The sequence below is a fragment of the Daktulosphaira vitifoliae genome, unplaced genomic scaffold (genome assembly GCF_025091365.1).
Source record: "Daktulosphaira vitifoliae isolate Bord-2020 unplaced genomic scaffold, ASM2509136v1 Scaffold_1, whole genome shotgun sequence".
Lineage (NCBI taxonomy): Eukaryota > Metazoa > Arthropoda > Insecta > Hemiptera > Phylloxeridae > Daktulosphaira > Daktulosphaira vitifoliae.
In genome coordinates this window covers 14,702,255-14,763,454 of record NW_026099572.1, presented here as the reverse complement: position 1 = coordinate 14,763,454, position 61,200 = coordinate 14,702,255, and the positions used below count along the sequence as shown (strand labels likewise).

General features: G+C 25.3%; 4 protein-coding genes across 9 annotated transcripts; 2 read left to right on the top strand and 2 right to left on the bottom strand.

Moving 5' to 3' along the window:
• Positions 1-2,167: 2,167 nt before the first annotated feature.
• Positions 2,168-22,762, bottom strand: LOC126894105 (uncharacterized). Of its 5 annotated transcripts, XM_050664851.1 has the most exons (31): positions 22,633-22,762; positions 22,270-22,550; positions 18,995-19,177; positions 18,730-18,870; positions 17,719-17,901; positions 17,493-17,636; positions 17,123-17,437; positions 16,878-17,060; positions 16,656-16,787; positions 16,281-16,595; positions 16,037-16,219; positions 15,845-15,976; positions 15,433-15,762; positions 15,178-15,360; positions 14,981-15,118; positions 14,680-14,862; positions 10,294-10,425; positions 10,010-10,192; positions 9,787-9,927; positions 7,975-8,163; positions 7,524-7,661; positions 7,139-7,390; positions 6,071-6,171; positions 5,916-6,000; positions 5,720-5,851; positions 5,388-5,570; positions 5,171-5,311; positions 4,917-5,099; positions 4,324-4,464; positions 3,990-4,172; positions 2,180-2,816 (listed from the first exon to the last, which is right to left on the bottom strand). In XM_050664851.1, exons 2-31 carry the CDS (start codon positions 22,508-22,510, stop codon positions 2,638-2,640), a joined length of 5,349 nt encoding a protein of 1,782 aa, XP_050520808.1. In that variant the 5' UTR covers positions 22,511-22,550; positions 22,633-22,762; the 3' UTR covers positions 2,180-2,637. The 5 variants fall into 5 exon arrangements, with proteins under 5 accessions (XP_050520810.1, XP_050520811.1, XP_050520808.1 ...); XM_050664852.1 differs by lacking the exon at positions 7,139-7,390 and having other exon boundaries at positions 2,183-2,816; positions 22,270-22,721; XM_050664853.1 differs by lacking the exons at positions 14,981-15,118; positions 15,178-15,360 and having other exon boundaries at positions 2,168-2,816; positions 14,680-14,796; positions 22,270-22,725.
• Positions 22,763-24,017: 1,255 nt separating this feature from the next.
• On the top strand, positions 24,018-39,817 carry LOC126894108 (kynurenine 3-monooxygenase). 2 transcript variants are annotated; one of them, XM_050664860.1, is made up of 11 exons: positions 24,020-24,196; positions 24,308-24,377; positions 26,222-26,415; positions 27,622-27,670; positions 27,730-27,817; positions 27,887-28,055; positions 28,140-28,400; positions 28,481-28,570; positions 28,641-28,781; positions 33,109-33,270; positions 39,677-39,817. In XM_050664860.1, the coding sequence occupies exons 1-11, from the start codon at positions 24,149-24,151 to the stop codon at positions 39,755-39,757; spliced, it is 1,353 nt and encodes a 450-aa protein (XP_050520817.1). In that variant the 5' UTR covers positions 24,020-24,148; the 3' UTR covers positions 39,758-39,817. The 2 variants fall into 2 exon arrangements, with proteins under 2 accessions (XP_050520818.1, XP_050520817.1); XM_050664861.1 differs by lacking the exon at positions 39,677-39,817 and having other exon boundaries at positions 24,018-24,196; positions 33,038-33,146.
• Positions 39,818-41,491: 1,674 nt separating this feature from the next.
• On the bottom strand, positions 41,492-48,747 carry LOC126894110 (2-acylglycerol O-acyltransferase 2-A-like). The gene is made up of 5 exons (XM_050664864.1): positions 48,216-48,747; positions 44,158-44,423; positions 43,900-44,071; positions 43,638-43,831; positions 41,492-42,007 (listed from the first exon to the last, which is right to left on the bottom strand). The coding sequence occupies exons 1-5, from the start codon at positions 48,437-48,439 to the stop codon at positions 41,850-41,852; spliced, it is 1,014 nt and encodes a 337-aa protein (XP_050520821.1). The 5' UTR covers positions 48,440-48,747; the 3' UTR covers positions 41,492-41,849.
• Positions 48,748-50,951: 2,204 nt separating this feature from the next.
• On the top strand, positions 50,952-58,229 carry LOC126894111 (mitotic checkpoint protein BUB3). The gene is made up of 6 exons (XM_050664865.1): positions 50,952-51,287; positions 52,031-52,100; positions 56,671-56,822; positions 56,943-57,247; positions 57,469-57,608; positions 57,703-58,229. The coding sequence occupies exons 1-6, from the start codon at positions 51,087-51,089 to the stop codon at positions 57,819-57,821; spliced, it is 987 nt and encodes a 328-aa protein (XP_050520822.1). The 5' UTR covers positions 50,952-51,086; the 3' UTR covers positions 57,822-58,229.
• Positions 58,230-61,200: the final 2,971 nt, after the last annotated feature.

The window sequence follows — 61,200 nt, the reverse complement described above, 5'->3', positions numbered from 1 at the left end:
ATACATACATACATACATACATACATACATACATACATACATACATACATACATACATACATACATACATACAAGTGAAACTAATAAAAGCGTGTTAATGAGCAAAATTCAACAAGAAAAACTTGACAAATAAAGAACAAAAGAAAAAAGCTGATCAAGTGTGTAAAAAACAGAACCCAGGCAGGGTGATTATTTAACTATGACTCATACAATAACTTTAAATAAATAAAACAGCACATAATTTTTTCTTTCATAAATTAACAGTATCCCACGTTTATAAAAAAAAATTTGCCTTATAAGGTTATCATTATTTCCACTATAAAATTTTGTTGTTAGTTTAATATAGTTCTAATAAAAGTTGTAATGTGATTCTCGAAGAGTGCATATTAATGTATGATTTATTAAATACTTTTAAATATCTATATAGTAGTAATATTTATTTATTATTTTATATTATAAAAGTGTGTTTATAGTCTTAATGCCCCTTCATCGCTTTAAAACTGCATCGACTTATGTCTTTTTTAATAGAAAAATATACGTTTAACCAGCTTAAAAATAAGAAAATGACTGGTCGATAACAACTTTTGAACTAGTATTTTAAAAAGTATTGTTATTTTTATATCACGGCAAGAATAGTATTGCGGTACATAAAAGCTTAAAGATAAAAATAAATAGATCCGTGTTTCACTTCTAGTCTTTATATATAAGTGTTTGTAATTTCCAAAATACTGGTTCAAAAGTTGTTAAGGACCAGTCATTTTCTTATTTGTAGATTGGTTAAGCATATATGTTTCCTTTAAAAAAACAAAAGTCAATACAATTTTAAAGGAGAAATAGGACTTTTTTTTATTTGAGCATATAGGACAACTGTTATTTTCGATTACTTATGATACTAGTCTCAGACGATGAAGATATAAATTATAGCGCGCCCAATTGGATAAACGCTGAAAATGTACAGCCTCTGAGTTTTCAAACAATCTCGCAACATAACGAAGATGGAATAGGAAGGCTTGATTGTATAGCTTATCTCCATTTCCATAAAATCCTTATTTGCCTGCTTGAACAAACGTGTATCGAATAGTCAATATATTTTGTCGATCTAAACGAAAAGTTAATCAACTTGTCTCAGCCTCGATCTATTGCTTACTTCTGAAATGGTAGCAGTACTCTTGCCCAGTCGCTAAGCATTTTGTCTTGACGAAGAAGTACAAGGGCACTAGTATATTCTCGGTTTGTCTCGGCTTAAGCACTCATGTGATGACGAGTACTTTGACTCGGATGCAAAAACCGCCTCCAGACCAAGCGCTGTCGAGGTCACAAGAATGCATCTAATTCACTCGAGCTCGGCTGCTCTCGCGGTGACCCAAAACTCAAAATAAAATCACAAACACAACAAAAAACTTACAGTTGATATGTAACGGTAGACTGCAATGATTTTATAGAATATTTACTATATATATAGAAAAAAAAATTATATTCACTTGGCAACAGACGAGTTAAAATTAATATATTCTACATATTTTCAACCAGTGTACTTTATTACTTTATTTTTAAACAGTACGTTTTACTTTTCTTTTTTTTGTCAACTAGAAATATAATCATTATTTTTTGCTCTTAAACATTTAATTATACTAGTTTTACTTTATGTTTGACGATACATTTTAGTATACTAAAATCCAGAGGTGTACTCAGGATTAAAATTTAAGACATGATTATAATTATTAAAATTATGATTTATAGGACGACGGTTCTTTTTTTTTTTTCATAATTTGAGTATAAAACATTTTTTCCTAGACTTATCTATGGAAACAAGGTAGGGCCTACCCACCTGACATAAGGGTCCTAATAATAATTGTATTCTAAAAAAAATTTTTTTAATTTTTTTGGTTGGTCAATTAGTATTAAACAATAATTGACAACCTATACCAAATTTATTATTATGGCTATTGTTGTCTTACTATTTTCTTAAATAGTTAGAATAAAAAAAAAATTTTTAATATGGAAAATTAGAACATTAGGTAGGTATTTAAAATTTAACATGCATCTTATATTTATAAAATAATTTCATACAGTCACCAAAATGAACAAATATATTTTTTATAATAATAATTAAATAATTTACATAGCACTTAATCTACACATTTAGTTTAAATTCTTGTTTATTTTACTTTAAAGTTAAAAATATTGCAAAAAATATAATGTAGTCATAATCATAAAAAATGTAAAAAAATATTTTTTATTGAATATTGTACTAACTAAACTGATGTACTAACTACATCTGGAATTTATAAAATTTTATCTTTAAAATATTTATGTTTCGTTAAGACAATTGTAGGGCAGTAAGTCTAATTGTGTTATTCCCAAGAATGGAAAATATTGATAAAATTATAAAATTTTTTGATAAAAAAGGAACAATATTCAATAATGACATCAGAAATTATGCATTTGAACATTTTCTAAGTGGTAAAATTATCGATAACATAAATTTTTATTTTATATTGAATACTATTCCTCTTTTTAGATGGTACCCCTTTAAGATGAAAATAACACGTTTTGTTACCCACAATTAGTCTTGTTGTTTTTAATTTTAAATATTTGAATTAATTTACTCTAAAAAAAGATAATGAATTTTTTTTTTCATGTAGGTTTAACTTGCGTGCAAGTAATTTTTTTGAAACCATAGACTAGCAATATTGTGTACAAAACGAAAGCTAACGATATTGTTATCATAACATACATAAACAGATTAAGTTCAGGTTCACGGTAACGAGTTTTCTTCAACCATTCCAGTACTTCAATTTCGGAATCAAGACGTCCTGTATAAAGGTAAAATTGATTTAAATATGTAACAAAAATTAATAGTAAAATTATAATTTGTATGGATCTTTGAATTTATAACTACTTTTAAGTATAGGGTATTAAAAAATAAGGATAAAAGTTTCTAATGTTTTCATTATTTATAATAATTTATCTGTTTCTATACTTATTTTCGTTCTATATATTTATACGTATTTGTTCATTAATGTTAGTGTCATTCTGGCTAGCCTGATAATAATGAGGACATTTGGATATTTGCCAATTATGGGAGCCAAACGTTATCAAAATCATAATTTAAGTCATTCACAAGTGGAAAAATAAGGAAAATTTTATTAAATAAGAAATAAAGTTTTAACAATTTTTTATAAGAAATTAATTTAATAGATATATGTTTAATTAATTATTCAGATTTAAAAATAATATTCCTTAATTATTATAAAAACTATACAATAAAATGTTATATATGCACATTTTATTATGTTGAATAATTTTTTTAATATTATTCAAAATTAAATATAAAATAGTGTTATTATAAAAATATAATTGAATTGATCAACTTTGTTATTAATTCAAAATTATGTTTCTTGGGAAATAGCAAATTTTGAAGGCAAGAGGTTTGGAGGCACCAATAGTATGAAAACGATAGGAGCTTGAAGAAATAATATTCCCAACCGCTCTACGTTTTTATAAAATTGCCAGGAAATCATTCTGATCCTCATGAAATATTCCAATATACTCTATTAGGGGCCAACTAAAAATTATATCATAGGGCCCAATAATGATTCAGACCAACACCGCTTAATAGAATAATAAATACAGGAGCAAATATTAAAAATATTTTGGGGTACTTATTGTAATTTACCCTCCTTTAAAAATGCTTTAATATAACTATAAATGCATATCAAATTTTTATGACGAGGGGTCTAGTAAAAAAATCTACTAAATTCCATATTTTGAATATTGTTGTCAATGGGGCCAGTGTTTGAATATGTTGCCTTTTTGGCAATGCCAGAATGGCAACATTTGATGATTTGAGTTGTGCTTCTGTAAACTTATTTGGCGACCAAAGTCTGGAATTTTCTTATTTAAATTGAATAATTTTTATTATAAAAAAAAATAAATATGTTTTAATATTTAATTGTTATTTAGTTTGTCAAAATTATAAATTCTACCTCTATAAATACTTGGAAATTTATTCCGGAAGTAAACTATTGCGGGAAGTTTAGTTACTCCCCATTTACGTGCATATCTGGCATCAGCCATTTTTACAAATGTTATATCCATTGTGCTAGTTTCATCATCGATATTTTCCAACTTTGATAGTACATCTTCACTTTCTACAACGTCATTTTCATCTAAATTTTTTAAGTATCAGTTAAATCATTACGTTACGTAAAATTAAAATATTTTATTCGAAATCAGTAACTTAATCTTCTTAGCTACATATCGAAGCTAAAATATATTTTAGGGTTAAATTTTGAATAATTAAAATAATAAAATACTTACAAAAGAAAACAGTAACAAATTCATTTTCATTAAGTAATTTGGTGAGCATTTTTTTATTCACTTCATCGATCTCATTTTTAATCTCAAACACATCTTGAGAAGTAAGCCAAGACAGTACTTTGTCTTCGTCTGCTAAATCGCCTTCAAAAGATAATTAAATAATCGATCAATAATTTTATGATAATTTTTAATGTCTGACCAACACATTAGTAAGCAAGTCAAATTAAGCTATGTTGAGTCACAAAGGCAGAAGATCCAGGAGACTCTTACAATAATAATTTTTGTTTAAAAACTTATATAATAACCAAAAAAGAGAATCATTATTTGATGATCATTACATTGCTAGTAATTTAATAATTTATCAAAAATGTTTCTAGTATGCCAACTTTTAACTAGTACCTATTTATTAGTTGGCATTTAAAAGCAAATATTAAATTTGATTAGAATTAATGTAATTTTAAATTTAAATTCAATATTCAAAAAAATTGTTACGTCACTACTTTTTCCTTTAAAAACTTTTATTTTATGTGTTATTATTTAATTATTGTTTCAATTTTTGATTAGCGCTAAATTTGTAAAACAAACAGATTTACCATCATAAATTTGAGGTACTCTTTTTCGAAAGTAGACCAAAGATGGTAAACTCATAATATTATACTTTGAAGCTGCATCTGGATCGGATATTTTGATCATATCAATACCAAATAAATCAGCTTCGCCATCAATTATTTCTAATTCTTCTAAAATATCTTCACAATCTTCACAGTCTTCATTATCTAGAGTACATATTAAAGGATTAATTTAATCATTAATATATTTTAAATTTAATAAAAAAATTTAAATTTACAAAAAAAAACAGCTAAAAGTAGTGATTCATCAAGAAGCCTTTCTAGCATACGACTATTAACTTCTTCAATTTCATCGGCAAGTTCCCTATTATCATCATCAATTAACCATTCAAGAACTGATTCTTCATTTTGCAAATCTCCTAAAGTTATATTTCTTCATTAAGTTGACAGATAATTGGATCATGATTTATTACGGTTTATTTATATTTATCTTACCTTCAAACAATAGAGGATTTCCATTTCTGAAGTATACCAGTGCAGGAAAAGTTTTGATCGAATATCTCTTAGCTAATTGAGGGTCTTGAATTTTCACCATGTGTATACCATACAAGTCGCACTCATCGTCAACTTTTTCTAAATCATCGAGAATTTGATCGCAAATTTGACAAGCCTGTTTGTCTTTTTAATACATTTTTAAAATATTACAAGTTTGAAACAGGAATATCCTGAATAAATAACTATTACTATTATAAATATTAAAAACATGTCTCAAAATAATCTTCATTATTTTTAATTTAATTCCAAGCAAAAAAAATTTTTGAACTTACAAAAGTAGACTGCCAAATATTGTGTTTCTTCGATAAGTGATTCTAACATTGCTCGAGTTACTAATTCAATTCTGTCCTCTGTTCTTTGCGTAATCAACCATTGTAACACTTCTTCTTCTTCTTTCAAATCGCCTTAATGTGTTAAAATGTGTCAATATAGATAAGACCCTTGGTCTAAATTGATGAATTTACCAACCTCCGAATAAATTTGGTACTCCGTGCTCAAAGTATACTAAAGATGGCAATTTTGAAACTCCATATAGTTCTACTGCTTCCATATCCTAATTAATACTTTGATTGATTGACTGAATAAAATTTATCTATTGTTTTTATTTGTTTAAATATGAATACCTGTGTTTTTTTAAATGATATCCCATGTCTTTCACAATCATCATCAATATTTTCTAGTTCTTCCAATATATTTGTACACTGATCACATTCGTCTTCGTTATCTGTAATTTATAGATAAAGTATTATTTTTCAAAGTTTACAATTGATTCTACTTCATATTATTAATTAATATAATTTTATATATTCAATAAATACATTTCTACACATGCAGAATATTACATGAAATAAACTAAATATTTGATGGCTATATTAAAATAAGTATTAAACTTTCAATATTTTTACTTTTTTAGGTTTATTTACTACTATTTTTAAATGTTACTCTTAGTTTTTTAATATAGGTTTAATAAAATTTTGGGCATAGTTAAACTTAAAATAAAAAACTCAGCACAGGGGGGTCACAGCACAATGGTGACGTGGCATAGTTGGGTCAAGTATAATGATATCTGACAATGATTCATATTTTCAAAAGTTAGTTTTAGTAAAAAAGTTGCTATTTTAAATCCCCCCCCTTTAAGCAGGTTAATTGTTAGTAAATGTCAAAATATATATTCGTATTGAAAGGTAACCGGAGTTAAGGTTAATTGTTAGATTATTAGATTTTCAAAAAAACGATATCAAATGAAAGTGAAATAACTAAGGTTTTAATATAAAAAAAAAGTATATTGATTTGTTAATTTTTGAATAAGTTATCGAAGTTAAAAAAAAAAAAGTGAAAAAAATAACAAAATTTAATGAATTTAATTTTTTTAGAAATTTCACCCATTTGCGAGGAATGAAAGAAATGTTTTCAATTTTTGAGGGTAATGTCATCGATTAGATACTATTTGTAATCTTTTGACGTATTGTTGAAAGAAATCGGTTCGGTGAGAGCTGAGAAAAAGTGGTAACAGACAAAAAAATCACATCATAGTAAAACTAATACCTTCTCAATTTCGCATCGAAGCTAAAATAATTAAAATTTTTAACTAAATTTGTACAGATTGCACTTTTAAATTATCAAAACTATCTAAAAGCGATAAATCGCAGTCTTGTGTGCGGATTAAGAAATAAATTTTATTGGTAGTATACCATTTTCATTGTTTACTTCATCTTCAAAATCATCGATATTATCATTCTCATTATTATCATTATCAATATCGACATCATCATCGTTATTGTCAGTTATTTCATCATTGTCAACAATTGTTTGTGTGGAAAGTTCTGGTTTTATATCCTTTTTTGGCTTGTTGCTTTTATCTTCATTTGGCTGTTGCGACTTATGATGTCTGCGAAATGTTTTTGTGTAAGACGCTTTACAGCGGTCACACAGTGTTTGATTCCCTATATACCATTAAGCACTCACATTCGTCATAATTACATTTGTCAATTATATATTTTTTATTTTTTTGTTTAGATTGGTTTAGTTAAATTGATATAGTTTATTTATTGATTAAGTATATAATGTTATACTTACAAAAGTATACCGCAATTGATTCCGATGACGAAATTACATTTCTTAACTCTACACCTTCAAGCTCTTCAATTATTTCACCGTGAGGATTTTTTTGCACCATAAGCCAATTTAATATATCTGATTCTTCATATAAGTTTCCTATTAAAAGTTAAAATCTATGTGAAATTTGTAATAAAAACCCAAAATCATTTAAAAATGATTTTCGAATTAATTTTTAGAAACAATTATTATTATTAAATATTATGTATTTATACATGGAATCGTGTAAATAGTATGATATTATTCTTCAATACAAATGTATTTTCTATATAAATGTTTTGTAATGGAAAAATAGATTGATAAAGATATTTTAACTATTATAGCTCTATAACTAGTATTATATTAATTTTTCTTTAATTTAATAAACAAGTAAAATTAGTTTTCAGTAATTTAGATTGTAATAATGTTATACCTGCATAAATAGTAGGTTCTTTTGAACCAATTTTAAAGAAAACTATCGCTGGCAATGCAAATACTCCACATTCTTTTGCTAATTTTTTATCATCGATTTTAACAAAATCTATACCAGCAGCATCAGCATCGTCATCGATATGCTCGATTTCCATTAGAACTTGTTTACATTGTTTACAATCATCACTATCTAAATATTAATTGTTTGTATGAATAGTTTTTTAATTAATTAGTTATTAGTATTAACTCAATAGGGTGCATGGAATATTTTTTATAAATCAGGTATTTTTTAATACATAGTTATTTTTAAATGTATAAACACGATAATGAAAAACAAATTATTTTCTTTGAAATAGTATTATTTATTTAAAATTATAATTTTTTTTTTCGTCAACAGCCATTCGGCTGGTTTGAAACAACTCTCTATTCATTTCGATTCTCCGCTTTCCTCTTCAGGTCATAATAAGATGTTGCATTTACATCTTTTTGAATCTGTTTAATGTATTCTAGGGGCCTCTTGTGTTTTTTCCCTCTATCATGCTTTCTGTCATTCTTGTCATTAGCCTATTGTATCTTAAGGAATGTCCTATGAATTTCAGTCTTATCTTTTTTAAATGTTCTAAAAAACTTCATTTTTCTCCAATTCTTCTGAATACTTCGTCATTTTTGTTACGTGATCCATCCAACTTATCTTCAATACCCTTCGCCAGCACCAAATCTCCAAAGCTAGCAAACTGTTTTCTTCCTTCTTTCCAATTGTCCATGTTTCGTTTCCATATAGTCCAACACTCCATACATAGGTTTTAACAAGCCTTCTTCTTATATTTAAATCTATGTTTCTTGATGTAAACAAACTTTTCTTTTTATTAAATGCTTGTTTGGCTTGAGCTATTCTACTTTTTATTTCTCTCTTGCGGGTTCCATCTTCTGTTATTATACTCCCGAGATATTTATATTCATTCACTCTTTCAAGTATTTCCCCATCAATTTCAATCTCGTTTGTTCTGATGTGTTCTGTGTTCCAACTGTAGACTAGAATCTTTATTTTCTTTTTGTTTATTCTCATATTACATTCGTTACTCATTATTCTGTTCATGTTCTCTAATATTACTTTCAGGTTTGTTTAATTTTCGGTTTTAATGACAATGTCGTCTGCAAACTTTAACATGTCTATTATTTCTCCATAAATGTTGATACCAACCCTGCTCTCGTCTTTAATTTTGTTAATTGCCTCCTGTATATATAAATTGAATAGGTGCGGAGATAATGAGCAGCCTTGTCTTACACCCTTTTTAAATTTCGCTTCTTCTCTGGCCTCTCCACATTTTACAACTCCTATCTCATTTTTGTACAAACTGTGAATTATTCTCCTGTCTCTGTATGTCACTTCAATTCTCTTTAACATTCTGAACATTATGGTCCAATTTACGTTATCAAATGCTTTTTCCAAGTCCACAAATGATATATAAGTAGCTTTTCCTTTTCTGTTCCTTTTTTCTATTACTTGTCTTAGACTTAGTATTGCCTCTCTTGTTTCCATTCTCCTCCTAAATCCGATCTGGTCATCTATCAAAGTATTTTCAATCTTTCTTTCTATCCATTTCAGAACTATCCGTGTAAGTATTTTAGAATCATGAGATACCAAGCTTAAGGTTCTATACTGATCACAACTTTGTGCTCTGGCTTTATTTGAATTATAAGACACTTAGTGAAATAGTATTATTTATTTAAAATTATAATTAAAGGTCATTTATTCCTAACCAGTTTTTAATCTTTTAACAAATTACAATTTTTTCAAAATGTTTGTACTCACAGAAAAATACGGCTACGTTTTCTGAGGTTTGTCTTATCTTTAAAAACATTTTTCTATTTACTTTTTCTATGTGTTCTGTTAGCTCCATATTGGAAGGATCGGTTAACCAATCTAAAATTTCTTCATCGTCATCGATGTCACCTAAAATAATACGTGTTTTAATAAAATTTTACCTATTCACTTATGAAAAAAATATTATTAAATATAATAATTGTTTAATTACCATCATAGTTTATGTACTTAGTTTTTCGGAAGTAAGAAATTCCTGGTGGATTTCGAAAACCGTGTTTTTTTGCCATCAATCTATCACTGCATTTAACTACTTTAATACCATATTCAGCTGCTTCATCATCAATTAGTTCAATATGTCTTAAAACTCTCGGAACTCTCGGGTCACCCTCAATATCTATAATCACATTATATGAATTAAGAGACTTAATTTAAGACCATCAAATCAAATTAAAATTGATAATAATAATAAGGTGATTAATCAAAATAAAAGCTTACACCATACAACTGCTAAAAAGTCTTGAGTGTCAATATAGTCAAACAATTTTGTTCTATCAATGTTTTCTATACTTTCATCAGTTTTTTGTTTAATCATCCAGCGTAATACCTCTTTTTCATCAGAAATATCTCCTTAAATTTTCAATCAAAATTGATTATTTTTTTGATACATGTAAATTTAATTATTTTGTTATTCTTAACTGGATATATTTATTTCAATAGAATTATACACCTAGATAATATTTTGAAATAAATTTTTTTGAGGACAATTTTCAAGGAAAATAAATTTTGCTATGTATTTTATATTAAACAATGTAAGTTTATTAATTAATAATGTATTATTACATTATTTGTAAATATAAAGATGTTGGTATAACAATGTAATCTTAAGTAAATTTCCTTATTATATTTTATGATGTTACAATTTCTAGAGGAAAAGCAAATAAAATATAGTCTAATGCAGCTATATGAGCAAAATCAGATAAAACAATGCATTATGTACATGGGGATAAAATAACAGCCTTTTAAGTTAATTTTATAAAATCACAATTTCAATTAATAATGAATTAAACGTCAACAAATATTTAGATAATAATAAATAATATTAAATATAAAGTATATCTAATTAAATAAAATAAAGAGCAATTATAATTGTACATTATAATTACTTCACAATTTCTTTTGTTTCAATCTGAGTATTATTTTCTTTTTTTTAAATAAATATCATTATTATTTATATAATTATTATAGTAAAATAATATAATTTTGTATTAACAACGTTTGTCATATTTGTCAAGATTTAAATTAAAAATGTATTACTTTACATAAAATATATATGTACACATATATAATCATAACTACTATATATATATATATACAGGTAAGTCACAATAGTATGGAAAAATCAAATACTTTTGATCCAACAATCATTTCATAATAATTTTATTTTATCATTTTTTAAATTTTTAGATTAAGTTTAAACAATAATTTTTACTATTTGTTTTTAATAATAATAAAAAATAACTTTTTTATTTCAAAATATGCATTTTTATAATATATATTCCAAATAATTTCTGATGGTTCAATAATACATCTAGAATAAGTAATTATTGAGTTAAAAACATTTTAATACCAAGAGTGAATACTAGTGTACGAGTATGTACACTTTACTCATGTTGCAATCCCACTAAGGTTTAAAAATGCTTAAAACTCAACAAACACTTTATTTTCATTTTAATTGCTACTACAAACAAATAATAAATTCTATTAATATAATCTAACATTTCAAAAATTGTTAATCAAAATTCAGCAAAATGATTATGGGACCAAAAGTTATTGGATTTTCATAAATATAGACTCATTCTATATATATTATTTATTTAATAATAATATAAATATATTTTGTACCATATTAACAGTAATAATTAAATGTATACATTTAATAATAAAATAAAACAAATAATATTTGTTTTTAGTCATTTAGAAGGCATATAATTATTTAATTATATGTTTGAAAAAAATTACAAAGTCTATGAAATATAAAATATAAGAATAAATATTGTTGAATACATTATTAAGGTAGGCGTGGGTAATAAAGCCTAGCTTTACTAAGCTTTAGACAAGGTCTAGTTAACTTTAGTATAAGATAGACCTTAATATTTAAAATTTTTTTGTTAATTTAAATGTGTTCTACTTGAAAATAATTATATTTACAGAAAATTTGATTTCTTTATCTACTTGGAATTTAACTTCTATTTATAACATGACCCCTTATTTTATTGTATGATATAGCTATGGTTTATTTCAAAATAAATGTTTTGTAACCATGTTTAACTTTATAACAGTAAAATACTTAGTTATTTATTTTATTATATTATTTTATAATGAATAGTGCTTTATTCCTCTAATTTTTTTTATGATCTCTTACCACCACCAGGACCCTTTTCCATTATCTTTACCCTTTTTATCTTTTTTCTTATTGCCATTAGACTTTTCGTAAGATTTTGATTTATCATTTTTCTTCACTTTTTCTTTGGTTTTGTCATTTTTAGCTTCTCTGGTGGTTGTTTTAGAAGGTTTTGGCTTGTTGGCCTGAACTTGAGATTTTGGGCAGCATTGATAAGGTTCGAATGCCGGCGTATTCTTAGCATCTCCCAGACCGATGTAAAAACAGCTATCGCCTGCAGCAAAATCCAAATTATATTAGAATTTAAGTTTTTACAAAATGTAAGTGTGAGTAGCTAAATTTTGATAAATGTCATTATGATTATAGTTAATAGGATTTATTGCATATTTATTGCACAAACAAGTAGAATGACTACAGTCAAGGAAAATGGAAAAATATGCTGCAGACGACAATCTGTTAGTAATAATAAAACAAAACTTAAGTAAAAATTAAATATATTAATTTCTACAATCACTAATAATTCCTTATTCTCTTTTAATTCAGACAAATTAAGGGATTTTTTGCTAGAATATTTGTTAATGTTATGCATTATATAAATTTATCACATAAAATTATCTAGCTGTTGATAATTGGAAAAATTCTAATCTAATTTTTTTAAATATTATAAAGTATTAGTGAGATACGTATTTTTTTATGATTTAATAGGACTTTTCTATATTTTCTTATATTTAAAAATAAAATATTAGAATTCGTTATCGTATTTGAGAGCAAAAAAAAGTCGAATTTAAATCTAATGAGCTAATTTTAGTCACTGGTGCATCAATCTCTGAGTATTTTTAGAAATCCCACATATCTAAATTTTATAGAAAATGTTGAAAATAATCATGTTTTCATGATAGTATGTAGAAACAATTTGGATATATTTAATATTAAGTACCTGTATGTTCAATTTTTTGTAATTTAGATGATTTTGAGTTTAAAGAACTTTTTTTGCCACCTGAATATTATAAAATTCAATAAAATTATCATCGGATGATACATTGCAAATAAATATATTAATTAAAACAATTGTGAGCACAATTAAACACATTGCTTACTTTTTTGATTTATAAGCCAACTTAATACTTTTTTGCTGTTCTTAAGGTTACCTAAGTAACATACAATTTTATGTTATAATTTTCTTTTACATCAAATATTTTTCTTATACTTATAAATAACCTAAAAAACTTTATATAAAGTTATATATACTTAAATTAAACAAATTATGTTACATTAGGTTACTTTTCATTAACTCTTGGAAAAAAAAAAAAAAAAAAAAAAAAATACATATTCTTTTATATATAGTACTTATGAAAATCCTTATAAAATATATTTTTGTAGGTATGTAAAATTGTTTTTAAATATGTACAGCGAAATGAAAAATACCCATTCCTCTTTACAGATGGAGGCATTTTTAAAACATTTTTCGCTTACAAATGCTTTATCTTATATATAACATTTTACTCAACAAATAGTAATAATTAATAATTTTCATAATAATTATAGTAACAAATTAAATAAAACCTCATTCTAGTACCAGAAAAGTGTTATATAATTAAAGTATAGGAAAATAACAATAAATTATTTTTTAACATATAATATATTTTTTTTTTATATAATATTTAACATTTATGTAACTTTAACTTATTAATTATCAATATTATGATGAACCTTTATAATATGATAAGTTATTACGTTTATAAAAAATTATGCTAAATTCAATTTTTTAATTCGGACCATTGTATGAAAATTTCTATATCTTATAATAAAATTTGATCACTTGTGGCTAATTAATTAAGTAAAATTAAAACTATATTAAAAATATTATTAATTTAAAAAACTAAAAAATATTAAAAATATTAAACTCAAAGCCACAAAAAAAAAATTAATGAAAAGTCGCGGATACGTATTTCGGAAATAATGTTACCATTATCAACGCTAAACATACATGAGTATGTGTTTAGCGTTGATAATGGTAACATTGTTTCCGAAATACGTATCCGCGACTTTTCATTAATAATTTTTTTGTGGCTTTGAGTTTAATATTTTTAATATTTTTTAGTTTTTTAAATTAATAATATTTTTAATATAGTTTTAATTTTACTTTCTATATCTTGCTTAATATTTTTAATTTTTTGTAATAAGATGATGAAATAGACAGCAAAAAATCGTCTCTTAAAGGGCAAGATGTAGATATTTATTATAACATATGTTAGTACTGATACAAAATGAAAAATGTAGCGTGGTTAGCGGGGTATGTGTATCTCATAGGTCATGAATTTGTGTTAAATTTATTATTATTTACTAGTTTAAACAAAAATCCGCTTATAAAAATCATCTTTTATTAAAGGCTCTATTTTAGTTTCTGTGTTATTATCTTCATTATATTAAATTTTCTTTTCGTCGTGAGATTTTATATAAATGAAAAATTTTACACTTACCATCATACATAATTGGAACGCTTGTTTCATAGTAAACCAATGCAGGAAAACTAAATATACCTATTTCTGATGCTAATTTTGAATCAGTGGATTTAACAAATTGAATTCCTTCTTTATCTGTATCATCATCTATTGTTTCTAATTCGTCCAATATACTTGGACAAGCTTCACACTTATTATCATCTGTAAAAAAATGAATTTAAGGAATATTAAAACTTGAACATCTATTTAATACATCGAAATAATGCTTTAAGTTATAGAATGTAAAGTGGTAAACTTTAAAATTTATGTTCATACATACAAAAAAATACTGCCAAATGTTCAACGTCGTTAATTAAAGTCTGAAGTGTTTTTCTGTCCACACTTTCAATAAAATCAGGTTCGGACTCATGTAAGTCGAGAACCCACTCTAAAATAGCTTCTTCGTGCATCAAATCTCCTATTAAAATCAATAACTTGTTATAAACATTTATAAATTAACATTCAGATTTAAGATACCAGAATAAATTTTTCTGAATTTATTTCTATAAAATATAAGAGTTGGTAAACTAGGCAAGTCATATTCTTTTTGAATTCCATTATCTGAAGTTTTAAGAAACTGTATATTTTTTTCTTCACACTCGTCATCAATGTTTTCTAATTCAGTTATGATCTTTTGACTTTTTTTATCTCCTTCTTTATCTAAAAAACATGTATTTCCTAATCAATTTAAAATTAGTACATTGATTATATAAGTCAGGATTAATATCTTACAAAAAAATACAACAACATATTTCTTTTCATCCAATATTTTTTCTAACATTTTAGTATTTACTTCTTCAATTCGTCCTGGCACTTTGAGTGTTTCTTCATCAAGTAGCCAGGTAAGGACTTCATCTTCATCTTCTAGATCTCCAGTATACACTAGAGGTTCTTTATTTCTAAAAAATACCAACGAAGGGAAAGTTTTTATTCCGTATTCTCTTGCAATAGACGCGTCTTCGGTTGTGACAAAAACTATTCCACTTTCGTCAAGTTCATCATCGATATTTTCAAATCCATCCAATATATTGTCACATTCTTCACCTTCTTCGCATCTACCACCTTAAAAAATTAATAAGCAAATTATTGTTAATAATTATTATAAGTGACCGCTTATTGTATAATAATCGATTTAAATATTTACTAAAATATACTAAAACGTATTCATGTTCATTTATTAAATTTTTAAGAATCTCATCGGTAACTTCTTCAATGGTGGCGGTATTTTTTTGTTCTATTAGCCATTTAAGTACTTCATCCTCGTTAATAAGATCTCCTAAAAAATAAATATTCAAATAGTCAGCAATGAATTCTATAAAATTAGACATGTTTTTACCTTCGTAAATTGCTGGTATTTTATTTTCAAAGTAAACTAAAGTGGGCAAATGATCTATTCCATATTCTTTTGCTTCAGCATCATCGTCCAACCGTACGATAACAATACCTTCTTTTTCTAATTTATCATCAATGTTTTCTAGTTCATTTAATACTCGAATATCTTCCTTGTCATCCTTGTCATCTTAAAAATAATCCAATAAATAATAAAAACATCCATTGATATTAGTTTTAGTAGTATTTACAAAATAATACAGCCAGATAAGGCTCAGATTCTATAAGTTTATCTACAATTTCATCAGTAACATCTGGAATTTCTGAATGACGTTTTTGATGAATTAACCAGCTTAAGACTTCTTCTTCTTTAAGTAAATCTCCATGATAGATGTGTGGTATCCTTTTTTCAAAATATAATAATTTTGGTACACTTGTTATACCATATTCTTGAGCCTCATCTAGATTATTTATTTTTACAAATGCTATTCCATTTTGGTCACATTCATCGTCAATATTTTCTAATTCCACTAATACTTTTTGACTTTTTTTTTGATTTTTGTCGTCTAAAATCACAGTTATATTAAAACAATCATATATTTTAAGTTGGAGTTTATTTTAATTACAAAACAAAACGGCAACATTTGAGAGTTTATTAATTAATATATCCAGCATTTCATCTGTAACATCTTCAATTTCGTCGTGTTTAGCTTGATAACTCAACCATTCTAAAACCTTATCTTCATCTTCTAAATCTCCTGTAATTAATATATATATATATATATATATATATATTGAAAGTTTGTATAAGATTTTTCATATTATAGTATATTTTTTAATTAATTTACCGTTGTAAAGAGTAGGTACTCCATTTTCAAAATATAATAATGAAGGATAAGTTTCTATTCCATAAAGTTTAGCTTCTTCGTCGTCATCAATTTTAACAAATGCTATTCCAAGAGCATCGCATTCATCATCTATATTTTCAAGTTCATTTATAGCTCTTTGTGATTTCTTATCATTATTGTCATCTAAACAATAAAATAGAAATATTTAATATAATTTATTAAAATTAATCATGATTTATTCTTACAAAAAAGTACTGCTATATTCTTTCCTTCTTTAATGAGACGATCCATCATCTCATTTGTAATATCTTCTATTTCATCTTTCTGCAATTGATCAATAAGCCACTGTAAAAGTTCGTCTTCATTTTCAATATCACCATCGTAAATATTTGGTATTTGTTTTTCGAAATAAACAACAGCTGGAACAGATTCTAAGCCAAACGATAGAGCAGCTAATGGATCTTCTATTTTGACAAATTGTATACCATGACGATCGCAGTCATCATCAATTTTTTCCAATTCGTTTAAAACTCTTAAAGAATCTTCATCATCGTTATCATCTGAAAAAAAAAAAATTATTTACGTTTATCCCGGTTACCAATATGTGAAACTTACAAAATAGTACCACGAGATTATCAACAGACTCGATTAGCGTGTCTAAAGTTTTGGCAGAAACATCTTCAATTATATCTTCTTCGTCTCCTGTGGATTTATTTTGAACTAACCACTCAAGAACGTCTTCTTCCTTTGTCAATTCATCTGTAATATGAAATGTTAAAATGAAAAATCGTTTATAAGTTAATTATAATTAAAGTAACTGGATACTAAAAAAACTACTAACGTTCATAAATAATTGGTATTTGATGGCGATAATATACCAGCTTAGGCAAATCTCCTAAATTATATTCATCAGCTAAACTTGCGTCGTGTATTTTAACAAATCCAATTCCCAATTGATCTGCTTCGTCATCGATATTTTCAAGTTCTTGTAATGCTTTTGCGCATTTTTTACAGCCAGATTTATCTGATAGAATGATATGAGGATTCATTATAAGAATAAAATTATAATAAATTAATTTAAAGGAAAAAAATTAGTCTACCGACTGTTAAATTATATGTGGCGTACATTACTTTGATAAAAAATATAGAAAAATTTCATTATTCAGTTAAAATTTTACAGTGTATAAAAATGTTGGTTTTGAACGTTAAACAACACAAAACTAAATTAATGAACAGATGCTAAATTGCTTAGATAAGTGGATTTTTAAGAAAACAAAATAAAATAGGTAGTTTTAAAAGTTATTAGCAATAAAGTTGTAAAAAAGTTAATCTAATAATTGAGTGGACAGCAAAATAATAAATCTTATCCCAAATGATAATATCAATTTTTAAGGTTAATCAATATATTAACTCTGTAATCACTATAATTCTGGAGTGAATATATACAACAAAAACATCCCATATTTTTTCTACATTATTTTTTCATGTTGGTTTTTTAATAGCATTGGGTATATGCTCAAAAAATATTCTATTCAACACAAATGTTTTGGCAATTTTTTCTTATAAATCATGTCATTATACTACTATCAATATTAAATAGATAACTTGTTAAATAAAAAATAATTTATAAATGGATCTCTATTAAAATGGGATCTATAATTCTACTTGGAAAAGGTACGTATCAGGTTTGATGCTATAATCATGTCACTTACGGATATCTTTTATAGTGCATTCAGATCTTTCAAGACCTATTGAATCACACAACATAATTGATTGTGAACCGTATAATCATGTATAATATACACATGTAATTTTATTAAGTGAAAAATTTAACATAAAATTATCAACTTACAAAATAAAACCGCAACATATTCCGTGTCTTCAATAATTTTTTTCAAAATCTTCGCATTAACTTCTTCTATGCGATCAGGTAAATCTAAAGCCTCTAAGCTAGTTAAAAATTCTAGCACTGAATCTTCATCCATTAAATCACCTTGCAAATCAAAATATATAATAAATGTGATAGATAATTTGAACATTATTATTTATTTGGAACATAAAAATTCATCAACTAAATGTATATGGGTCTCAATTTTCAAGTCAAATAATATTTATACCATCATAAATAATAGGTTCTTTGTCTCTGAAATATGTAAGTGCAGGGAATGTTTTAATTCCATAATGCTTAGCTAATCGTTTGTCGTTAATTTTTACAAAATCTACCCCAAATGAATCTGTGTCGTCGTCAATTTTTTCAAGTTCTTCTAATACTTTATCACAAGTGTGACAACTTCTAGTATCTGAAATAAAAAAAAATACAAATTATTTTTCGACCACGTAGCTTTTTAAAAAATTTTCATTCATACTCGAATTTAATATATTTATACATAACTTTCAATTGTTTAAAAATTTATTTTTAATACATTTTTAGCTTCGATGCGAAGCTGAGAATGTATTCGTTTTACTATGATGTTTTTTTTTTTTTGTCTGTTACCACTTTTTCTTAGCTCTCGCCAAATCAATTTCTTTCAACGATACGTCAAAAGATCACAAATCGTATCTAGTCGAAGACATTACCCTCAAAAATTGAAAAAATTCCCTCAATCTCCGTAAATGGGGGAAATCCCCAAAAATATTACCACTTAAAAAATCGGTAATTTTCGACTTTTTTTCAATTTTTTTTTTTCTTAAAACTGCCATAACTTTTTTAAAAATGAAAAAATCAATATAATTTTTTTTTATAGATGCTTGATGTCTTTATCTATTATTTGGTATGTTGTTTTTATAAATTTAACCCTTTACCAGCCCACAGGGGAGGATTCAAAATGACACTTTTTCACAAAAAATTAACTTTTTCAACTTAACTTTTGAAAGTGTTCCGGAAATACTGACACTTTTATATATATCTTAAATAAAATCTTATGTAATATACATAATGTATATATTATGAGAAAATATTTTTAACATATAACGCTATAAATCTTTGAAAAATTTATGGATCAATACAATTTTTTTATGAGAAATAAATATTATATACCTCATTAATTCGACATACTTGTTTTTTTAATCGGACCATATCCCTTAATACTGGGGGGATTCAAAACGTAAAAATGCATAGAGAAAGTAGAACTTTTTCAACTTAATTTTTGAAAGTGTTCCGGAATACTGATACTTTTATATATATCTTAAATTAAAGATAATGTAATTTACTTTATTATGCAAAAAAAAAATTTTGGACTTTATTTTGTCTTCACGGTGAAAATGGCTACCGAATGCTATTATTGTGTGAAAATTCTCGATTTTATTTTATTTTTTACTTTATAATGCTATGACATATTGAAAAGTGTATGGATCAATACAATATTTTTATGAGAAATAATATTTATATCCCTCTTTCATTCGACATACTTTATCCTAATTAGGATATTAATAATGTACTAGCAGATCATGTAGCTTTTGGAATAATCCACCAATTTTTTAAAATTAAACACTATCTAAAGATTTGAAGCGTTATTTTTTATAGTGATTTTAATCACTGTCGGATATCATTATACTTGATCCAACTATGCTACGTCACCACTGAGCTGCGACCCCCCTGTGCTGGGTTTTTTTAATACTAGTTATGTTTGTAATTTGAGTACACTGCAATCAATTAATTGATATATATAAAGTAATATAGAAAGATGCCTTCATTCGATAAAAATTATAATATTCATGAGAATATCAATTATTCCTTTTTATCATAAAAATTGAACACTATTGACTTTTATTAATTATTTAAAATATTAATACAAGTTCATTTTTAATTTGAAATATTCTTTTTTCTTTCTAAATATTCAATAACTTTGCAAACGTAATTTTGCAGTTTCCTATAGTAAAAAAATATAATTTTTAAAACAAAATTGCACAAATTTGGGACATTTTAAAGTGTCTCAATTTAATTTAAAATTGCAAACACTTTGTATATATGCCCTATTTATAGTTATTTCCTTATGAAGAGAAAAATTTATTTTTTAATTATAAACTAAACCATTTTAATATTTAATTATTTATACCATTTTATTCTTCAATAATGATTATAATAGCAATTCAAACAGTTTCTATGGATCTATTTTGAAAATAAAAAATACTGTTTGGCTATAAATAATGAGCTATTTTTCAAACAACTAGTATGTTTTTTAGGTAAGTGTTTAGATAGCGAGATTTGTGTGATGTCAGCTTAGGAGAAGTTAAACGAGACGACAGCACTACCTCAGATGGAGTCAGTCGCGTGTGCTATTATTATCTTCATCGTCCGACCTCCGCTAAATCACCAACGGTTGTCGGGGGATAATGTAACCATAATAATACCTTCGCCACTGTCGACCGTTTTAACAATCTAAATTTCTCTCTCTTCTCCAAAAAAAAAATATTCTCTTTAGAAAGATCAGATCTAAAAAGTGTAAACGATTAGTTTCTGTCAATTTACTGTTGTGTTTTCAATACCAAAAAGTTTTTTTTAACAATAATTATAGAAATCATTAATAATCAGATTGTATTGAACAAATTTATATATTATAACTTTGGAAAGGCTATTAATAAACAATCATAACATCTCCGGTTGACCCACTGAAGAGTTGCTGAAGCACTTATAGACTGTTCAATGTATGCGACTTGATTAAAATGTTCATTTGTGCCAGAATCTCATAAAACCAAAATTGTTGAAATAATTATTAAAATAATATTTAAAAATATTTTCTACAAATTTCAAATAATATTTTAGTTTATAATTATAAATATATATATCATGTTACAAATTGGCAATCATTTTTTTTATGTTAATTTTTTCTATAAATATTGAAGTTTTTTTTATCCAAGAACTTCTAAAACTAAACTAACGGGATTATAATAAATAAAATATTTTAATTTTAATTAAATAAGTATTAAGTATTTCCATTTAGTTTTGATAGACAGTTTAAAAAATTAGATAATTTTAATAAATTATAAAATAATACAAATAATTAATGTACTTTTGCAAAAGTTCATAAAAAAATAATTACCTAATTTACTTTAAAAATATATACATGTCAATTTATCATTTTATAAAATAATAAATGGACAAACTTTTTACTAATATTTTTTTTAAAAAGATTAATTTTTTTATTAGTTAGACATTTAATTTGAAGAAATCATCCTCAACTTCGTTACTTAATCTAATAATAATAAAATAATTTCATAAAGTAATATTCTATAAAATGCGATGCATCATGCATCGCGCTGATGACAATTTAAGCAAATTTAATAGTTTTGGGCTTTAAGTGTCATACAGTTTAGAAAAATTAACTATTTTTATAATTTGTTTTTTTTAATGCTGCTATATAATTGTTTATATTTACGTGGAAGTCGTACTTACACCAAAAAACAGCCACGTAATCCTTTTCATTTAATACTTTTTCTAATTGCTTAGATGTGACTTCTTCTATTATAGGTTCTGCGTGATGTTCTTTAGCCCCCGATCTATATGAAGGAGTTGATGAGTCAGTTGATGGAGCTGCGGTTCCACTTAAGTCTTTTTTAGCGGAAACTTGTGATTGGAATGCGATCACCGTAAACGCAAACACGGCTAGGAGGTCGCGCCACGTGAAACGAATCATAATATGATTAATTTAACCAACTTTTATAGAATGTATTTACCTATTCGAATTAAAATTGATTAAATATTATGTAGCTAAATAGAAAATATGACTTAAATCTATAGGAAGATATTTTTGCGTACGTTTGGTTGTTACGGTTTTTTTTGGAACGTTAGATCCTGACTGATCAGCAGCCGCATGACTAGCTAACGCACATACTGTGTCCCTGGGCAATCGTTCGTCCGGTAATCACTCCTACACTCGAGTAAAACTTAAAGCAATGTTAATATATGTTGTACAGTAGCCAAAATATTTAAAAATTTAATTCGCTTACGCATGCAAGTTCAGTTTTACTTTTTTAAATCTATTACAAAGTATAATAGGAAAATTCGTCTGCATGATTAACTAATTGATCTTAGTAGACAAATGTAAAAAAATATTTGAACAAATATCAATATAATTTATATACTATTGAAAGTATATTAATTACTAATTGTGTTGAACATTTTAACATTAAATAAAACTTTAGAGATATTAAGTTTCAATATTAAATTTTCTTGTACTTTTCATCGGAAATATATTTAAGGTGCTATAGATAAGCTGGAATTCTAAAAAGTAAATAAATAAATAATTTTACCTAGAAATTTCATTTATCGGTAATTAATAATATTTATAAGCTACTTAAATCTTATATCTTATTATGAAAATGCATTTAAATCATTAATGGATATTCTTGGTTTGCTAAATAATGTATTCACTATATGAATGAGTTATAAAAACCCCTATAATAAATTATAATCGTCAGAAGGGCTCATAATTTATTTGATTGAAACGAAAATAATGGTATACCGGCTTTTTGGTATACCTGTATTTAAATATTTCAAAACGGTACACCGATTGTAAATGATATACTAAATTATATATTAATACTGATATTTTTGTTATCTGATTAGTATTTATGCATATCAGTTGTTATGTATCACATTATACCTATTGATGTTGACATACAAATCAATACCGTTATTCGATAATTATTTTCAATTATGTTAGTCGTAATTTACAACAGTTTAAATCCACAAAAATTTTCGGTGGTGATAATGAGACTTTTCAATTTAAAATCATAATAAAAAAAGATAAAATTTCACTTAGTATTACACAAAATTTTCTACTTCTAAAATTCTGACACAGTACAAGCCAAATTTTCTTCGTGTATTTTTTAAAAATTTTATGAAAAAATTCCAAACATTAGGAAACTAAAGCTATATTAGTCGAAAATGGTCACGTTTGCTTGATTTTGAATGAAAATATTTTTTTCATAAATTTTAATAAATAACATTTATGTATGACTATCCTATTGACATATAACAACGTAACAAGCTTTTGTTTCAATTTAGTAGGTAACTTAAAATTTTAAATAATAATAAATAAATATTGATTATTTTAGTTAAAAAAAAGGTATTTAACATTGATATACGTTTCTTCTGTTATATAATTTATTGTAAAGTTATTCTAACACAAGTTGAAAAACTTATATGGTTTTCGTATCATATTTAATTTCTTATTACATAATCATATATATACCACAGCCATTTGTATAAATTAAGTGTATAGTTTAATTTACTCTGTTTTCTGTTTTATATCGAATAAAATTTCTGAGTAATGTCATCTCAGTCAAGAATTAGAGTAGCCATTATTGGGGCAGGGCCGGTAAGTAATAGAATTTAATTTAGCTGTACAACCATATGTGTTATTCTAAATAATAGAAATTGAGTTATAATTGTAATTATTATTTTTTTACATTTTACGTTATTTTAATAGGTTGGATCACTCTGTGCATGTTTTTTGGCTGAACACGGATACGATATAACTGTGTATGAAAGTCGAAAAGGTATATTTGAACTTTATTTTTTCATAACATAATTCAATTTTTTTGTAAACAATATTTAAATGATATTGAAAGGTTATTCTTATTGATTTTTAAATTTAAAACTATATTTAATTTGTTTTTTTAATGATATTTTGGTTGAAGGTTATTGCGTGTCAGAAAAATATAATTATGAGTACTTTTATAATTATAATTGCATTATTGAATTTATTTATGTTAAATTATCTTCTTAAAAAAAAGTATTTACTAATTTTAATAATTGTGTACGTAATACTTATATTATATAGAATGTTCAGTAAGTAAGGAAATGGGTTTCAATTACTCTCATTGTTTGTAACAACTGACCTGTTTCCTTACATTTTGAACACCTGAATGTTTATTACCATTACTATAATTTTGTTTTATTTTCATATCTTAATTTTAAAAATAAATAAGAAATAAGAATTACTTTTTTGTAATTATTACAGTAATGAATTGACTGATTTTATTGTTTTACACATCCTAAGATAAATGTATTTATTTACCTATAGTATGTGCGATTTCAATATTTTTCCGTTTAAATAAGTCGCCGAGCTTATTTAATAATAAAAATAATTAAAAAAATTTGTAGTAATACAAAAATAAGCAAAAAGCTCTTTGGGTATTTATAACCAATGTTGGATATTTGGGGATTTGGTCAATTCAGGAACAACGAGGTTCTTTCGGCGTTGTAGAGTCCGAGGGTTTAGAACAGCAAAGACAAGTAGATATAAAAAGATATGTATTAAGTTCCTCTCATAGAGATATTAAACGCTGAGGTATTCTTGTCTTGGCCTCCTGACACCCAGTCGGAGGGTGGTGTTAACTATGTACTTTAGTGGAAATACTGAGGCTTTCATGGAGTGGCGGAGGCCTCCTCTCAGACACCCAGTCGAAGTATATGACCAAGCACTAAATAGTTATTAATAATTAAAAAAAATGATGTTTAAAAAATCTATTGCTTTACCATTCTTTACTCAGATTATTAATTCAAAATAATTGGGTTAATATAAATTTACTTACTTCTTTTATATATCTTACGTTCAGATTTATACTGTTCCTTTTTAATAAATAAAGTATTGACGCAAAATAATTGTATTCGATATCGTTTTAAAATGTACCGACGACAACACGGGGTCGCGGCTAGTTTGATAAAAATAAATCAAATAGAAGAATTCTGAATTCTTTATTGAATTCAGATCTTCAAAAAGGAGAGAGAATGAGAATCTCTTAGAAAATCAACGCCTTTTTATATTAATTTCAATTACCCCCATCATGGGTTGTTGCCGTCAGTGCTTTTAGTGATTTTCAGTTTATTGTATACAATTTAAACATAACATGATAATTATTTTTAAGATAAAATGCATAGTATACAATTGGTATTAAATATAGAGTAATAATTTTTTATTGATGATGTAAGATGCGTAATGCAGAACATTGTGCATATTACGAAAAAATTGACATTGTTAAGTTATTTTTCTAACAAAGGCTAATTTTTTAATACTTTATTATATAAAAAAATTGAAGTTTGTTGAGTACTAATTAGTTATAATCATTAAATTTTGAACTAACATGTCTATGACAACTTCATTTTTACTAAAGTAATAATTATAAATTTATAATTTTCTCATTATATAAGAGCAATGACATAGCTAGAGATACCAAATGGTCATCGAATCTCCTCTACACTAATCCTTAGACCACCTTTAGGGGATACTAAATAAAATGACTGAAAAATTTTATGCTTTAAGATCAAATATTTTATTTTACTTTTTCAATAATATTAAGTTAGAATAATAAGATTATAATAGATTAATTTTTTTTCTTAGATATACGATTAATGGTAACATCAGTTGGACGATCAATAAATTTAGCACTCTCAGAAAGGGGTGTAAAAGCGTTACGTTTTGTTGGTCTTGATAATGTTGTAATCGAAGAGCTCACAGAACCTATGTCTGGAAGAATGATTCATGCAAACGATGGAAAATTATTCAGTATACCATATGATGTACTCCAAAATAAAGTAATAATTGTCTTAAATTTAACTTTTACGTCAATGAATGTTACCTACAAACGAAAAATTAATATGATAAAACCTTCAAATAGGTTGATAAATTCGAAAAGGATAAAATATCGTTTACTATTAGTTATCTCCACAAAAATAAACTAACATATATTCAAAATAATTGAACATATGTTTGTATGTTAAACAGTATTAAAAAATACTTTGTTATTTTACATTGATATAATAATGTAATTTTTTTACTTCCTTATTAAAAAAAACCCATCGCAGGGGAGTCACGGCATAGTTGTGCAAGTATAATGATATCTGACAGTAATTAAATTCACTATAATAAAAAACGCTTCAATGCACATCTGTAGATAGTGTTTAATTTTAAAAAAGCTAAATGATCTCCTATTTCCTTATTTATATCCTGATTACAAGTTGTATGATTTATAAGTGTAATATATAATTAAATATATATACTTATAATATATAAAGGTAAATGGTGTCATTTTAAAAAAAAGTATGTCGAATGAAAGAGGGATATAAATATTATTTCTCATAAAAAAATTGTATTGACCCATACACTTTTCAATAAGTTATAGCAATATAAAGTAAAAAATAAAATAAAATCGAGAACTTTCACACAAAAATAGCATTTGGTAGCCATTTTCACCGTGAAGACAAAATAAAGTCCGAAATTTTTTTTCTTCATAACAAAGTATATTACATTAGCTTTATTTTATGATATATATAAAAGTGTCAGACTTTCCGGAACATTTTTAAAAGTCAAGTTGAAAAAATTAATTTTTTGCAAAAAAGGTGTCATTTTATAAAAAGTGTATACCAAATGATAGATAAAGACATCATGCATCTATAAAAAATAATTATATTGATTTGGTCATTTTTAAAAAAGTTATGGCATTTTTAAGTAAAAAGAATTGAAAAAATTTCGAAAATTAACGATTTTTAAATTTGTAATTTTTTTGGAGATTTCCTCCATTTACGGTGAACGAGGGAAATTTTTTCAATTTTTGAGGGTAATGTCTTCGATTAGATACTATTTGTAAACTTTTGACATATCGTTGACAGAAATATGCCTGGTGAGAGCTGAGAAAAAGTGGTAACAGACAAAAAATCACATAGTAAAACGAATACCGTCTCAGCTTCGCATCGAACCTAAAAATTTGAATGTATGTATTCATTTTTTTTTTTATTTTTTAGTGTCTATATTCAGTTAGTAGGAAAGAGCTCAACAAACTATTACTTACAAGTAATATTTATTAAAATACGATTTTTAAGAGTTGAATTAAATTTGTTTTAACTTTATAGAACTTGAAAAGTACTCCAACATTAAATTGAAATTTTCTCATAAATTGATCAATGTAAATTTTACAAATGGGTCATTATCATTTGAAAAGTAAATGTATTAAAAAATTTTTATTTAAAATGTAACTAATTAAAAAAATGTTTTATACGTTTATTTTAGCTCAGAAAATCAAAGTAAAAGAATCGTAAAGCATGATTTGATTATAGGGTGCGATGGTGCTCATTCCACTCTTCGAACTCATATGTCACATTTACCAATGTTTAACTTTTCACAGAACTATATCGATCATAGTTATATGGAGATTATTTTGAAATATGACGGAAACAATGTAACACTGCAGTTAAAATACTTTAAAAATTATTCAATGTTTGTTAAAGAAATTTTAATACATAAAAAATAATAATTTATACAGAAAACACTAATTTCTAATCATCTTCATATTTGGCCAAGAGGAACTTTTATGTTAATAGCATTACCAAATAAAGATAAATCGTGGACTTGTACATTGTTCATGCCGAACAAAAATTTTTCGTCTCTTTTAGATCCAAGCAAAAAAGATGCAATTCATTCATTTTTTGTTGAATATTTCAAAGATTTTACTGAATTCATTTCAATTGATGATTTAATAGATCAAATTAAGTCTATTAAACCACAACCATTAATTTCGATTAAAGTATTTTACTTATTTAAAATTTTTCGATTCTAATTTTTGATTATTTCTACTTAATACATTCTGTTTAATTTAATTTTCAGTGCAACCCTTACCATTATAGTGACAAATTTCTTTTGATGGGTGATGCCGCACATGCTATTGTTCCTTTTTTTGGCCAAGGTATGAACGCTGTGAGTAACAATTAAAAAAATGTAGTAATAAACACAAAAAAATATTTTAAAAAGTAAAATATTTTTGAAGGGGTTTGAAGACTGCACAGTTTTAAATCAACTTCTTGAAGAATATGATCACGATTTAAAAATGATTATCAAATCATTTTCTGTAAAAAGAATTAGAGATGCTGAAGCTATTAGTGATATGGCATTTTACAACTACATTGAGGTATACATAAAATTTAACAAATAACATAAGAATTCTGATCAAATCCACATTTTAATTTAATATACAACATGTGTTAAGCTAAAATTCACTCAATTTATATTAATTATAGTTGTACATAAGGTTTTGATATACTTAAGATATAAATCTTCACATGAATATATATTAATAATCGAAATTCAGAATATTTATAACAAATATTATTAATCATACATATAAACACGAAAGAGGAAAATGACTAGCTCATTTTTTAATAATTGACACCATTGGTCTTAAGTAATTGTTAGTCATTTGCCATGATTTGCTCCGACATTATAACTTATAGATTAAATGAAATATTTAATGTTAACCACCCAGCATAGTGGGGTCGCGTTACAGTGGGGATGTGACATAGTTGCGTCACATCATGATTAAAATCACGATTATAAACCGATTTTTTCCAACAACAACTTTTTCACAAAAAATTAACTTTCTCTACTTAACTTTTGAAAGTGTTCCGGAAATACTGATACTTTTATATATATCTTAAATTAAAGCTAATGTAATGTACTTTATCATGGAAAAAAAAAAGTTTGGGAATTTATTTTTTTTTATCNGTAGACAGTGTTTAATTTTAAAAAAATGGTGGATTATTCCAAAAGCAACATGATATCCTATTTCCTTATTTATATCCTGATTACAAGTTTTAAATTTTATAAGTATAATATATGAATAAATATTAAGTATAGCAATTAAATATAATATGACATTTATTTTTAATAATTTAATATTGTAATTTTTTACAAAAATCGTATAAGTTTCGATACGAAGCTGAGAAGATATTCATTTTACTATATGTTTTTTTTTCTGTGTGTCTGTTATCACTTTATCTCAGCTCTCATCAAACCGATTTTTTCCAACAACAACTTTTTCACAAAAAATTAACTTTCTCTACTTAACTTTTGAAAGTGTTCCGGAAATACTGATACTTTTATATATATCTTAAATTAAAGCTAATGTAATGTACTTTATCATGGAAAAAAAAAAGTTTGGGAATTTATTTTTTTTTATCGTATGCTATTTTTGTGTTAAATTTCTCGATTTTATACATTTTATTTTTAACTATATAATGCTATAACTTTTTGAAAAACGTATGGATCAGTACAATATTTTTATGAAAAATAATATTTATATACCTCTTTCATTCGACATACTTTTTTTTTGATGATATCTGACAGTGATTAAAATCATTATCATAAAGAACGCTTCAATCCAAATCTATAGATAATGTTTAATTTTAAAAAACAGTAGCACAATGGGGTCGCGGCATAGATGGGACAAGTATAGATAATATCTGACAGTGATTTAAATCACTATCATTAGAAACGCAAATCTGTAGATAGTGTTTAATTTTAAGAGATTGGTAGATTATTTCNAAATAGTGTTTAATTTTAAGAGATTGGTAGATTATTTCAAAAGCAACCATAACTCTTATTCCCTTAATTTTATTCCGATTTATAATTATAATATATGAATACATAATAATTAAAGTAATTAAATTTAGTATGAAATTGATATTTAATAAGATTGTAATTTTTATAGAAATATTATAAAAATAAAAAGGAGTTGTATATTCATATACTTATAATGCGTATAAAAATTTAAAGGGATTGATGCAATACTTTTTAATAAAAAAATTTTGTTATTTATGAATAAATACACTAGACTAAAATGAACTTTAATCATAAACAAAAATATACTTTTCTAAATCATCTTTTCGTGATGTTTTCAAATGTGCAATTAAACTTTTTCTATTACTTCTAAGTTTTAATATTATTACTTATTATTAAAAAATAAGTATTTGCATATAAAAAGAAAGTAATTAAGAACAAAAAAAAAAATTGTTTTAAATTAATACTGATTTTGATTATTAATATGTTAAAAATTAGGAAAATGACATATTTAACCTATTTTTTTAATCGTTTAAAGTTGATTTTTGTGAATGTTTATAATAAAAAAAAAATTACTTATTTTACCACAACTTATAGCTCAATTGGCAAGTTTGAAATTAACATCATTAAATAGAAAATTTTATGAGAGTTACAAAAATTGTATCGTTAAGATTAATATGCAGTTAGGAAGTTTTAAAAATACTATATATAGTAAATTTATCAGAATAGCTCAATATTTTATTGCATTTTTATCATAATAGATAACTTAAATAGAAGTAATAGTAATCATTTCCAAACAACTTTTGGTGTTAATTAAGATTCTACAATTTAAATATTCAGAACTTAATTAATTTTAATGATTTCCTTTAACAAAATGAACCTATCAAAACAAAGATGTTAAAAAGATTTACTCAATTGAGCATATTATAAAATTTGTTTATAATTGTAAAAATCCATTGTTAATTCAGGAGAAACTAACAATCATTTTTTTTAGAAATGNTTGTAAAAATCAATTGTTAATTCAGGAGAAACTAACAATCATTTTTTTTAGAAATGATCTAAAATTGATTACTATCAAAAAAAAAACACACTTCGATGAAAATCTTTAAATAGTGTTTAATTTTAAAAAATTGGTGGATTATTCCAAAAGCTACATGATCTGCTAGTTTCTTATTAATATCCTAATTAAGATAAAGTATGTCGAATGAAAAACGGATTATTAAAAAATATGATTTCTCATAATTTTTATATTATAAAAATTATGTTGATCCATAGAATTTTCAATAAGTTATAGCATTATAAAGTTAAAAATGTAAAAAATAAAATCGAGAAATTTCACACAAAAATAGCATACGGTACCATTTTTATCGTGAAGACAAAATAAAGTCCGAAATTTTTTCTTTTCATAATAAAGTATATTACATTAGCTTTATTTTATGATATATATAAAAGTGTCAGACTTTCCGGAACATTTTCAAAAGTCAATTTGAAAAAATTAATTTTTTGTGAAAAAGTTGTTATTTTAAATCCCCCCCGTGAGCAAGTAAAGGGTTTGGTAAAAAGTAAAAAGAAAAATATATCAAATGAAATGTAATAATATCATGCATCTATCTAAATAAAAATTATATTGATTTGGTTATTTTTAAAAAAGTTATGGCAATTTTAAGTAAAAAAAATTGAAAAAATTCCGAAAATTAGCGATTTTTAAATTTGTACATTTTTTGGAGGTTTCCCCCATTTACGGGGAACGAGGGAATTTTTTTCAATTTTTGAGCGTAATGTCTTCGACTAGATACGATTTGTGATCTTTTGACATCTTTTGACACAAAAAAAAAAACACATCATAATAAAATTAATACCTTCTCAGCTTCGCATCGAAGCTAAAATTAATGGATTATTCCAAAAGCTACATGAACTCTGTATTTTTATTTATATTCTTATTACAAGTTTTATAATTAATAAGTGTAATATATAATTAAATATATATATTTATAATATATAATGAGAAATGGTGTTATTTAAAAAAAACCTATCACGGGTGGGTGGCGGCATAGCGGTAGTGATTAAAATCATTATCAAAATAAAAACGATTCGATGCAAATCTTTAAATAGTGTTTAATTTTAAAAAATTGGTGGATTATTCTAAAAGTTACATGATCTGATAGTTCCTTATTAATATCCTGATTAAGATAATGTATGTCGAATAAAAAGGGATATAAATATTATTTCTCATAAAAAAATTGTATTCATCCATACATTTTTCAAAGATTTATAGCGTTATAAAGTTAAAAATATAAAAAATATGTCTGTTTTCACCGTGAAGACAAAATAAAGTCCAAAATTTTTTTTTTTAATATTTAAGTATATTACATAAGATTTAATTTAAAATATCTATAAAAGTGTTAGTATTTCCGGAACACTTATAAAAGTTTATTTTTTATTACCTAATGTTTTCGGTTCACCAAAATTTTTGCAAAAAAAATGACTGTTTTAAAATTAAAAATAAGATATATTTTATTATTACTGTTATTATTAATAATAAATAAAAAAAATACTTATATAATCTAAAATACTAATATAATCTAAAAGGGTCATAATTGTTTTTAATAAAAATTCAACGAAATGATAATTGAATCAAAAGTTATTGGATTATCATATTTTTGTGACAACCACAAATATATATATATATATAAGACAAATAAGTTTTACAATTTTTTAATTATTAAAGTTAGTAAAAAAATTTCGAAAAAAAGTAATAATTATATATTTATTTACATTTTTAACTCCAACATATTTGCTTATCGCTAATACAATTATTTACCAGAGCAGGTTACAATGAAATTGGTACAGTCTTTTTGAAATTTATCAATAATTAAATGTTTTTATCAATTACATAACAGATGCGAGATTTAGTGACTAGAAGAACGTTTTTATGGCGAAAAAAAATTGATAATGTTTTATTTAAACTATTTCCTGAAGTTTGGATACCTTTATATAATTCAGTTACATTTACGTCTATTCCTTACAGTCAATGCAAACTTCAAAGTGAATGGCAGGATAAGGTTGGTATTTATATTATAATTTTTATATAAAAATGATACTAGTATTTAAACAATTTATAGTGAACGAACTTGAACAAATTAATATTGTCTGGGAAATTTAATCGATTAACACTTTAGTACTGTCTACTATGTCGATATTTTGTTTCGATGTCGATATCGCCGACATTTTGCATTTTTCCCAGGATATTGATTACTTTTAAAATATTGCAATAATCGAAGAAAAATTGTTTGAATTTTGGTCACTTTGTTATAAAATATGTATAATTTGATATTAGGCCAAAAACAGTTCGTGATATTATTGTTAATATTTTTTGTATTAAAATATATTATTAAAAATAGAGTTGAGATAAAAAGAAAAATTTTAAAATTTAAACTAGTTAAAACCCATTTTGAAAAATATAATGAAATCATTAAGCTCAAAAAAAAAAATCCCTATTAGATGATAGTGATGATGTTTTATTCTGTAACAGCACTTATAATCTTTTATTATTATTATTTAAAACCTAAATACCTAAACTAATTTGAAAATATTTTTTTATCGTTATGAGATTTGGTAATTATCTATAGAAAGTGTTCAGTAAGTAATGAAACAGGTAAATTGTTACAAACAATAAAAACAATAGAAACCCGTTTCTTTACTTACTGAACACTCTATATCTTTTTTTTTTCTCACTTTAACCCCACTACTTGGGGTCTGTCACCTATTCTTACTTTTTATCTATCTTATACACGAGTTCAGCCTAGAGTTAAGTAATAATGTTCCTACACCGTTGACACTACAAGCGTTAAGTAGACCTGTACATATGACTGGTGAAACAACTACCGCACAACTTGTCCGAAATGGGACAATCCGCCTAACTTTGGTTCAGGACTCCTCATACTTTTTGACAAAAATTGTACACATGTTAACCTGATGAAACCTCATTAGTCGTCTCTTACGGCTGGTATCGGGGTCGTGAAAGTATTCTTATCCCCTATCCACAGGGAAACTGNGTGAAGGTAACTTCTAAAGTATAATGTATATTATAAAATTTTGACAAAAAGTAGTTGGTCATTTTTTTAAATAGCCATTTTTAGCTTCGATGCGAAGCTGAGAAAGTATTAATTTTACTATGATGTGTTTTTTTTTATTTTTGTGTGTGTCTGTTACCACTTTTTTTAGTTCTCACTGGACCGATTTCTTTTAACGATACATCAAAAGATCACAAATTGTATCTAGTTAAAGACATTATCCTCAAAAATTGAAAAAAATTCCCTCGTTCCCCGTAAATGAGGGAAACCTCCAAAAAAATTACAAATTTAAAAATCGATAATTTTCGAAATTTTTTCAATTTTTGTTACTTAATACTGCCATAACTTTTTCAAAAATGAACAAATCAATATAATTTTTTTTTATAGATGCTTGATGTTTTTACCTATCATTTGGTATATTTTTTTTATAAATTTAATCCTTTACCAGCCCACAGGGGGGGATTCAAAATGACAACTTTTTTACAAAAAATTAACTTCTTCAACTTAAACTTTTGAAAGTGTTCCGGAAAGTCTGACACTTTTATATATATCTTAAATTAAATCTTATGTAATATACTATATTATGGGAAATAAAAATTCGGACTTTATTTTATCTTCACGGTGAAAATGACTACCGAATGCTATTATTGTGTGAAAATTCTCGATTTTATTTTATTTTTTACTTTATATTGCTATAACTTATTGAAAAATGTATGGATCAATACAATTTTTTTATGAGAAATAATATTTATATCCCTTTTTCATTCGACATACTTTATCTTAATCAGGATATTAATAAGAAACTAGCAGATCATGTAGCTTTTGGAATAATACACCAATTTTTTAAAATTAAACACTATCTAAAGATTTGAAGCGTTATTTTTTTATAGTGATTTTAATCACTGTCAGATATCATTATACTTGATCCATCTATGCCACGTCACTATTGTGACGCGACCCCCCTGTGCTGGGTTTTTTTATATTAATATTATTGTCTGATATAGTTGGTATACCATAGTCTGAGTTTTACAACAATGATAATCGGAACAATTTTTTTTTTATATTGAGATATAATATCTCTGAAATTCAATACGATATCGATATCCAATAGTATACCTTTGACGAACCCTATAGAGTAATAAATAATTCAATACTTCATTATTGAACAACAATATATATTGTTTCTATACAAACGTAACAAAATGAATCAGGACTTTTATTACAAAGATGGGAATTGCTTCTTGTAATAGTATACTCTCTAGTAGCCAAGTTTCCCACTACTGAAGAGCTGCAGTCGCTTGATGACGACGTCTGTGGGCCTACTTTCTCTGCTTTTTCAAGTCATTGTATTTAATCAGAGTTGTTTTAATACGGTTTTTTATTTTTTTGTTGTATAATATCGTATAAATTCTTGTGGCTATTCTTGTGTATTTCTTCTAAAATTTGGGAAAAAATAAACTTTAGAGTGATTATTTTTCATAAAACTCAATAAATAAATGAGTACTTACTGAAAAAGCCTTTAGCAAAATTGATGAAAACAAAATGATCAGGGAGTAATTAGTTAAAGTATTGAACTAAGATATTTCTCTATCCAGAATTCCTCTCTAGAGGATGATTTAGTATCAACTAAGTACCAACTATAGTCAATTTGCAATCAGATACCACCCATGATGTTAAAGGTCTGAGAACTCTGCTTTTTTAAACAAGTATAAATACACAATTGGAATTTTACCACATTAAAAACTTAAAATTTTTAATAACTTATACTATTTCTTAACAAAAAAAAAATCCTATCCTTTAAATATACTATTAAAAAATTAAAATATGGCACCTTACTATTAATCTTAAAATCGNATATGGCATCTTACTATTAATCTTAAAATCGATAATTGTATTAACGTTTGTTACCTTAAAAAAAATAACTTAAGCACCTTATCGATTATAAATTTTAGTATCACAGAGTACTATGAATTAATTTTTATTAAGTATGAAATATTTTATAATCTTAATTTGTATATGTCATTACATCATCAAATAGTTCATCTGTTTCATTCTCGTTTTTGCTTTGATAGACGACCCATCTTAGTTCGTAATTTGCAAATAATACTTTAAACTTAAACAATTTAAATCACAAAAAAAAATACTTTTACCACAGAATATATTCACCTGTTCTGTGCTTTTATTTTCTTCCATTTGAACTGACATGCGTTGGCGCTTATAATGTGACAAGATTATTGTGTGGTATTACTAAAAACATACCGAGACCACGGTTATACCGTACACAAGTCCATTGCTTTTGTTTGTTATGATAACCATGTTTCCCTGGCGGATCTGACAACTAATTATGTTTTAAAAATATATTTTAAAAAAACTAAAAAAACACGCTTTTAAAGCACATCGAACTAAAAAGTTAAAAATAATTTTTAAAATAAGTTTAATATAATTATGAACAAAAAATACTAGTATTATTGTGATAAAAGCGTCGGGCGCTCAATATACGAAAAATATGGCACAAAGCACCCACGCTTTTATCACAATAATACTAGTATTTTTTGTTCATAATTATTTTAAACTTATTTTAAAAATTATTTTTAACTTTTTAGTTCGATGTGCTTTAAAAGCGTGTTTTTTTAGTTTTTTTAAACTATATTTATTTTTCACTTTTTAGTTTTATGTTATGATAGTAGTTACTATCAATATCATGGTTGTAACGGGTAACGGGAAATCAGGGTTCGATTCCGGGGAGGGAGTCTGAGAAACGGCTACCACATCCAAGGAAAGCAGCAGGCGCGTAAATTACTCACTCCCGGAACGTGGAGGTAGTGACGAAAAATGACGATACGGAAATCATCCCTCGTAATCGGAATGAATACTTTATATCTCTTAATTAAAATAAAGCGTGTAAATAAATAAATTTTAATAGTAATTAGAATATATATACAGAATGTTCAGTAAATAAGGAAACGAATTTCTATTGTACTCATCGTTTGTAACAATTTAACTGTTTCCTAACTTACTGAACACTCTGTATATATATATACAAGTAAAGCGACTTAAATACGTAAACGTATCATGCACTAGGTATAACCGTATTTTGGGCGGGTCGGACTAACGTTATACCTGAGGTATAAACGGTGGTAGGAATATATAAATATATATACGTAAGGCGCATTAGACGCGGGCGTTATTGGTCAGTCAAAATAAAAATTTGTTTATATATATATAATATTGATGACAAGCACGCGTGTACGGGTACGATAACTAAAAATAAATTTTTATAGGAATAGTGTGCCGTCGTGTGGTGAGCGTGGCGTGGGGAGGGGTGACTAATATAAGCGTGTTAAAAATATATCTGTTAATCTACAATAATAATCACGATTATAGATAGATTTAATTCTAATAATGCAATCCAACTATAACATTAATTACAATTGCGTACATCAATTAAAATCAAATCCAAAAGAATATAATTGTTGATAAAGCTTTTTTTTTTTTTTGATACAGCTGGTATAAAATAATTTTATACGCGTGTATCATACCTTGTATCATACCGTATAATACACATGTGTAATACCGACTCACATCTCTATATTTAATAGATTTTTTCTCATATTTATAACTGCAATTTTCCCGATTTCTTTTAAATTTTAAAACGTTAATGGGTCAAGAAAACTTTAGTTTCAAATTCAGTGGAACAAAATACATAAAAACCATTCTCAATCTGAATCCAAAAAAATTTTTTTTGTTTTTATTCGATTTTCTAAATTTATTGCAATTATTCCGCTATGTTTTCAAATGTTGATGACTCAACGTGCTAATTAACGTTCAGATTCAGATTCAGTAAATTAACATACATACAAATCATACTTGATCTGGGTCCACAAAAATTTTTCATTGCTGTGACTGCAGTTTTTCGCAAAATTTTGCCTTTTTGGGTTTTTTGTATTTTACTCAAATCTGGAGGGTGGTCGAGCCAAACGGACTTCAAATTTAGGATTCAGTGGGTCGAAATACATGTCCGTAGGTGGGTCCGGTCAAAAGTAGGGACAACTTTTTTTTGTGTGTGTGCCGGTTTAAATAAATATATAAAATATATAAATAAATATATTTATATTTATTAATTTCATTATTTCATATTAATTTTTTAATTCAAATATTTTTTCACAAAGTGAAAATAGATAAAAAAAACCCAGTACAAGGGGGTCACGGCACAGTGGCATAGTTGGTACTATTATAATGATATCTGAGAGTGATTAAAATCACTATAAAAAAAAAAACGCTTTGATGCAAATATTTAGATAGTGTTTAATTTTAAAAAATCGGTGGATTATTCCAAAAGCTACATGATCTGCTAGTTCCTTATTAATATCCTGATTAAGATAAAGTATGTCGAATGAAAAAGGGATATAAATATTATTTCTCATAAAAAAATTGTATTGATCCATACATTTTTCAATAAGTTATAGCAATATAAAGTAAAAAATAAAATAAAATCGAGAACTTTCACACAAAAATAGCATTCGGTAGTCATTTTCACCGTGAAGATAAAATAAAGTCCGAATTTTTATTTCCCATAATATAGTATATTACATAAGATTTAATTTAGATATATATAAAAGTGTCAGACTTTCTGGAACACTTTCAAAAGTTAAGTTGAAAAAATTAATTTTTTGTAAAAAAGTTGTCATTTTAAATCCCCTCCTGTGGGCAGGTAAAAAGTCAGAATTATAAAAAAAATATACCAAATGATAGGTAATAACATCATGCATCTATAAAAAAAAAAATTATATTGATATGATTATTTTTAAAAAAGTTACGGCAGTTTTTAGTAAAAAAAATTGAAAAAATTTCGAAAATTATTGATTTTTAAATTTGTAATTTTTTCGGAGGTTTCCCCCATTTACGGGGAACGAGGGAATTTTTTTAAATTTTTGAGGATAATGTCTTTAACTAGATACGATTTGTGATCATTTGACATATCATTGAGAGAAATCGGTTCGGTGAGAGCTGAGAAAAAGTAGTAACAGACAAAAAAAAAAAAAAAAAAAACACATCTTAGTAAAACCAATACCTTCTCAGCTTCGCATCGAAGCTAAAATTGAAAAAATTAGCGATTTTTAATTTTGTAATTTTTTTGGAGGTTTCTCCCATTAAAGGAAACGAGAGAAATTTTTTCAATATTTGAGGGTAATGTCTTCGACTAGATACGATTTGTGATCTTTTAACGTATCATTAAAAAAAATCGGTTCGGTGATAGCTGAGAAAAAGTGGTAACAGACACAAAAAAAAAACATATAGTAAAATTAATACCTTTTCAGCTTCGCATCGAAGTTAATACTCGCCAACCATTTTAAGTATTTGAGAGCAATACTCATTTTTTTTTTTAATTTTTCAGGTTCTATTGAAGATATTTCTTTTCTTCATACTTCTTTTGACATCTATTTTTGTTTTATGTATTTTACAACTAATCAAATAAAAAATAACTTTATCACCTCTAATTATATAATTTTATATAGCTTTATAAGTTTTGTATTAATTTATACTTACAAAAAAATATTTTTAAATTATTAATTATATTCAGTAATATATAGCTAATATTAATTATGTGTTTTCATATAGTTAGTAATATATTATTTAGTAGCATGGTCGTAACTTAAAAATTTGTTTGTTAGGGAAATAGTCCACCCTATATTCTATTTTATAAGTTCTGGTGTTCGTAGACCTCGTTGAAAGCTAAATTAATAAAGCTTACCATCAGATTTCCTTTTCGTCAACAAGTTTAGTGCATACAAAAATTTAGTTGTGGGAATTATGAATTTGTTTATAGAAGCTTATTCAGATCATTTTCGCATGTTGAGCCTAAAGGTTTAACGAAAGAAAAGGGACTTTTGCCCCTTTCCGTACCTTCCTTACTACTTATAAATATTATATAGTTATATAAAATAATTTTAAGGAAGATAAATAAATTTAACCTCTCTAACTATCCTCCACTTATCTTAATTTATTTTAATTGTATTTATACAGTGTACAACCTAAATACTTTAATTTTGCAAATTTTCCAGGTAATACACTGGCACTACTCATTGGCATAATAATGAGGGTCTTTACTCTTAAAAAAACTAAAATCGATGATATATTAATTATATTACTTTTTTTACTGACTTAGTACAAAATTTCAATTTGCAATATGAGTTTGGGGAATGGATATACTCTATAGGACAGACTCTGAGTTATACTATTAATGACCAAGACATGTTATCAAATAAAAAGTTATTATTATCAATAACTCCTCAAACAAATGGTATCAATCTTTTTATGGTTCTAGAAAATATTAAAGAAAGAGACTTTAATACAAATTAATGTTAACGTGAGTTTATACAGGGTGTTCAGTAAGTCAGGAAACGGGTTTCTATTGTTCTCATTGTTACAAACAATGAGAACAATAGAAACCCGTTTCCTGACTTACTGAACACCCTGTATAAACTCACGTTAACATTAATTTGTATTAAAGTCTCTTTCTTTAATATTTTCTAGAACCATAAAAAGATTGATACCATTTGTTTGAGGAGTTATTGATAATAATAACTTTTTATTTGATAACATGTCTTGGTCATTAATAGTATAACTCAGAGTCTGTCCTATAGAGTATATCCATTCCCCAAACTCATATTGCAAATTGAAATTTTGTACTAAGTCAGTAAAAAAAGTAATATAATTAATATATCATCGANAATATTAATAAGATATTTTTTTACTAAAATTTTTCTTATATTCTACTCTACAAAATAGCTATCTTAAATTTTTTTTTTACATTTTATTTAAAATTTAAAAATAATTAATATTTTTAATAAAATGTAAAAAAATTAATTATTGAGATATAGCTATAGACCTAACGTATAACTATTATTTAAAAAAAAAATCAACTAAAAATATTAACTGAATCAAAAGTTATTTAAGTTCAGTGAGTGGTGGGCCATTCTGTATATGTTTATTGAACTCTCGAATAAATGCAAACAGTAACATATAGTATTGTATAGTTAATATTGAAAACTGATCAATAACGCGCATTTAAACAGTAATCTAAAATGAAGAACTAAAATTAATTTATTCAAACATTTTTTTAATAAATCATAGAGAGGTTAGTCCCTTAAAGCATATGTAGTTTTAAAAAAATAAAAAAATTTATATATTTTTTTAAAATAAATATAGCTAAAAAATGTAAATATATTCCTTAACAACATTTTTTTGTATAATGACAAATCTTTAAGTATATTTTTTACAATAATCTTTAACTAAATTACATTATAATGTAATGAATAATAACTTTTTTTTAGCATAAAAACAATATATAAAATGATTTAGAATATTGATTACAAAAAAAAAAATAATAATAATAAAATTGCTTAAAAATAATTTAAAATCTGTAAATCAAATACAAAATTAATAATTTAAAACTAATTAAAAATGTTATTCACAAAAACAATTGAATATAAAAAATAATTACGAATAAAGTTATTCCTAAAATTAACATTTTTAATAACGAATGAAGTTTAAGTTAAAATATATTTTCAGTCTAATACTAAATTGAGTTCTTCTAGATTTTTGGAATACTTGGTTTTATGTTCTTCAAATAACTTCGTCAATTCATCGACAAAAATTTTGTGATATTTGTCTATATCTTCAGCTGTAGGATTTGGAATTTTTGGTACATCTATTGGCTTTCCAACTGTAAATTAACAAGTTGTTTTTTTATTAAATTTTTTAAAATATTAATTTTTTTCTATAATGTATATTGCACAAAGGTCAAAAAACAAACGTATCTATTACGACACATTGAGAAAATTAAGACTTGATCTAGTTATTTGTTGAAACAAAATACACATAGTTAAAACAAAATAACTAAACTAGAATAATTAATGTAATTTAATTTATCTCCTTAGAATAGTTTAGCTACATTTTTGCTTCTAATAATTCAAAAATACAGAGCAATTTTGTGTTTTTTGTTATATTAATTTATTTTACAATATTTTGAAAATACAAAGAGTTAATTTTAAATTTACTTAAAATATCACAAGAGATGATTTCTTTTTAAAATTATCTTTTGCTATTGATTATAGTAAAACAAAAACAATTTTACGTATAATATAATTTAATATAAAATAAATTATATCAGTTAGAATTTATAAGTTAACCGTTTGAGGTTAATTTCGTTGTTTTAAGTAAATAATTCTTTTCATTAATGAGTTTTATATAGACATTAAATTTACCCAATAATATATTTATAAAAAAAATATACACTTTTTAACACTAATCAAAAATAATAATTGATCAAATTCATTGAAATAAAAATATGCTCCAAGGTCATATTATTGATTAGGTTATATTTAAATTAATTGAGTTAGAGACTTTGGACATAAAATTTGTATATACAGAGTAATTTTTCTTATATTATTTATAAAATATAAAATATAATATAATTTTTTTTTTCAGAAGATAATAATATTTTGCGTTCTATAATTTTCAGAAAACAGTTTAGTCCTATCCCCTTTCTTTTCACCTTAAAATTTGATCAATTTTATTTTTTTAAACAGTAACATACATGTTTAACCTACTTGCAAACTATAAATTATCTATCTAAGAAAATGACTGTTCAATATTCACTTTTCGGTTAGTATTTTAAAAGATGTTAGAATTTTTATAATAAGTCGGAAGGAATAGTACGATTAATGACTCGATATAAAAGCAAAAAAACCCTAGCTTTACCTCTAGTCGTTATATAAAAGTGTTAATAACCTCCAAAATACTGGTTCAAAAGTTGTTATTGACTAGTGATATTCAAAAATATATTTCTTTTTAATATTATAATGTAGGATATTTATAACTTTTGAAAAGAAAAAATAATATTATATTTAAATTTTTTAATATATTGCATGAGTCAGTTAAAAAATCGCCCTGTATAATCGTTAATAACTATAGCACGAATTATTACTAAATAATGGTAATTTTAAAATAATTAATTGTTTATTATGCATTTAAAAATGATATCTATAACATATTTAAAGATATGAAATACTATTAGTCATTAATATAAATATGTAATATTCAATATACAAATCCATCGGTACAAAAAAAGTATAATTATATGTTTTAATGAATCATACACATAAAATACGTTGTTAAGATTAATATGGGTGCATTATAATGCACGTACATTCAAAATATTGATAATGAATTACATAAATACGCTTAAAATATTATCATTTTAAGCAGTGATATAAAAATTAAAGTAATAATTTACAAAAAATTAGCTATCAATATTACCATCAAAAATTTAGAAAAAATTAATGAGTACTCACCAACAGTGAAGATTGGATGTCTTCGTGGTACTATTCCAAAACTGTACTGGAATAGACCTCGGCCAACTGGAACCAGTCTACCGGCTTTCCATTTAACCAACTTCAATGCTTTGTCCCAAAAAGAATCTGGTGGTGCTTCACCTTTTGCGTAAACATAATTTTCACCAAATGAAAATACCGGAACTAAGGATGCACTGCTCAATTCGTCGAAAGACATTAAAAATTCATTAAAAATAATTATTTTTCCAATCAATGTATTTACCCAGTTTTCAACGCAACTCGAACAAATCCTTTTCTTTTATTAACAATGATTTGAATAGGACCGGGAAAAGACTTGAAAGCTTCAGAAACACCCCCTACCATTAATACAGCTACATTACCCTTATTACCATTTAATATGTTAACAAGACTTTTTTCTGAACATTCTCGAAGACCTAAAATACAAAAATAAAATTATGTATACATAATATGAAATTAATTTATTAAGAATTTTTATAAATTCTCGACAAAGATACCATACCTAATCCAAGACCAAGTTCTCGGGTAAATGGCAAATGGAAGTGAAGATTGAGTGTAATCAGAAACGATTTGAGCCCGGGAAACAATTCTCTAAAAGGACTTGCATTTGTAGCAAAATTAGAAAATACTCCAGAGCATAACATTCCATGTGGGTAAGTGGCGAACAGATATGTTTTGTCAGCAGGAAGATCATGAGTTTTAATTAAAGATACGGGGAAATACCTTCTGTAATAATACCACCAAGTCCAATTGCGGACAAAACCAAACCTAATAAACAAATAAATAAAGATAACTAAATACACAACATTTTTGCTATCATATATAATGTGATATTATTCAAAAGAATTATAATTTTTAAAGATTTATATCAAATCCAGAAATGCTGAGTACATTAAAAAAAAAATGAATCTACATCAACGCAATAGCTTAACTATTATGTATTTAGAATATTTATTTAATGAGTTTTAAATATAAATATATAAAGACAATTAATTTTTTTCCTTATAATCAATTTTTTTAGAACAAATAATGTATGACAATTCAAATGAATAATACGTAAACTACTTGACATCCAATCTCATTAGTATGCAATAGAACTCTATACGTGCTAAAAATATGTTCAATCCAATCCCATCAAAGATATACTCTAAATAATATAATTCGTATTTTGTAATGTAATTTAATTTTATATGTTTTAATTTAAGGACTGTTCAGTGATCTTTTAGCTCGATCGTATCCAAAAATAAATATACAATTTAAATATAATAATTATAAACACGTTTAATTTTACTAAGTTCAGTTGATGAATAGTTATTCTATAAAAATACATGTAAATATTTATGTAAATAATTCATTGGCAAAATTTATTTATTATTCTTATTATATTTTTTAAATCTATAAAAATATTAGATAATTAATATACAGTAATCTGCTAACCATTTCTCACGCAATATCTTCAAAAGATTAAGATAAAATATCATTGTTTTCTTTTCAGAAGTTATTAATATCCTACACACAGTAGGACTATTAACTCAAAAAAATATAGTCTTATTCCATTCTTTAAATTTTATCATCTTTAGTTTATTAAATGAAAACATACACGTTTAATTGGTTTACAAATAAGAAAATGACTGGACGATAATAACTTTTGAATTAATATTTTGAAAGTTATTAACACTTTAATAAAACGACTGGAGATGAAGTGCGAGTCGTATTATTTTTATCTTTAGACAATTATGGACTGCATTACTCCTCCCGTTTTGATATGCAAGAGCAAGAACATTCAAAATATTGGTTCAAAACTTTTTATCAACCAGTTATTTTCTTAATTATAACCAAATTAAACATACACGTTTTCGTTTAAAAAATTAAATATGATACAATTTTAAAGGGAAAAAGAAAGGATAGAACTATATATAAAAAAATAATTATAAATGCTTATTTTATCCTCAATTATCCAAATATATATTTATTAATTTAACTAATAACTATTACTTATTTATTATTTAAAAATAATTATTTTATTAATTAGTAATAAATTATAATTGTAAAGCGTCTTGATTGGAATGATTTATAGAAGGACAACTGGGTTCGCCCTCCCACATTCATTAAAATAATTACTAGTCGACACTTTTAAAATGAATTGTAGACTATTTTACTCACTATGGTACTTATGTCGACAAATTTATCGCCAACATCTGGCAAAATTTACTTCTTACTCTCACAAAGTAATCACTAGGATCACCTCTGCGTCTAGATAGTAATTACCTTAATCGCTTCATAATGAAGCTATTAAAACATAAACTTATACATACTTTTTGTCATAAAGATAGGATAAGGGAGTATGGGTATAGTATCAATCGTAGATAAGATGAGAGAAAATAGACCTAGATGGTTTAGTCATGTTTGTGAAGAGAGGAATCAAAATCTGTAAGAACGGTTATGGAAATGAATGTTGAGGGAAGAAGATGTAGAGGAATACTAAAAAAGAAGTGTAGGGATGTTACTAAATGAGATATGAGGACGGCTGATATGTGTATATATGATATGGGAGATCGTGTCAAGTGGAACTTGAGGATAAGGGTGGATAAGTAGTTGGGATAAAGGTGAGGAAAAAGAAGATACTTTTGGTCAAAAATGTTTTTCGTAAAATAGCGATGTTTATTAGTCATTATGATTCTCTTTTTAGCTCCGAAACTGATCTAAGAAGATTTTAATCTATAATAGTATATGTTGGATCCTCACTGTGTTGTTTCTTATACTTGTAGTAGTATTTTTTGACAATTTTATCGCCCAGTTTTTAAGAATAATAAAATAAACTATACGACATTTTTGTTATACATTTTACTAGTGTAAAAAATCAACTAGCTTTATGTAATTTATCATAATAGTCCGGTTCTTGTCCTTTCCATAAATATATTTAAATCATTTTAAGAACTAGATGTAATTTTAAATGATCAGATATAAAATATAAAATTAATCAAAAATAAAGCAAAACGATATGAATATAAATATCTATTGTTGACCAATTTATCATATTATAATATAATATAATATACTATATTATAGTCTACCCACAAAGGAAATTTAATAATAATGTAATTGTATACTTATTTTGTGTTAAACATTGTAAGAATTCTGGTTCGCTCACTAAATATCTAAATTTGTTCAATGTTCTGATATGAAGACATTTTAAAAGAAATTGTTAAAAAAATTTTCATGATTAATAATTAATACCTACAATTTATTATTTAAAATAATATTTAAGAAAATGAGAATGTACAAACAAATTATTTATTTTATATTTGATGTTGGTAATCGTTAATTTTACATTACGTTAACAAGTTCTATACTCAATTTGTATTATTGATTTTTTATTGTTGTAACAATTGATATCCATTAATCAATGATATAAGACGAAGAAAAGTTAACGATAAAATGATTTTAACATTAATATCCACAGTTATTACAATTTAATTTTCAATTTTTTGGAACATCAAATAATCAAATTTATTGTATATTGTAATTTATTGATTATTATTTAGATGCAATGATTTTATTATGTACACAAAGGCGGACTGAGGGGTATTAAATCCACTGTGTTGGAAAAAAAAAATTTTACCTTAAAAGTAATCTGTAGATGGTTTGTAGAAGAAACTAGTAGTTCCTAATATATTTATAATTATACTCTAGTATATATTTTTTTTATTTTAATTATTATACATAATAAATAATACATATTATAATAGTGAATATGAACATTTTTATTTCATTTTTTCCGAATTATTTCAAGTAATTGAAATAAATTTTAATATGTTATAAACCACTAAATTATTGTAGTTATAATAATGTAAGCCCCCTGGTTATATTATTTAAATTATTCTAGCCCCTCTAAACATTTCTTCAATAATTGTTGAACAATATTGTTGAATCAATCAAATATTAAAATAATGAAAGAAATACAATTGAATTGTTAAAAATGGCAGCACCTTCCCAGTACTTGTAACCGGCCGTCCGCTCTTTGGTCGTAGATAAAATGGTTACAGACTAATTGTACTGTAATACAGTGGTCCAGTCCAACCTGTATGTACATCAACGTTAATAAAGATTAAAAACGATTCACGAATATTATTTCAATAAAATACCCGTGTATAATATTACATAATTCATGTATTTCAAAAATACTTAAAAAAAAAAGATAAAATAACTTAATATTGTAATAGTTTCGAAAGAAGGTTTTAATTTGTTATTCAAAATTATTTTCACCAGTTTTTAAAATGATAATAATTTTTATGTGATTATTTGGGCACTCAATTAAAATTAGCGATTTTTTTTAATATGAAATTACACTCGAGGCTTAAAGTGTAGGAGACATAGATAAACTCGGTCTCTTTACTTTTCTCGATGATTAATCAGCGTTTTTTTTTTTAATATATTCGTAATGTATGCAACCGTATAAACGCTCAAGATAAATTAGGGGCAATAATCCTCTCTGCATTTTTTGTAACTTTAAGTGCTAAAATGCACCTAATATGGCCTAATGAATAGTTAAAATTTTACCTCAAATTTCCTGAAGATGCACTGTTTCGATCAATGTAAATCCAAGCTGCATACATAAGGCCCAACCACCAAAATCGAGTAGCCAATACTACGTACAAGAGAAACAAGCTTCCTGTTAAACCTCCAAAAAAGATTAAGTGAATCCATGCAGCAGCAGCCAACGTTTCTAGTCTTCTATTAAGGGGTACGCACAAGGGCGCAAACTCCACATCCTTCAGCTTCATTTTTAAAAAATGTTTTAATTCAACTTACTTATAGTAAGATCTTTAACTGTAGATTTTTTTTAAGAATCACACCGAATTTTTCACTTGAAATTGAACAGTTGTAACGATATTATGATTTCAATGATTTAACTAAATATTAACCTGAATAGAAAACACGAGGTAGGTGTACGAAATTAAATGTGTTTTTCCGCAAGAAAATTTTGATAAGTTTAAATAACGTCTACAACACGATGAAATGAAAACGGCAACTGAGAAGATTATTACAAAAGCCTTGTGGTAATAGGTATTATTTGATAATATAACGTATACTATTATGAAAATTTATATCAAGCAGAATAAAAGTAGTAATGATATTGATAACAATATAATAGTAATTATGTGTAAATGTATAAACTGTACTTTGACTTCATCAAATACTTGTTTATACTTCATCCAAATCTCTATATATACCGGCTATTATTTACAGCGCTCTCGTCTGATAAATATTTCAATAGCTTAAATTTAATATTAAGTGTTACTGACAAATTATCGTTTATTTCTATTGTTACTAATGTACTGTGTAACCTTAGTACGTAAGCATATAATAGTCAGTAGTTTTATTTGTTAATCAAATATACTGTATGAAGTATTATGGAGTAATAATAATATACAAAATTCACTAAGAATCGACTATTTGTGATTAACAATACTTCAGTGATTCTAATCTTATCTTAATTAAAATTCAAAACGCATTTTGAACTGACGGTAAAGTGTTAAGATAAAAAAAACCGTTACTAAGCTAGAAATGTGTATAATTTATTAAAATCATAAATGATTATAAAATCAATTATAAGAGTATCTTGATAATTTGTATTTTTATTAGATTTATACCTACATACTTAAGTAATATTACGTACTTAAGTTCTTCAAATTATAAAAATAATGATCATAAGACCAGTAGCGTATTTAAGGTTTCAGAACACCGACAAATTTATATTTAGCACCTTTTACACAAGCATTGCATGGGAAGACTCAGGAAAACCTCTAAAAATTTAACAAATTATTAAAATTGTACAAAAATATTTTTTAGAGAAGAGAGAAATTAATAAGATCTCCCAAAATTTTTATTTCTGTTAAAGTACAAATTGAGCTCCGTTTTCTACATTAGACTTTGGAATATCTTTTTAGCTTGTTTTATTTAATGATTAAATTTTAGTCTTTTATGCGGTGAAATTAAATAAAAATATTTGAAACAAAGAAAAATTAATCATATTCACCAAAACTGACATTATTTTAGACTTTTGACATCAATTAATCATAGAGAACAAGCCAACGGAACGTATATTTTTTTTATAAAAGTACTATATATAACACTTTAAATAAGATTTAATCTAATATTATTAAATTAATTAAATATTCATTCACTATGGAAAAAACTACAAAATCGGATATTTTTACCATGATTTTAATTTTGCATAAATGTCCAATAATTCCTAGAAATAAAGTTTTTATATAGTTTTTTTTTTATATCTTAAAATAAATTTTATTAGTTTTCATTTTATGTAAGTTTAAACAAGTCAAGTTTTTTGGAACATAATCAAAAAGTTATATGCTTTTTAAGCCTCCTTATACTTTGGTTAATGATTGGATTTCCAAAACAAAAATATGTCGTCAATAAAATTAATGTCTAAAATATTGTCAGTAAAATTTTGCATTGATCTGTCCAGTTGCCAAAAAGTTATTTTATTATAAAAAAATTAAATTATCAAAATCGACTGTTTTACAACAATTGTTATTTTCTGTAGTATTTCCTTTTATTACAGTAATTGAGAGTTTTTTTTATAAAACTATGATACATGAAGCTTAAACTTGATAATATCTAGTTCAAAAAATATGATTTGTGATATTTTCACATCTTTGAGTAAAATTAATTCAGCAAAACTTGATCAATTTGTACTAATAACCCCTAAAAAAACACAGCAAAGTTAAACCAACAATTTCTCAGTTATGCATCGATGTTAATATGATAGTTACTAAAATATTGCATTTATTCTACATGATTTTTTTTTTCACAAAAAAATAGCAAAATATTTTTTTTCCCTGAAAAAAAAAAATGGATATTAAATCTAGTTGCGAGCTCTGGGAATTTTACTAGATAATCAAATTATAACAAGGAAGTTAAGCCGTTTAATTAACCTTAATTTAGTTTTAATCATAGGCAAAGTAGAAAGCTATAAATCTTCTGATTAAAATTTTAGACTGTATTATACCAAAACTCCTAGATATAACTAAAATATTACATTGTTTATTTCAACTGTATATAGTACATAACCATAGGCATTATGTATACGGTCAAATACCAAAGGAAAGAGAAATTTAAGTTCGCCAAATAGTGCATACTGATATACTCAGTGGATATTAGACTCTCCGTGTAATTTATTATTTGATAGGATTAATCAGATCCTGGTTTCATTGGTATAACCTACAAAATAAATTTTTGAATTTGATTTTTTATCGTAACGTTTATTTAGATTTTAATTTGTTTATCAACCTACGATTGTTAAAGTGACTTGACGTTACTGAATTTTTTTGGATACTTACTATTGTTTCAAAATTTAAACTAAAATTATTTTATTTAAGTTTAAGTTAAATTTTTATTATTATTAACATGATCGGTGAATCTAGATCGGAATTCAGATTAAAAAACCCCCCTGAAGATGGAATATCGTCAGTAAAATTTGGTCCTAGTTCATCACAATTTTTGTTAGTTTCTTCTTGGGATTGTTCTGTTAGACTATATGATGTTCAAGCTAATAGCATGCGTACAAAATATACTCATGACCGACCTGTACTAGATGTCAGTTTCCAGGTACAATTTATCTCATTATATATATATATAACAATATATTTTTTATGTATGAATGTTTTTAATTGTACTAATAAAATTAATTCATAAATAAAAATTGTTTTTAATAACTTCCCTATATAAAAGTTTGTTGAAGATTTATCTAGTACAATCCTTTGTTATATTAATGTATAGACGATTATTATAAAAAAAAACATATTAATTTTTGATATTTTTATGTTATACACTAACATTATATGTAATTGTATTACCAATCTACTATCATTGTTATTTGTGTTTAAACTTTTGTTAGCAATTGATTACTATTTAAATTTATTTTATGTGTTAATGTTATGTATACCAATTGGTAAAATGATTATTTTTTTGTCTCCTGAAAACTAGCAAAATGTGATTTGTGTCCTTTCTTTAAATATATGTCCATTTTTTATTGTTCATTATTCTACTTAATATTTCTAGTTAAATGTGAATTTATAGTATTATTGATTTATTAAATAACTCAAAAATATATCATTCTGTATATATAATATTCATATTTATTGTAATACCAATTTCTTAAATAATAAATTTTAAAAACTAAATTATTACATTTAAACTAATAAAATGTAGTCAATTCTAAAATTAGTATTAATAAAAATATTCAACTACTCACTTGTTAATTACATAATAAAAGTAAAATAGTTGAATTTGTAATAATTAATTATTATAACAGGTTTAATTTTTATCATACAATGAAACTTTTGTTTAAGGATGCTGTTCATTCGTTTAGTGGTGGTCTGGACAATAAATTAAAAATGTATGATTTGAATAGTAATTCTGGTAAGTATTTTTATATACTCCTAAATAAAGGGAAAGAATTAACTTATTATTTTGAAATTAAGATGTAAAATCCTCACAAACTTATATTAATTTTAAAATGTCAGTTAAAATTATGTAAAATATTTATAAGTTTATTTTAATAAAAAATTAATTTATTGAACTTTATATACTACTAGGTTCTTTCAGTAATCACTGTAATGACTCTACATGAGATCACCTTAGAATAAAAAATTTATAATGCCAATATTTATAATTTTTTTTTTTTTAACAAGTCTTTAAAATCTTTGAGTTTTTTTATGTTAAAAACATTAATACATTATAGAAATGTAAAAATCAAAAACATTAAGAAGCCAAATAAATATAAAGAAACTAAAGAAGTGCATAAACTATAGCTAATCATTATCCTTACGGAAACCTGGCTATTACCTAACATAAGTAATAATGAACTTGGTTTTTTTGGCTTTCATGTAATTTTGTCTTGATAGAAACTTTAATAACAGTAATTTTCTCTGTGGAGGTAGAGTCCTCATTTCCATTAAGACTATTTTCAAATTTTATCCTATATCTTTAAACATCTTGAATGTTACGCAAATATTTGCTTTATTGTCCTTCAACTCTTACCACTTATTGATTGATGGTATATTCACCTCTTCCTATAGTGGATTCCCATGCTACTTCTGTTGAGCAAGTCATTTCGCTCTATAAACCACATTCAGTTATCTTATTTGGAACCTACAATTTACCAAATGTTACCTGATCGTCTGATGATCTACGATTAATTGCTTCTAATGATACTAATACTATTTCCACAACTATTATCGATTCCTTTTCTTATCTTAATTTATTTCAGTGTAACTCTTTTGCAAATAATCATGGAACTATTCTAGATCTTATCTTTTCTAGCTCCAATGGAATTGCAGTCAATTTCTTGACTGAAATTTCTTAATCTCTTGTTATTCCCAACTTATACCACCCTCCTCTTAATATAATCTTTCTTTTCCTATCTGACAAACTAACCAATAATACTCATACTTTAAAGATTTTAAATCTGCAAATTACTATCCTTTTTCGCAATTTATTTCTTGCTTTGTAGAAGACCTGTTCAGTTACCCCTGTTTTTAAATCTGTTGATCCTTTTCTTATTTCTAACTACAGGCTTATTTCTAAACGTTCTCACATTGCTAAATTGTTTAAATCCATTAAATACTCTTCTACCAAATGAAATCTTAATCATATTTTAGTAGACAACCAGCATGGTTTTTGTCCTTAGAAATCTACTGTTACTTTTAGCCTGGCTCTTAGAACATACATTTTAGAAAAATTTAAGTCTGATTGCTAGGTTGACACAGTGTTCACCGACTTAAAAAAGCCTTTGAGACAGTTATCCATAGTCGTCTTATTTCGGAATTAGAATCATTCGGCATTGGTAATCCCTTACTCTCCTGGTTTCAGTTCTATCTTAGTTCTAAAATACAATTTGTGACAGTTCATGGCGCTACCTCTGAATTGTCCATAACTGCTTCAAGTAGGTCATCTCAGTCCTCTTCTATTCATTTTTTATATTGACTTAATTAACAGTTACCTTATCTTTTCTAAAGTTCTTCTATATGCCGATGAAATTAAAATTTATTTTAAAATTACCTCTCTCCCTGACTGCTTTCTGCTTCCATCTGATCTAAAGTCTTTTTGTATCTTGACTCATCGAACTGGTCTTACCCTCAGTTTAAATAAGTGCCACATAAAGAATTTTTGTAGAAAATGAACTCCTTTTATTCATCCTTACACCCTTAATGGTTCTCAACTTGATTGTGTTACTTGTTTCAAAGACCTTGAGTTCTTTCTAACTCCTACTCTTTCATCTGAACACCATATTAATGTTACTGTTGGTAGAGCTTTAAAAGTTCTAGGATTCATAAAGCGCAATACCAGCCTTTTCACGTTCGCCACCTGTCTACATTCTCTTTATTTCTCTCTGGCCCATCCCATTCTTGAATATGGAATAGTTGTATGGCATCCATACTTGGCCAAGGACTAACTTCTTTTAGAGGGAGTTTAAAACCATTTCCTATCATATGCGACTTTTCTACTCAAAATCAATCCCTCCCCCTCATGATTACTCCTCTATTAGATCATACTGAAATATCCAAACTCTTGTTTCTCGTCGTGTTGATGCAGACTATCTCTTTTCTCCTTAAGGATCAAATAGATGTACTTGACCTTCTCTCATTTATCTCTTCTAATGCTTCTGTCCATTTTACTAGTAATCATTCTCTTTTCCTGGTTCTATCTCATTGTATCAACTTCTTTCACAATCATCCTCTACATAGAATGTTTTTTCTCCTTAACAACTCCTTGAATCTTTAATTAATTTTTGACAACATTTAATTTTTTATTTTTATATGTTCTGTTTCTGTTTTTAAAATTTTAGTTCGGCATATTCAAATTATACTATTAAGTTTTTAGTTACTCAACATACTTCTAGTTATCTCATACACTTATGTAGATTCATTAAATTTATTTTGTTATCACTATTATTAAATTATAATATAATTTAAGTATTCTACTTGTATTTGTCTTTTAAGTTGCCGATTGGCATTTAATAAATAAATAATAAAGCATTTAGGTCATAGAAATTTAAAAAAAAATTAATGAGCCATTGATGTCATTCACTAGAAATGAGTAGCCATAAGTTAATATGACACTATAAATTTAAGTTTCACTTAAGACATTAAACGTGTTATTATAAAATTTAATTTGTAGTAATTAATATTTAATCTCAAGTTTCAATGTGGAAATATTATTGGATTTTCCAAAAATCCTTTTTGTAATAGTTAAGTTTTGTTTTAAATCATAATTTGAGGAATGAATAATGAATAATTTTAAACAAATTTCATCATAAATATTCAGTGAACTTTAACTGTAATATTTATTCAGATAAATACCTAATGTTTGTTTTGAAATATTCACTTCCAAACATTATTTTTTTAATAAAAATTAAATAAGCTCAGTCTCAATCAAAAATTTGAATAGTAGTTATATGTTTAAAAATAATGACTTCCATGAACAGTAGCAATAAAAAACAATTTTCCCTATAATAATTTTCTTTTTTTTCGTTATGTATATTGCTTTTACAATATTTATTTTCTGAGCTATAGGTATTAATTTTTATGGAGTCGTTTGAAATTTGATATTAATAAACAGTTTTTGAGTGTTAATCAAGTTTTATAATCTTATATGATATATTTTCATTATTGTTATAATCTGATAAAATCGTATTTAATAAAAAAAAACACAGCACAGTGAGGTCGTGCCACAGTGGAGAAATTGCATAGTTGGGTCCAATATAGATGATATCTGAAAGTGATTAAAATCACTATCATATAAAAAACGTTCTGATGCAAATCTGTAAATAATGTTTGATTTTAAGAAGAATTTGTTAAATTATTCCAAAAACAATATGAACTACTATTTTCTTAATTATATCCTGACTACAAATTTTTTTATGATTTATAAATCTAATACATGAATAAACATTTATTATAGTAATTAAATTTAGTATGAATTTGTATTTCAATAATTTAGTATTGTAATTTTTACGGAGAAATTATGAAATAGTTATTACTTTTATGGCAAATGTATATAAAAGTTGAAGATCTTGATGCAATACTTAAAAACCCAGCACAATGGGGTGGCGGCACAGTGGGGTCGTGGCATAGGTGGGTCTAGTATAGATGATATCTGACAGTGATTAAAATCACTATCATAAAAAACGCTTCGATGCAAATCTATAGATAGTGTTTAATTTAAAAATTTAATTGAGCGTTCGATTTTTAACGGTTAATANAAAAAACAAAAATTTGTTAAAATAGCATATTTTTGAATACGGTAGCCATTTGCGCATAGAAGATAGGTCGTCGGGACAAATTTTTTTATTTATTTTATAGTACATAAAATAAGCTTTAATTTGATATATGTTTAAAGAACGCAGTATTTCCCGAACATTTTCAAAAATTAAGTTGAAAAAGTTATTTTTTGTAAAAAAGTTACTATTTTAAATCCCCCCAGTGAGCAGAATAAGTGTTAGATTTCCAAAAAAAATTATATCAAATGAAAGAGAAATATCTAAGGTTTTAGTAGAAAAAAAATTTATGTTGATTTGTTTATTTTTCAAAAAGTTATGGCAGTTTTAATTTAAAAAATGACAAAATTTACCGATTTTTAAATTTTTAATTTTTTTGGATATTTTCGGGAAACGAGGGAATTTTTTTCAATTTTTAAGGAGAAAAAGTGGCAACAGACATAAAAAAAAACACATCATAGTAAAATTAATACCTTCTCAGTTTCGCATCGAAACTAAAAAAAAAATGTTTTTTATTTATAAATATTTACTGGTCTACAAGGAATATAAAGTTAAAAATATAAAATCGAGAATTTTAACATAAAATAAATAGCATACGATAGCCATTTTCACCGTGAAGACAAAATAAAGTCCAAACTTATTATTTTCTATAATAAAGTATAAGATTTATTTTTAAGACTTTTTTTACATCTATTTATTAATGTGTTTTAGAAAGTGTTTTAGGATCACATGACAATGCAGTTCGTTGTGTTGAATATTGTAATGAGGTGAGTGTTGTGTTATCTGGTGGATGGGATGGAAATGTTAAAATGTGGGATACAAGAGCATCACAATGTGTTGGAACTTTACCACAACCTGATAAAGTATTTTTTCTCAAATTATATATTTATATGTATATTGAATTTTTTGATATTTTAAGTTATATTCACAATCATATTAGCTTGATATTAAATAACAAAAACATTTTTTTTTTTTTTTTTGAGGTGTTTACTATGAGTAATGTAGGAGAAAAACTTGTTGTTGGCACTGCAGGACGTAAAGTTTTTGTTTGGGACTTAAGAAATACAGCTTATATAATGCAGAGACGAGAATCTAATTTAAAATTCCAAACAAGGTGTATAAGATGTTCTCCTAATAAGCAAGGTTATGTATTAAGTAGTATTGAAGGACGAGTGGCTGTTGAATACTTTGATACAGCGCCAGAAGTTCAAAAGAAAAAATATGCTTTTAAGTGTCATAGAATTAAAGATAATGATATAGAATGTATCTATCCTGTAAATGCAATTAGGTAATATTTTTATACAAAAAGTTCTATAAAAAAAATTGTTTTATTTAATACAGTAACCACCACTTTGTTTGTCACTTTTTATTTTATTTAAATTTTCGATTTTTATGACTCGCTAGCAACCAAAATGATATATTAATAAATATTATTATTAATATATATATATAAGTATGACTACCGGTGGTCAACCAGATTAATACATGTTTTTATATTTTATATTCAAGTTTCCATCAAGGATTCAATACATTTGCAACTGGAGGATCTGATGGCTATGTAAACATATGGGATGGATTCAATAAAAAACGTTTGTGTCAATTTCATCGATACAACACTGGAATTACCTCATTGTGTTTTAGTCATGATGGTAAGTAAAGTTTAAATAAAATTAAATTTTTATCAACATAACATAACATCTAGTTGCTATTTGAAAAAAAAATTATCATTTTTAATTTTTATAGGGACATCTTTAGCCATTGGAAGTTCTTACATGTATGAACAAGATGTGCATCCAGATCCAATTCCAGAAAACAATGTTTATATAAGATATGTTACAGATCAAGAAACTAAACCAAAATGATTGTGACTAAATACTAAATGGCTAACTTTAGTATAATTGTCATGTAAATCTTAACAAAAAATTTTTTAGTAAGTATGTAGCCAATTTTGATGAATGTCCGATTCCTTTAAATATAAAAAATATTAAAGAATCATTATTTCTTCATTTTTTTAATTTTTATAACTTAGTTTTTACAATAAAAAATTTTCATTAATTTTTTTTTAGCGCAACTCAGTAATACTTAAAAAAAGTATTAAAATGATATTTTGTAAATATGTATATTTTTGTATTGTGGTGTACATATTTTTCAATGATACACTACATTAAATGACTTATGTTAACAGATTTTTTCTAACTATATACATAAAAATAATGTAAATACATTTTATATGGTCTGTAAATAAAAATATATGTCTTAAACATGTTTAACTTGATTTTACATTGAATGCTTGCTCAACCTGGCTATCAACATAAATACACATACAAATTAATATTTAGTGTCAAAATGCATTTCTGGCTCTTTGAATATTCCAACAATTCCTCAAACAAGTGAGACTCTAAAGGATTAATCTCCAAGTCTATCAGAACCGTCCAGATCAAAAGTAGAAGATTAAGGTGTGACCACTTATCAGTCACCAGTACAACTAATTTTTCTTTTTACAATTACAGAATTAAGCCCAACAACTAGCCAACTTGCACAATAGTTATTAGAACCGATTAAAAGACATATTAGCATAACAAATATTATAGTACCATTATTTTAATTTTCATAACATTTTTACTATTGGATTGTATAATTGTAACTACTAACTTAAAGTTTATAAAGGTAAAATGAAAAGTTCAACTTGTCTTTATCTAATTATTTTACTCAATTCTAAAAGTATGCACACACGTTAATATTGCCATATTAATTTTCAAAATCAGTTATATTGAATTTATCTAACTTTTATCAAATTTTAGTCATTAGAAAAATCATCTGAATTTCCTATACACTTTTTGAACTTTGATGAGAAGCTGAGAAGGTATTGGTTTTACTATGTTTTTTTTTTTGTGTGTCTGTTACCACTTTTTCTCAGCTCTCACCAAACAGATTTCTTTCAATGATACGTCTAAAGATCACAAATCGTATATAGTCGAACACATTACCCTAAAAATTGAAAAAATTTCCCTCGTTCCCCGTAAATGAGGGAAATCTCCAAAAAAAATTACAAATTTAAAAATCTCCAATTTTCAACTGTTTTCTTAAATTTTTTAAAAAATTAACAAATCAACTTAATTTTTTTATATTAAAATTTTAGATATTTATAATATATATTATATATGAAAAAAAAAAAATACGATTTTTTTTAAAAATTGGAAATTTAAAAATCGCTAATTTTCGACGTTTTTTCAATTTTTTTAAATTAAAACTGCCATAACTTTTTTAAAAATGAACAAATCAATATAATTTTTTTTATAGATGCATTATGTCTTTACCTATCATTTGGTATAATTTTTTTATAAACCTGACCCTTTACCTCCTGCCCATAGAGAGAATTCAAAATTAACTATTTCAATTTAACTTTTGAAAGTGTTCCGCAAAGTCTGACACTTTTATATATATCTTAAATTAAAGCTAATGTAATGTACTTTATTCTAGAAAAAAAAATTTTAGGATAAAAAGATAGTTTTACGCATGTCTTTTTTGTTAGGTTTAATTTTTGAAAAAAAGAATACTTTACTGCCTACAGGAAAGAATTTAATATAAAAACTTTTGCATGAAAAATTCACTTTTGAAAATACCAATTTTAAGTTATATGTTGAATTAAAGCTTATGATACACACTATTAGTTAAAAAAAAAAATTCCCGAAGATTTGTCTTCTATTTGTAAAAGATCCCCGAATTTAAACAAAAAATGTTATTTTTATGTAAAAAAATCACCGTTTTTCATGTTCTTATAATTGACTACTTCAATTTGTCCTATAAGTTTATGCTTATATTTTAAGTCAAGTATAGTCATATAGGATAGGATGTACTCCCATTTAACTATCCCCCTTTATATTAATATAATTTTGATACATGTCTCCCATAGAGGTAACGAAATATGCAACTACTTAATAAATTTTTATAATTTCTCAGTGAAAATTACAATACAAAATAATGAACATCAATTTCATACTAAATTTAATTTTTATAGTATGTATTTATTCATGAATTATACTTACAAATCATAAAACTAGTAATCAGGATATAACTAAGGGTTGATGTTGCTTTTGGAATAATCCAACAATTTCTTAAAAAAATAAATAGTTCTACAGATAATCTAACATCAGCTGTAGTATAAAACATGTAACGATAAATATTGTAGTAAACTTTTGAGATCTGAATTAATACCTTTATAATGAACCTTTTAAATAAAATATATATTTTGATATAAATAATTTAATTGTGATGTAAACATTCCTGTAAATCTTTAGCATTAAAGTAAGTTATAAAAATAGCTAAATAGACTACCTATCATATTATTTACTTATTAATATTCATACTGCCTACTATTAAAGAACTCAATATTAATCATTAAAAACATTTTATAAGTTTTTCTTTAGTAATGTAATATTATTATTATATATATTGAAGTATTACTTAATTAGTTATAACTTTCTTTAATTTTGATATTTCATTTTAGTGTTTGTATATGGTGATTGCAATATTTCATACTTATTATTTAATGTAGGTTTATGTGACACATTTATATTTCTTTACTCGTTCTTGAGAAAATTTAGTTAGTTAATTTGGCACTATATTTAGGTCTTTCGGAATTTGGTTGCTAGTGAATTTAATGTACAATTTTTCAATCCTAATGTTAGTTTTAAAATCATTAATTAATTCACCATAGGATAGGTGATTAATTCATAGTACGGCATAATATAATTATGGCCTAATGAAGTATGCTGATTATTTATTTTCGTTATCGTATTAACCAGTTTTGACATAATTGTCTTATACTTTGCAATCCCACCAGCTATGTAATTATTCAATTACATCGTGGTTCATTTCATTTGTATTATTGTCTACACTTTTTATTTCTGATTCAATTTCACTAGCTGTATAAGTATCACTTTAGTTTTTTATTGCCATAAAATTACATAACATAATGTTTACTATTTTTAATGACTGGACAACTAAAAATTCTTCATGGTTATCATTAGTATCGGAACTCTTAAGTAGAACTCCAGAATTTTTCCGTAATATGATCATTCTTAATCTTAAGGATTCCATTTATTTTTTTGCTTTCATGCATAAATTCATTTCTTTAATATTCCAGATATTTTGAAAACCTTAAAACGCTTATAATATTTTATATTTTATAAATATTTCAATACAGAATTATAACTATTTTTCATTAATAATTTAATATTA

Coding starts and splice junctions, on each gene's coding strand:
- LOC126894105 (XM_050664851.1), bottom strand. CDS start 22,510: ATGATTCGTTTCACGTGGCGCGACCTCCTAGCCGTGTTTGCGTTTACG. Junction 6,001..6,070: donor TATCATTTAAAAAAACACAG/GTATTCATATTT, acceptor AGTATTAATTAG/GATATGGAAGCAGTAGAACT. Junction 2,817..3,989: donor ATTTCCAAGTATTTATAGAG/GTAGAATTTATA, acceptor ACCTTTATACAG/GACGTCTTGATTCCGAAATT.
- LOC126894108 (XM_050664860.1), top strand. CDS start 24,149: ATGTCATCTCAGTCAAGAATTAGAGTAGCCATTATTGGGGCAGGGCCG. Junction 28,782..33,108: donor CATTTTACAACTACATTGAG/GTATACATAAAA, acceptor ATTACATAACAG/ATGCGAGATTTAGTGACTAG. Junction 33,271..39,676: donor AAAGTGAATGGCAGGATAAG/GTTGGTATTTAT, acceptor TTAATTTTTCAG/GTTCTATTGAAGATATTTCT.
- LOC126894110 (XM_050664864.1), bottom strand. CDS start 48,439: ATGAAGCTGAAGGATGTGGAGTTTGCGCCCTTGTGCGTACCCCTTAAT. Junction 44,072..44,157: donor AGAACTTGGTCTTGGATTAG/GTATGGTATCTT, acceptor TTTGTATTTTAG/GTCTTCGAGAATGTTCAGAA. Junction 42,008..43,637: donor ACATCCAATCTTCACTGTTG/GTGAGTACTCAT, acceptor GTTAATTTACAG/TTGGAAAGCCAATAGATGTA.
- LOC126894111 (XM_050664865.1), top strand. CDS start 51,087: ATGATCGGTGAATCTAGATCGGAATTCAGATTAAAAAACCCCCCTGAA. Junction 52,101..56,670: donor TGATTTGAATAGTAATTCTG/GTAAGTATTTTT, acceptor AATGTGTTTTAG/AAAGTGTTTTAGGATCACAT. Junction 56,823..56,942: donor CTTTACCACAACCTGATAAA/GTATTTTTTCTC, acceptor TTTTTTTTTGAG/GTGTTTACTATGAGTAATGT.